Here is a 72,089-nt window from a genome sequence, read left to right as displayed (position 1 = left end):
TGATATCGAACCGCAAAGAAAAAAAGAGACATCGATGAAAATGCGTGATATAAAGTAAAACAGATAGTGTTTTCATTCCTAAGAATAGCCGCTAGTTAATCAAATGCAAAACAAATAGGCGAATAAAATACTCTATATAGACTAATCTAAACACAAATTGTAATTGACCAAGTCTTTAAGAGTAGCCTCTAGGTGTTGTTTCTTCGTCTCCACGTCGGCCAAGTCATCAGTAGTTGCCAAAGAAATATTAGAACATCTACGGTACTCCTCTTCAGCAGATGAGATTCTAGATTCAATCTCTCCAACCTCTTTATTGGCAACATCTCGGAGAACTCTTAACTCTTTCACCTCTCCTTGGCCTCTTTGAGAAACTGACTGTGGCAGATAATTTCTCGACCTTCTCCCCTTTCTCAGTCAAGACAAGATCAATATGTTCCTTGGCATTTAAAAATAACTTTAATTTTTAAATATCCACAACCTTGTTAGAAAGAGTTTATCGTGCCTGGTCATATGAAGTGGCAAGCTCAAAGAAAGACGTCAATAGGTCTTTTAGAGGGGAAATATCCACACCCTTTCCAGCTATCTCCTCGAGAATCACTTGGATCTCAAATTGAAGAAAAAAAGCATTGTCTGCAGTAAGGTCAGTAAGTATGGCATGAATTTTAGCCCAGGCATTCAAAATGAAATCCTTGCGAAGTGTCAAGACGACCTTTCTTCCATCAAAGATAGACATTGTTGGTGCTGATCGTTGGTGAAAATTAGGCCCCGATTTTCCTCCAAGACTAGGAATGGAAGTCGCCTCTAGGTCTGACTTAGGTATTGGAAGTGATTTTCTCGAGTCTGGCTCTGCTACGGATTCGCCACTACCTTATGGCTTGCTTTAGTGTGACGTCATTGAAATATGAACATTGTTTGGCTGCAAAGGGTATATGGTTAGTGAAATTACTCAGATATTATAAGATAATATGAAAGTTTTAATCATTACCTCTTTAATAGCCGTCAAATTCCTTGAAGCACTGCCAATACTGTCAGTAATCTCGGCTACACCCAAATTAGCGTCTCCTTGATTATTTGAATATGGGTTCACCCGCTTGAAGTTTTGATCTCCATGACTACTATCACTCTCGTTTTGAAATGGGAATTTTTTGGAGGTAGGAACAACAGTGCCTAATGAAAAGGAACCCTCATTGACTTAATGAGCCTGAACATGTCCCTTCTTTTTTTCAACTTCTTTATATGAAGGTCCCTTGAAATCGCATGGTACAACCACATTGGATTTTAAAGTACGAGGTTTGTCCTCCATGTTATGCTCTTGAGGCGTGATCTCTAAAGGCGTAGTAGTAGCTGGCCCAGCGGTATTCATCAAAGATTGCAAGTGGTTTTCAAGAAAGTTCCCATGCACTCTTTCCTACCAAGACTTATAATCGGACGAGACATACTTCTTCATTTTGGGCATAATAGGGGGAAAACTAGCCTTTGACTTACTTTTAGACAACAAGAAACTTTGTAAAAGTTCCAATCTTTTTTCTAAAGAAGCCTCACGAAAATCTTGATCCAAGAAATCGGGGATATCTTGATAAAAACTGAATTGACGACTGAAGCGATGAGGGCTATAAGGCTCCACAGTGAGGTCGATCCATTTCTCAAAGGAAGGTAATTCGAGCGAATACTCATAAAATAATTTGACTCAGATTTCCTCATTGCCATCATCACGATAATAATATGGTTGAGAATTACTTGGCATTGTGGAAGTCCATGCGACACTTTCTCCTCCATGAACATGTTTTCTCGTGTCTTCATTTCCAAAGTATCTTGTCGTTCCCTCACCTAAATATATGGCATAGGAGTAGTCGGTCTATTTGTTAGATAAAAATGAGTCTTGAAGTAGCAGGCCAACCAACCATACACATAATGAATTGGGAAGTAAACTCTATAAGGATTGAGTGGTGAGCCATTTGAAATTGTGTTTAAGCCCCTGTAGATGCTAGCTAAGACTGGAACGGCGAGGTTAATTCTTTGCCCACATGCTAAAAGGCCTACAATCTTGAAAGTCTCAGGCCGAATGAAGTTGCCATCTTTTTGTAGGGAGCACAAAGACACATAACCAGCATGATAGGAAAGCAACCAAATATACTTCGTCTTTCTTGTCACTTCTAACGCCAAGTTTAACAAATAGTGCATCTTCAACTTCTGATCAATTGACCATTTTATCTATGCCTCTGGTAGGGTTGTGTGTTGATTTGGGACGAGCTGACTTCTTTTCTTTTCTCATTGGAGGTTGTTCATACTTTACAATCTTTTTCCACCAAAACTCTATCCATCTTCTCATAGGGACGTCATGACTTTTAGTGTTTCCCTCTCGGAGTTGGTGATATGTATCAAACAATTACGGACAAGTTTGTGGAAGGAATATTTTATCCTTGTCCTAAGCACCTGTAAGTTCTCGAGTATTTGGAATAACTTCCTCATAAGGAGACCCTATTAAAGGCAAACCCCCAATAGTGCATAAGTCCCAAAGGGATATAGATATCCAACTGAGGTAAGCAACGTGTTTGTAAGAGGACACCAAGCATCACAAAAGGCTTGCATGATACTTATAGAATGATCATAAGTAAGCAATGAGGCATAGACAACATCGTAAATATTGGTGGCCCTCAATGTTCGATGGTTCCTACTAAGGATATCTACAATCCACTCCCAATAGCTTTGAATATAATGAAATTCGCCACTAAAAGTTAAAGAATCACTCCAGTATACTTCTCCTTTGAAAATTCGACGTCCTAAGCATGGGAGGAAACTTGACATATTCTTAACTTTGTGATTATGGGAATGAAGAGTCCATGCCTTGAATTAACGTTTGGCATTTTCAAAAGTCCAATCTACCAAACGAAATAGATTTTGCAAAGATGGCCACGAAGCTGCATATAAGCTAGTCAGTGGTGTATCAACTAGCAACCTGGCCTCTGTTTTACTATCCATGTGCTCTGAAATTACGAGATACTTGGACGTGGAGGAGGAGGATGTTGAGTCTCTGAAGTAAACCATGTTCAAGCTGCATGAATAAAAAATATTTGTTAGTACCTAAGTCAAAAGGGCAGAGTAACACTCATGATCTTGGAAGAGAGCATGGATAAGTAAACTTTTCGCCTCTGTCGTTAAAAAATGAGGTTTTCGTTGCGAACTTTTAAAGGTGTTCATCTCGAACTTTTAAAGACATTCGAATTTTTAAGGTTTTCGTTCCGAACTTTTAAAAGGCATATGTCTCGAACTTTTTAAAGATGCTCATCTTGAACTTTTGAAAGTGTTTGTGGCAAACCTTTAAGGGTACTCACTGCCAACTTTAAAAAATTTCTACCACAAGCTTTTAAGGATCTTTGCCACAAATTTTTAAAAGTCTTCATCACGAATTTTTAAAATTTTTCATCGCAAACTTTTAAAGGTATTCACTGTAAATTTTTAAATATATTAACCACAAGCTTTTAATGATCTTCACGTGAACTTTTATGGTCTTCCCCGCAAATTTAAAAGTACTCATCGCAAACTTTTAAAAGTCTCTATCTCAAACTTTTAAAGTACTTCATAATTCAACGAAGTTACTTTCAAATAAAAAGAGACAACAGAATTAAAAATAACCCAAGAAAAAATAATTACCTTCACGTCAATACTTTTGAGTCCACAAAATTAGACTCAAATGACTTTACAAATATGCAAATTGATGCTCAACAAATACGAGCACATGGGCTTATATAGATCTTTCGAAGATGATGTTAAAACGATGCTTCCGATGTGGGATTACGCAAGGAAAGGCGGCAGTAGTGTGATAGTTTTCCTTCTCCTATGAGAAATGAAATCATTTTCCTATTTTGTCTCACTTATGCGCAAGTTTTGGTCCTAAAGCATTGTGACAAGCCATTGTCGGTGTATTCTCATGTAATCAAGGGTCACAATGCAATGGAATTATTCTGTTAATTCCATGTGGGTCCATGGGCTAAGAAAGATATCTTTGCTGAATATTCTAGGACAATTTATGCTATATACCTATCCAATACAAAATAATTACCCGTTTTTACCCACTTTCAAACTAGTTACACTAAATACCTATCCAATCAAAAGTATTTACCCGCATACCCAACTTTATAATTTATTCTTCTACTGCAACTGTCCTGCACTTATCCCCATCTTTTTCTTCTCATTTTCTCTGTTTTTCCTTTCTGGCTGAAGCTTATATTTGGTTCCAAACGTTTATGTCCCCTTTGTTCTTTTATAAAAAAATTTAAAATAGGCTTTCTCTGTAGTTAGTAGCTATGCAGATTTTTCATTTTAATTTACCGGTGATGATTTAGAGTTTTAAAAAGGTCAAACGCATAGACACCCCTCTAAATCTGTGCGAATATTTAATTTAGCCATCAAAATTAAATCTATAACCATTTGAACCCTTAATCTTTATTTAAATTGTGCCATTTAGAGCATGTTTGGCCAAGTTTCTTGGAAGTTAGAAGTACTTATTTTGCTTATGAGTGTGTGTTCAAAAATTTGGTATTAAAAAATCTACCATTGAAGGACCTTGAAGCTAGAAATTTATAAACGTAGTTTGATATTATGTAGTTGTTTCATCTCACTGGAGTGTCTTTGAAATGTCAATTGAAGGTTGTGGCTAAATTTTGAGTCAATTTGATAGAGATTTTGGAGTAGATTTTTTAATTTTGAGTTGAAATTGAGTTGAACTAGTGAATAAGATGAATTTATATTGTATACTAAAATGTTATAATATACCATTTTGGTATAGATTATGAGTTGAAATTGGGTTTGTTGAGTTTGTGATTATTTTAATCCGATTCTGACCGGGTATGTTTGAAATGTTAATTGGAGAATGTGGCTTTATTCTGAGTCAATTTGGTGGAGATTTTAGAGTAGATTTTTAAATTTGGGTTGAAATTCAGTTGAACTAGCAAAGAAGACAGATTTGTACCGTATACCAAAATGGTATATTATATACTATATTGGTATACAATAATTAATTCAAAAGTATATAATTACTACAATAGTATACTACTAAAAAAATTTGAAGGAATGAACCAATCCTCTATATACCAAAATAACATATTATAAACCATTTTGGTTAATTCAATAGTGAATATTTATTGCGTTGAACTGGCGAAAAAATATTTGTATTGTATACCAAAAAGATATACTATATACCATTTTGGTATACAATTCATTCCAATGATATACTATTATAGTATACTATATAATGTAACTGTATACTCTTACAATTAGTTCCTTTTAGAATTTTTTGAAATTTTTATTGACAACTGATATTATTTCAGTTTAATAATTGAATTAAAAAAATTAACTCTTTGTGTACAATTGTGTACCATGTTTGTATAGCTATATACTATACTGGTATCATATGTTAGTTGGAACACTTTTTGGTTGTATAAGCTACATTTAGTTGGTACATTATTTAATTTTTCTTTAGTAATAGTAGAATAGTACAATATCTTGAATTTTTTAAATTTTTCTTTATGCATGTGTATTATGTAATTATTTTAATTTTTTCTTTATGCGTTTGTTTTATATAATAGTATTATAGTATAATATCTTGAAATACATTATTATTATATTAATATATGGTACACTATTTTTTTTTATTTTTCTCTTTATGCATGTGTATTATGTAATAGTAGTATAGTCATATATAGTTGCCTAGAATTAACTAGTAGAATTGTATACCCTATTGGTATAATTATATGTCATATTGGTATCATATGGTAGTTGAAATAATTTTTAGTTGTTTTAACTGCATTTTTAAGTGAATTCTATTTTGAAATGATCTATATTATCATGTTTTGCTGTGTTGAATTTTCTTGTACCTATGGACATAGATTTTATGTATTATGTAATAGTTTTTATAGTTATATGCAGTTATTTGAACGACCTCGTACAACTATATTCCTGTCATGGCCCAAAATTCTAATATGTCGTGATGACGCCTATCTCGATATTAGGCAAGCCGACAATCTCAATAAACCACAATTTCTTTTAAGTTTGAAAATATAATATTTAAACACAATCCACAAATCTCGCAAATACCGATACAAACACTCCCAAAACCTGGTGTCACTGAGTACATGAGCATCTAATATGAATACAAGTTTGAAAAATACGGTCCATAATAGTCTGAGACCAAATACAGTAAATAAGAAGATAGGAAAGGAGAGGCAAGGTCTACGAAACACGGCAGCTACCTCAGAATCTTCAAAAAATCAACTGTGCGAAAAAATTAACACCCGCTATGTCCAAAAATACCTGGATCTGCACACGAAGTGCAGGGTGTAGTATGAGTATAACCAACTCAGCAAGTAACAATAATAAATAAGGAACCGAAGATAGTGACGAGCTACACAGTTACAGTTCATTTTCAGTAATTCTAGCAGAGAGTAGACATGCTATCAATTCCAGCAGTTTAAGTCAAATCAGTTTTATACAGTTCAAGTTCATGTAATTCAGATATAAAATCTTTCAGAGAATTTCACAACAATTACAGATAGTAACTAAGTGCAACAACAAATGAAAAGCAAGTACAACCTCCCAAGGCAACAGTTACTCAGCTCGTCACAACTACTCAACTACTCGACTCTCAGCCCTTAGCACTCACACTCAATGGGTACACGGGCTCACTAGGGTGTACAGACTCCGGAGAGGCTCCGACAGCCCAAACGTTATAATTTGCACGGACAACTCACGCGCTATACGGACAACTCACGTGCCATAGTGTAAATATCTGGATCCGCACGGACAACTCATGTGCTGCACGGATAACTCACGTGCTATAGTATAATATAAGGATTCGTACGGAAAACTCGCGTGTTGCGCGGATAACTCACGTGTTATAGTATAATATCTCACAATTAGGCCCTCGGCCTCACTCAATTATAAATCTCTCCAATCTCTCGGGCTCTCAATAGTCATAATACTCAGCCCAAATAACAATAATATGATGCATCAATAATGAACAATAGAGACTGAGATAAAATAAACAAGTAAATTATGACTGAGTATAAAACAATAATTTAGCAGATAATTCAACATGTACAAGGCCTCTGTGGTCTTTATAGCACCATCACATAGCCTAAGAATACTTCACTGTCAAATATTTATAGCACAGAAAGGGCACATAGATAACGACAAGCTTATTCAACTTTCCATTTTTACGGAATGGACCAAGTCCCAATTCTCACGGTGCACGCCCACACGCCCATCACCTAACATGTGCTTCACCTCCAAAATACTCACATAATACAATAATCTGTGTTTTCATAACCTCAGGATCAGATTTAAAACTATTACTTACCTCAAACCGTGAAATTCTTATTCCGCTAAGCCTTCGCCTCGTGAATTGGCCTCCAAACGCCTCGAATCTAGCCACAAAAAATTTGATTCAGTCAACAAAATTTATTGAAATTAATTTCATAAGAAAATATAAATGTTTCATAAAAATCCGAAATTTAACTCAAAAATTGCCTATGGGGCCCATGTCTCGGAATCTGACACTCATAAAATTCGATAACCCATTCAATTACGAGTCCACCCATACCAATTTTATCAAATTCTGATAGCAACTCGACCTCCAAATCTAAAATTTTCGTGCTTGAAAAGTTTGGCAAAAATCTTGATTTCTTCCATTTAAATCCGAAATAAATGATGAATATAACCAGGGGCGGACCTACAGTAATATGTATGGATTTTCGAAAACCCAGTAATTTTTTCCCAGACTCTATATTTATATTAAGAAATCTATTGAATATATAACAATAATTAGATGGGAACCCAGTTGCAAAATGCATTTCTAGTCCAGTGGTAAATCCTGGAACCCAGATGTGGCCCGCTTCCCATGCATAATGATGCAAGTTCGAGTCCCCATAAGTCCTTTTTATTTTATCCTTTGATTTTTGAATAGTACTTACACGAAACAGTAAGGGTAACATCAAACATTACTCACTGTCAAGTTAGTACAACTTCTACTTTAGTCTATTTTTTAAATAATAATAATATATGACTAAAAATAATAATATATGACTAAAGTGAGTCTAAAAAGAAACAAACCAACCAAATCAAAAAGTTCCCAAAAATTACTTTGTCCCAAATACCCAAATCAAACATTGAAAAAAAAGAGTTAGGGTTTCAAATATCTTGTTGCCGCCACTGGTTCTTGTAATTTCTTCTAATCCTCTTCAATGTTAGACTTCTCTTTTGTTGCCTATCAAAGACAAGTCACTGATCCATTTCCATTGTAGGTCCTCTCCCTCCTTCATCTTTTTTTTTTTTTTATAATTATTTTCCTCTTATATTATATTATATGAAATAATATCTCTTAACTTTTTACTGTAGGTCTGCCCCTCAATTTTACTTAGTGATTTTATGAAAATCAATACACAATTTGATCTCTATTTTCAAATAATATTGACAATATATATTTTTTCTCGGTTGCAGGCAGTCACCAAGGAAGAGGTTTGTATCCGGATTCCTCAACTCAAAGCAAAAGTAGGAAAAAAACTCTCTAGTAGCTTGTTCTAGTAGCTACATATACTACACGGTACGTGTTTGGTGTTAACGTTTTATCTGTTGAAATCAAGTGCAAACTGTAATATTTAATTTGTGTCTTATGATTTGTAGGGTATTTTAGTGAGAGTCGATATGATCAAGAGATGTTTCAAGCCGCAAACCTCTTCAGGTTCTACTTCTAGTTCTACTTCGTTAAGCTATACTTCATGTCCAGTGTTATTTTCTAAATATACGCTGAATATTGATACTCATTTCTTAATTAGGTTATAATAATATATTGGCTTAAAATTGCGGTAGGAACTCATACACTTTAATTCCTAGATCCGCCTCTGAATATAACCATGGATTTATGAAATATAATCCCTTTTGGATATAGGACACTTACCCAAGTTGAAGTCGTGAAATATTCCTTTGGAATCGTCCAAATCCGAGACTCAAAAATAAAAAATGAGTAAAAATGGTTAACTCCCGTTTTTAAGCATTCTGCCCGGGCAAGTCGCATGTGTGAAATGCGACTTTGCCTGATTTTCGAGCAAATATAAACTGCTACCAGCCTTCATTCAGTCGACCATAACTTTCTGTATAATTGTCCAAATAATTAATAGTTTAACTTTCTAGAAACTAGAATCAAAGGGATACAACTTTCATGTTTTAATAATTTTCAGATTCCTTATATATTTTGAGATATAAGTTTTCAAATTCGTTTCCACGCATCAGATATTTCTGGCAAAACTACTTTACCAGCCTTCATTCAGTTGACCATAACTTTCTGTACAATTATCCAAATGATAAATAGTTTAACTTTCTTGAAACTAGAATCAAAGGGCTACAACTTTCATGTTTTGATAATTTTTATATTCTTTATAAAATTTGAGATATAAGCTTTCAAAATCAGCTTTGCGATTGCACTAGTTGCTGTCCAAAAACAACTTATGTAGCAGAAAAATTCCAGCAGCTCCTTTTGTCTGAAATCCATTCCGTTAACCTTCCGAAATCTACCCGAGGCCCTCAGGACCTTAACCAACAATACCAACATATCCCAAAATATAATACGAAGTTAGTGAGGCTTCAAAACCATGCTAAACAACGCCGAAATTACGAATCGCGCATCGAATCGAATTATGAGTTTTCAAATCTTCCAACTTCTATATTTTACGCCAAAATATATCAAATCAATTCTGATTGACCTCAAATTTTGCACACAAGTCATAAATAATATAGCGGATCTATAAAAATTTTCAAAATTGAATTCTGACTCCGATATCAAAAAGTCAACTCCCCGGTCAAACTTCCCAAAAATTCAACTTTCGCCATTTCAAGCCCAATTCCTCTACCGACCTCCAAATAATTTTTTGTACACGCTCCTACTTCAAAAATTATCATACGGAGCTATAGGAATAATCAAAATTCTATTCCGGGGTCGTTTACACATAAGTCAACATCCGATCAACTATTTCAACTTAAGCTTCCAACATGAAATTCATTCTTCCAAACTAACTCTGAAATATCTTAAAACCAAAACTGATAATTCACACAAGTCATAATCCCTCGTAGGAAGTTATTCAAGACTTCAAATAGTTGAAAAGAGCGTAAATGCTCAAAACGACCGGTCGGGTCGTTACAATACCCTATTAGTATAGCTATATACTATATTGGTATAATATGCTAGTTGAATAATTTTTGGTTGTAATAGCTACATTTAATTGGTACACTATTTGATTTTCTTTTAATAATAGTAATATAGTACAATATCTTGAAATACTTTATTATATTAATATCTGGTACACTTTTTTTATTATTATTCTCTTTATGCATGTGTGTTATGTAGTAGTAGTAGTATAGTCATATAGTTGCCAGAAATTAACAAGTAAAATTGTATACCATGTTGGTATAGTTATATGCCATATTGGTATCATATGGTAGTTTGAACATTTTTTGGTTATTTTAGGTGCATTTTTAAGTGAATTCTATTCTGAAATTATTTATAAGAACATGATTTGCAGTGCTATAATCTTTTTGTGCCGATGGACATAGATTATGTGTATTATGTAATTAATTTTATAGTTATAGGTAATTATTGGAACGATCTTATACAACTATATACCCTGTTAGTATACGGAATGAGCAAGTTGCTTTGCGAATATTTAACTTGCAATGCGAGCATATAATTTTTTCATACTTTTATTGCATCCTTTAATGTTTTGGTACAGTAGTATAGTCGCAGATAGTTGTAGCAATATTCTAGAGCAATCATATACTCTGTTGGTATACATGCATACCATATTGGTATCATGTGGTACTACAAGTCTTTTTTTACTACTTATACTTTTATTGTATTTTTTTTATTATCATTATATTCTAACTAGTATATATAAAGATTTGGTGGCCATAGATTATGTTTTCTTGTTCCATAACTGGTTGTGTTACTGCTAATGGTAGAGTGTGTACTGATATTTGTAGGGAATGAGATCAAGGTTTGCATGGCAATCACGTGTTAGATTCTTAGAATCTGATTATGTAATTTATGGTGCTCAGCAGCAGTCAGTGTGATATTCAATGAATTAGATCAAGTGACAACTGATATTATTTCAGTTTAATAACTGAATTAAAAAAATAAAAATAAAATAAAAGGTATATTATACTAGTTATATTTTAAAAAAAAGGTGAACAAATATTTACTATATAAGTTATTTTTTCCTATTGTATAAAAACAAGAATAATAAAAAATAGTGAAAACAGTAAATGAAATTAGATTATGCAGATAAAAAGAATATAAAAAAAAGAAGTTAAATGAAATTAGAAAAGGAACAAGAAATAAAAAAAAAAAAAAGGAGTTAAATGGAATTAGAAAGGGAACAAGAAATAAAGAAAATAAAAAGAAAAAAAAATAAAGTGGGAGTCAAAATTGAGTGTGAAATAAATTATGGTAAAAATAACAATAATACGATTTGGGCAAAAATAAATGAATAGAAAAAGAGAAAAAAGAAAAAAATAAAGAAGAAAACGAGAAAAAAGAAAAGGAGAAAAGAAAGAAAAAAGGAAAAAGAAAAGAAGCATAGAAATAAAAAAGAATTGAAGAAAAAAGAGAAAATTTCCCAATATACTATTAAAGGCTTAGTAGTAAGAATATTCCACAAGTAAAAGCAGAGGTGTTTTGAGGTTGGCATACTATATTTTGAAATTGCACTTTGGCAAGAAAACGTCACGCCAACTGATTGGAAATTATGATTTTGAAATAAAGCTAGGAAGAAGTCATGTAAACAAATGTGCTCTAAATGTATTATGAGATATACTTCAAGCCTAGCTTCGGAGGTTTGATGTTTTGTACCCCAACAAGCCTTGAAGTAGAGGTATTTGTACGCATATAAATTTTATTAAAATTAAATTCATAAAATAATTTAAACTATATTTTAAATTCAAGATATATTGGTCCAAATAAATATTATGAGCTAATATAATTGAATTAATTATATAAGTATAAATAAGTCTTAATCAATTAGGCTAGCCCATTTAATTTGGCTAATGTGATGAGCCCACTTCATTAAGCCCAATATGTCATCTTCCTAGAGGCCCAGTTTGGTGTCACTGTCAAATGATGTGGCACGTCAAGTCAAACGGAAGAGCCAATGCGATTGTGCCACGTGTCAAAATGACAAGGCATGCCAAGTCAAATTAAAGGGCCAATGAAACCGCGCCACGTGTGCAAGTGACATGTTTTGGCCAATCAAATGCGGTCTTGTCACACTTCAATTTGATTGGTCCAAAAGATTTTGTTCTTATCATAACTCTTCCCTCCCATAACTATAAATAGGGGTTTTCATAACCCAGAAAAATGACTAGAAGTTATAACAAGAAGTAAGAGAGAGCTCGTGGATCAAACGCGCCAGATTTCTCTAAAAACTACAAGCACTCAAGTGTTCTAACGATTAAAAAGATCAAGACGAAGATTCAAGAACAAGCTGCAGGCCCTTGGATTAAAAATTAGTCAAGATCAAGATGAGGCCTCAAGCACTTGGATTAAAATAAAATAAAAAAATCAAGATTAAGCTCAAAAGTACTTTTATGTACTGTTGAAAAGTAGAATCAGAATATTTTGAAATACTCAAATATTTAAAATAAAATATTACGATTGTTGTAATATTTTCGGTCTTGATTTTATTTTCTTGACGCAAATTTATTGTCTATATAGTGATTTGACAAATCATCAAATAGTATATGAAGACTTTAGACAAAAATAGCAAATACCAAATCATTGTCTAGAATCAATGCCCTCCATCTTCCCAGCTGATTAGAACAACGACATTGAATTGAAGTAAATATGTATGACCTACATGCTAGAGATTGTCTTATTGACTTTTCATATGTTAATAATATATTTTTAATCTTTAAATGCACCAAATAGAAAAGCAAAAAACAAAAGAGCTAGGAAGGTGGCCCTATAAGATGGCAATGGAACGGAAAAGCTATTCAATAACCTTGATCCTACTATATTATACCGCAGATCCTTTGACCTTCATCTTCCGCATGCTAGAGCCAAAATATATCTACTCTCACAATTCTGCACACATGATATTTAAAATATCCCCCTTACAAGTAGGATAAGTGAGACTATTCGAGTACGATTTATATACATAAAACAGATATTTTAATCCAGTGAGAAGTGGAAATATTTGGTATCCCATTTCAATTTAGTAAAGATTATGATATACATTCATATAAGATCACAAGAATCTAGTTTGAAAAATCAATAAAGAAAAAGCTAGTATGTCTTTTTCTGGATATTCATGTTACTAAAATTCTGCACTTTCTTCAGATATTTGAACTAGGAAACGAAAAACTTCCAAATATATACATTATCTGTGCAGCTTTTTCACGATTTTATAACTTTCACATATTTAATGACCGGAAATTTTCCCTAGAAAAAAAAAAAGAAGGGGATCGTCCAAATGTAACAAAGGAATTCTAAGTACATGGATCAAATCATGCAATTAATTTTTTTTTTGTCACAATTGGGACTTCATTATCTTAATTTCTTAAAAATAATTTAGTACTTGGAGAGCATATTTACAACAACAATAACAACAAACCAGTGTACTCCCACAAGTGGGGCCTGAGGAGAGAGATGTACGCAGCCTTACCCCTACCCTGGACGGGCAGAGAGACTGATTCCGATAGACTCTCAGTTAAAGAAAATATGAAAGATGCACTGATATCAAGTAATAACAGTACAAGATATTTAGAAGACTGAGACTAAGATAGCAAGTTACAAGATGAAAGAAGCGCTGATAGCAATTAATACAATACAAGATATGTAGTAATAGCCATCTAAGGGTAAAATAATACCATACTAACACTAATACTACTGAAGCAAGAAGACAAGGAAAAACACTCGACTGCCTACTAACCTTCTACCCTAATCCTCAACCTCCACACCCTCCTATCAAGGGTCATGTCCTCGGTTAGCTCAAGTTGTGCCATGTCCTGCCTGATCATGATCCCCTCTCCCCAAGACTTCTTTGGCCTACCTCTACCCCTCCTCTGACCCCCCAAGGACAACATCTCACACCTCCTGATTGGGGCATCTGTGCTTCTCTTTTTAACATGCTCGAACCATCGAAGTCTCGCCTCTCGCATCTTATCCTCCACGGGGGCCACTCCCACAATGTCTCGAATAACTTCATTCCTAGTTCTATCTAACCTAGTATGCCCACACATCCATCTCAACATCCTCATTTCCGCTACCTTGATCTGCTAGACATGGGAGTTCTTGACTGGCCAACACTATACCCCATATAACATAGTCGGTCTAACCACTACTTTGTGAAATTTACCTTTAAGTCTCAATGGCACATTCTTATCGCATAAGACATCAGAAGCGAGCCTCCACTTTATCCACCCCGCTACGGTACGATGTGTGACATCAATCTCCCCATCACTCTGAATAACACACCCTAGATACTTAAAACTCTCTCTCCTATGAATGACTTGAGTATCAAGCCTCACATCTACGTCCGCTTCCTGAGTAACTCCGCTGAACTTGCACTCCGCGTATTCTGTCTTGGTCCTTGGAGAATAGATTTAAAAATCATAATTTGACATAACTAATTAAGATAATAAGAAAATATGAAAACACTTAATTAAAGAAAAGAAATGGTTTAACTCCACGAATAATAATTGTATGCAGAGGCGGATCCATGATTCGAAGGTTGCGGGTGCCACCATATTATGCATACAGTATACATGTCAGTAGCTACAAAGACAGATTAGGAATAATGGGTCGGTTATGTTAGTTTTTGGTTAATTTGAATAGGCCTTTGATTCACAAAGCAAATAAATTCGATTTTAGTTCAAATTTTTAACGCTTAATTTAAACACATTCTAAATAAAAATGCAAAAGAAAAATATCATTTCATGAAAGAGCTCCTCCAATATAAATATTTGCTTAAAGGGTACCTTAACTACACTATATTCTTTGTTTGACTAGATTAATTTACTTGTATTGTTCTTTGCTTATTTTTCCATCTTAATTGTTGAGTTATATGACAATTATTTTCAAAGAAAAACACTCAACATTCAACCTATGATATTCAACTCAAAACGACTATCAAGCCATTTAATTTTTTTTTCAAAACCCAATAGAAGATATTGCTCAAATTATATTCCAATATATAAATTAATATCGTTTCATTAAAAATAAAAAAATTATATTCTAATTAAAATTACTATAGAAAATAATTGTTTATAAAGTAAGGTATAATGATAGAAACAAAATAATGACTGAAAGTTAAAAAAAAATGAAGAAAAGAGACTTAACAAGTAATAAAATGAGGCCGAAAAAGAAGGAAAAGATATGAGGCCCTAGGATTCAACTAAAAATAAAAGAAATCTTAATAAGTAGAAAAAAAGAAAAATCAAAGGAGTTGCTCCAACAAGGAATTGAACTTGCATTCTTGAGGCCAAGAAAAGCCTTCAAAGGGAAGGCTAAATTAAACCAATAGCACCCACTTCCACTTTATGACTTTTGGGTGTCATTCTATCCATTTATACATTTTTTCACAGAGATATTATGTACATGGTAGAAATTTTAGCGAAGCGAGCGGGTGCCGTGGTACCCCTAACTTGCAACGTAGATCCGCCCCTCTTCTGAGGAGTTATATATAGACAAGTGGTGAAGCAATTAAATTCCATTATATAATGCTGGACACTTTGAAAGGACAAAAATGCATACAACTTTTCTTCTCCTTTAGCTATTTCCTTCATACTACACCTTTCAAAAAAGTTGGTTCTTGAAAAAAAAAAAAATGATGGCAAGGGCAGTAATAACTGGCTTCCTTGTGTTAATCTACTGCATCAATATTTCTGCTACAGAAAGGAACATATCAACTGACAAATCAGCTCTGTTAGCCTTCAAAGCACAAATAACCAACGATCCTAATGAAATTCTGTCCAAAAACTGGACACAAGGCACTACAGTTTGCAGTTGGATTGGTGTTTCTTGTAGCACAAGGCATCAAAGAGTTGTTGCACTAAACCTCAAGAGCCTAAGACTAGGAGGGTCTATTCCTAAAGAAATAGGAAATCTCTCCTTCCTTAGTTTCTTAGAAATTGGCAACAACACTTTTATTGATGAAATCCCCAATGAAGTTGGGTTTCTAAAGAAGCTCAAGTACTTGTCTTTGCAAATGAATAATCTCACTGGTCAAATCCCACAAAGCCTTGGATTTCTCCCAAGGCTTGAGCTCCTTGATCTTTCTGAAAATGATCTATTTGGAAATGTTCCACTCTCCATCTTCAATGTCTCTTCTTTAAAGATCATTGATTTGGGTTTCAATGATCTAACTGGGACTTTGCCAAATGACATATGCAGTAATCTCCCACTGTTGCAAAGTTTATTTATGACACATAATCACTTAGTGGGTGAACTTCCAAGTGGTTTGGATAAATGCACTCAACTAACATATCTGTCTTTGTCTTATAACAGACTCACAGGTAACTAACTAAGCTAGCTCTACTACTTCTCATTTCCTTTTAATTTCTTCTTGAAGTAATATATCCTCTCTTTTTTTTTTCTGATTAGTATAGGAAATTTACCAAGAGACATGTGGAACATGTCAAAGCTTGAAGATATGTTTCTTGGATGGAATAACTTGTCAGGTAAATTCTATATATGGATCTTTTCTCCTTTTGATAATATATAGCTTTGATTTCTCCAGTTTAACGCTTATATGGACTATTTTAGTTGGATTCTGGGGATTGAACTCCTCTCCATTTCCTTTGTCTCTATTTTCCCAAGTTCTTACTTGAATGGATGACATGTGTCCTATATTGAAATTAATGGTATAGATTTAATTAATTAAAACTAGGTCTTACCATGATTAGGATAATGAATATTTCCATATATTTGCTTCTAAAAAATTTGGCAAATCCCATAAGTCTGGGCAACATATTTTCGTATGCCCATTAGTCATTATTAATTTTTTCTATAACATAACCAATTCTACAACAATTAAGGCCTCAAAATGTTTTGTCACATGAAATGAAAAACATTAAGCCTTCATTAACTGTGATACCGTAAATCGTTGAGAAAATTCCTAGCAAATAAATGATAATAATCGACTCTGAACTTACTGAATCTATAGATTTTATAGATTTTGAATCTAATCCCAAAATCTACTCCTAGAGCAACCCTTACATAAAACACCCACTATCTTTAGCTGATTAATTCCTCAGTCCCGAGTCTAAAAACAAAAGCACATAGGTTTCCTTGTTCTCACAGTATAGAATAATTTGTTCTTCACTCTACCTTATTTGTACTTCATTATTTAATTTAGTTCTTTAATATCTTTTTCTGAAAAAGAAAAAGGAAAAGCATTAGTGAAAATTGCTGCCTCAGATCCCAGTAGTTCTAGTAAAATTAAATCCTCCATAAGTTTGTAAATTGTCACGCCACAAAAATACGGTGGCTTATTAGGACCGAAATAATCAGGTGTCATGCGAAACCTAGTAAAGTAAACCTTCAACGACGATAAATCAGACAACAAAAGCTAAATATACCAAAGGAGATACAAATATTTAACATGGTTCGGTCAATTGATCTACGTCCACAGACGGAGATGAACAATCCACTATATAAAAGAGAGTACAAAATATCGAGAGAATAACCTCACAAAGAGGCAAACACAAGTGGCACACTAACACTTGTCCCGAAAAGTTCTTCCCCTAAACAAGACTCTCAAACCCCTTATGGTTACATACTCGCAGCCTTTCTACTCAAGGCATTATTGGCCACCACATTGGTCTTTTTGGGATGATACAAAATGGTGATATCATAGTCTTTTAACAACTCCAACCACCTCCGTTGCCTCAAATTGAGATCCTTTTGCTTGAACAAATATTGAAGACTCCTATGATCCGTGAACACCTCACATGACACTCCGTAGAGATAATGCCTCCAAATCTTCAATGCATGAACAATGGCTGCTAACTCCAAGTAATGAGCAAGGTAATTCTTCTCATAAACCTTCAACTGCCGCGATGCGTATGCAATTACTCTGCCATCCTGCATCAATATTGCACCGAGCCCAATACGAGATGCATCATAATACACCGTGTAAGATCCTGAACTTGTGGGCAACACCAACACTGGCGTCGTAGTCAAGGCAGTCTTGAGCTTCTGAAAGCCCAACTAACACTCATCCGACCACCTGAATGGAGCACCCTTCTGGGTCAATCTAGTCAATGGAGCTGCTATGGATGAAAATTCCTTCACAAACCGTCTATAATAACCCGCCAAACCTAGGAAGCTCTGAATATCTATAGCTGAAGTAGGTCTAGGCCAGTTCTAAACTGCCTCAATCATCTTAAGATCCACTTTAATGCCCTCTACAGATACAACATGCCCCAAAAAGGCGATTGAGTCCAACCAAAACTTTACGTTGAAAACTCGGCATATAACTGACTATCTCTCAGAGTCTGAAGTACAAATTCCAAGATGCTGCTCATGCTCCTCTTGACTGCGGGAGTAGATCAAGATATCATTAATAAATACGATCGCAAAAGAATACAAGTAGTGCTTGAATACCCGGTTCATCAAATCCATGAATGTTGTTGGAGCATTTGTCAACCTAAGTGACATCACTAGGAACTCATAATGCCCATATCGAGTCTGAAAAGCTGTCTTAGGGACATCCGATGCCCTAATCTTCATGGTAGTCAGACCTCAAATCAATCTTCAAAAACACCTTAGCACCCCGAAGCTAATAAAATAAGTCAGCAATCCTCGGCAACAGATACTTGTTCTTGATAGTCACTTTAATCAACTACCGATAGTCTATGCACATCCTCATCGAACTATCTTTTTTCTTCACGAACAACACGGGCGCACCCCAAGGTGAGACACTAGGTCTAATGAACCCCCTTATCAAGCAAATCCTGGAACTGCTCCTTCAGTTCCTTCAACTCAGGTGGCTCCATACGGTATGGTGGAATAGAAATGGGTTGAGTGCCCGAAGCCAAATCAATACAGAAGTCAATATACTTGTCGGGTGGCATCCCTGACAGATCTGCGGGAAACACCTCTGGAAACTCACGCACAACAGGTACTGAATCCATAGAAGGAACCTCCGTACTTGAATCGCGAACATAGTCCAAGTATGCTAGACACCCCTTCTCGACCATATGCCAAGCCTTCACATAAGAGATAACCTTGCTATTAGAATGGCCAGGAGTCTCCCCCCCACTCTAATCGAGGTAATCCCGGCATGGCTAAGGTCATCATCTTGGCGTGACATTCCAATATAGCATGGTAAGGTGACAGCCAACCCATACCCAAGATAACATCGAAGTCCACCATATCAAGAAGTAAGAGATCTACACTAGTCTCAAGACTCCCAATGGAAACCACACACGAGCGATCAACACGGTCTACATCGATAGAATCTCCCACACGTGTGGACACATATACGGGAGCACTCAAAGAATCACGAGGCACAATCAGATATGAAGCAAAATAGGATGACACGTAGGAATAAGTAGAGCCCAAATCAAATAGAACTGAAGCATCTATATGGCAAACTGGAACAATACCTGTGATGATGGCGTCAGATGACTCTGCCTTAGGTCTAGCTGGGAATGCATAGAAATGGGGATAGGCCCCACCACTCTATCCTCCACCCCTCGGGCGACCCCTAGTTGGCTGGCCTCTACCTCTAACGGCCTGACCTCCACCTCTAATGGCCTGACCTCCACCTCTAATAATCTGACCCTCGCCTTTGGCTGGCTGTGTGGGCGGTGGAGCAACTGGTGCCGGTATGATAGCACGAGAACCTTGTTGAGATTTGTTGCTCGACAATCTAGGGCATACCTCCTGATGTGACATATGCCCCCACACTCAAAGCACTCTCTCAGCTACTGAGGCTGCTGGAACGAAGACTGACCCTAACGGTCTGAATAACTGTTGTAGTAACTCAGAAGCGGTGGTGCACTGATAGGAGCTGAATATGTACTGAATGTTGACTGCTCAGGACGAGACTCATAAGAACCACGACCTCCCGAAGCACAATGGGCTACCTGGAGAGCTGACTGAATCGGCTTAGGAGGATGGCCTCTACCAAAAGAACCCCTGCCTCCAGATGAGGCACCACTGAAACCACTGAAATGATGAGGTCTCTTATCAGACACCGCCCCCTCTCCTGAGAATGAACTATCTCGATCCATCTAGCAATATTTATGGCCTTTTGGAAGGAAATTTCATCTCCGGTCTCTTTGGCCATGTGTAGCCTGATAGTGAAAGTGAGCCCATCAATAAATCTCCTCACTCTCTCCTTCTCAGTAGGGAGTAAAAACAATGGCATGGCGAGCTAAGTCCACAAATCGAGTCTCATACAGGGTGACGGTTATGTTGCCCTGCTGAAGATGCTCAAACTGCCTGCGGTAATCCTCTCTTAGAGTGAAAGGAGTGAACTTCTCTAGAAAGAGCTGTGAAAACTGATCCCAGGTAAGTGCATATGAACCAGCCGGTCTAGTCAATAAATAATCTCTCTACCATCTCTTGGCAGAACCGGTCATCTGAAACGCTACAAAGTCGACCCCATTGGTCTCAACTATACCCATGTTGCTCAACACCTTGTGGCAACGGTCCAGGAAATCCTGTGGGTCCTTAGAAGGTGCACCGCTGAAATAAACAAGAAAGAGCTTGGTAAACTTATCCAGCCTCAACAAGGACTCAGAATACATAGCGGGCATGTTACCGGCCTATGCCGCAACAACCGGTTAAACCACCCCAACTGGATAGGTTGCTGGAGTCTGATATAGGGGATCCACCTGCTCCAAAGTGTGAGTACCAGAAGTTTGTGCTCCTCCCCCAGTCCGAGAGACGACTGGTGCCACCGGAAATGCACTGGTCTGGGCCACACTCTCCATAAGGCTCACCAAGCGAACTAGAGCGTCCTGAAGCATTAGTGGCTATGAAACCCTCCGGGGTCTGAACTGGTCCGACGGGTATGGTCTGGGCTGGGATCACCTCCTCATGATCAATCTGAGGTTCCCCTGCGAATATTGTTGCTCGAGCTCTAGGCTGGGCTCTGCCTCTATGTCGGCCTCTTGCTCGACCTCGGCTTCGACCTCTACCCCTGGTAGTAGCTACCACAGGGGGATCTGGCTGCTGATGTTGTACGTGTTCTCACCATCTGCGAGAAAATAAGAATAGAATGGTTCAATCATCAATGATAGAATAACATTACACGATAGAGAAGGAAAGAAGTGAAATTTTTCCTAAACTCCATAGCCTCTGGAAGATAAGTACACACGTCTTCATACCGATCCTCCAGACTCTACTAAGCTTGCTCATGATTTATGAGACCTAGGCAACCTAGTGCTCTGATACCAACTTGTCTAGACCCGGAATTCCCACCCTCGGAACCGTGATGGTACCTTACATTTCACTTGCTAGGCAAGCCAATATTAGATGTAGTTATTAATTATTGTTAACAAATTTCAAATACAAAGATAATAAAGAAACTAAATAGTCTGAAACAAGGTAAATAAACTAATAAGTGACGAAATCCAAACACAAATCCCGGAACTGGTGTCACGAATACATGAACGTCTAAGATACTACAGATAATGGCCTGAAATAAACATAACTATCTGAATCAAAATAAATAGCTAAAGGAAGTAGAAGAGGACTTTAGGCCTGCGGACGTCGTGCAGCTATACCTCAAGTCTCCTCTGAATAACTGTATCCGAGCAAATCTACTAAACGCCGCTGGGACCAACTCCAATATCTGCAAAAGAAGTGCAGAGTGTAGTATGAGTACAACCGACCCCATGTACTCTGTGAGTGTCAAGCATAACCTTGACGAAGTAGTAACGAGGCTAAGACGGGTCACTTACATTAACCTGTACGTAACAACAACAACAACAACAACAACAATAACAACAACAACTACAACAACAGCAACAAAAACAACAGCAACAACAACAACAATAATAATAACAACAACAACAACAACAACAACAACAACAACAACAACAACAACAACAACAACAGCAATAGCAACAGCAATAGCAACAGCAACAGCAACAACAACAACAGCAACAACAATAACAACAACAATAATAAAAATAATAGCAGAAAAGACAGAAATAGAAGTAAAGAAGGTAATTCATATCAACAAACTCAAAACCAACTAACAGAGAGTCCAGAATGATAAGTCATATAACTCATCTCAATTATCAAGGCCAATCCAACAGTCACAAACAAATATAACTTTTATCAATATGTTGTTGCATGCAACCCAATCCCACAATAACAACTTTAAATAATTTGTTGGGGCGCGCAATCCGATCCCACCATATAATCATATGTCAACATCATAATCCGTCCTTATTCCGCTATTTCAATTTATTACCTTTCCATTTCTATTGCAGCGTACAACCCGCTCCTCAAACAATTTCAATTAACAATAGTAATTTAACAACCAAGATTTACAAAAATTTCTACATCAAGAGAACAAATATACGAGCAATGGAGAATAACATAATAACCAAAGAGTCTCGAACAACTCGGATGTCTCAACTTTACCAACTCAGCGGTACCTACCATTTAACAATTCATACAAGTGAAACTACATTATTAAAGGAAACAAATAATATGAAACTATAAAACAAACAAGGCATAAGACAATTTAGATACGTAAGGAAAGTAAATAGAGACAAGTAGTAAATAAGCATGGAATTATGGAGGGGATGAACAATTTAATACAAGGAATACTAAATAGCAAGTAGCAAACATGGCATGGAAATCAAACAAGCATGTAACAATTAAGGCATGAAACAAGATATACTATGAAGCAACAAATAAAGGGAAGTAAGTAATGTAACGACGCATATACACTCGTCACCTCGCATATACGTCGTTTCACACATAATTCACACAACATGTAGTCTAAGGGTCCCTAATTCCCACAAAATAAGGTTAGACCTAACACTTACCTCACTCCGCAATCAACTCAAGGTTCAACCATGACCTTGCCTATCGAACAAGCCTCCAAACTAACCAAATATAGCAAATTATTGACCAAATGATTCAAAATAAGCTTTAGAAACTAGCCACGAATGAAAGAAGTTCAATTTAGATCAATTTTGAAAAAGTCAACAAAAGTCAACCCCGAGCTTGCTTGGCCAAAACCGATATTCAGACCAAAACCCGATTACCCATTCACCCCAAAGCCTAGTTATGTAATTTGTTTCGAAATCCGACCTCAATTCGAGGTCCAAATCTCAATTTTACAAAATTCCCTAATTTCAACCATGAAATTCCTAAATTTGATGTCGAAATCTCATGAAATGTAATGGGTAATTGAAACGAGGTGGATTAAAGTCACTTACCAATGAATTTAGAAAGAAATGTCTCTTGGAAAATCACCTCTGGGGTGTTTAGGGTTGAGAGTTTGTGAGAAATGAACTAAATCACGTTTCCCCCTCTTTGACCCAGCTGCGAATGTCGCTATTGCGATGTCTTGTTCGCAATTGTGAACATCGCAAATGCGAGAAAGGGGTCGCAAATGTGAATCCTATCTCAGAAGAGAAGTTGTCGCAAATGCGAGTTTCCATCCTTCTCAAATGCGAGCATAAACTTCGCAAATGCGAAGCAGTCAACAATGGTCAATGATCACAATTGCGACCACCTCCTTCGCAAATGCGAAGGTCCAGATTTCTTAAATGCGAACAAAATCTCGCAAATGCGAGTTCCAACCAATCCAGCCCATTCTCGCAAATGTGAATCATTGTTCGCAAAATCGAGGCTCGCAATTGCGAGATCTACATCAATTCACCAGAAATGGCATTGCACCAGTAGTCCTAGCCTTAGCCAAACTCATCCGAAACATGTCCAGAACTCACCGAGCCCCTCGGGCTCCAAACCAAAAATGCACACAAGTGTAATAACATCATACAAACTTGCTCAAGTAATCAAATCACCAAAATAACATCTAAATCTACGAATCACTCCTCAAAATGAATAAAATTTTCAAAGTGAAACTCAAGAACACTAGAATCACATTTAAATGTTTGAATCATGTCAAATCAATTCTGAATTAAATTAAATTTTGCAGACAAGTTTTAAATAGCAATACAGAACTATTTCAAGTTTTAACATCAAAATCCAAACCCGTTAGCTAAGAAGTCAACTTACGGTCAAACTTTAACTTTCAAAAAATGCTAGTTTTCGGCAAAATAAGTCAAAATCAGTTAGGGATTTCCGAATTCAATTCCGGGCATACGCCCAAATCCCAAATCACGATACGAATCAACTGGGATCGTTAAAATACTAATCTGGGTCCGTTTACATAAAATATTTTATGTAGTCAACTCAAGTCATTTTAAAGACAAAAATTCACATTTTCTTAGATTTTTCACATAAAAAATTTCGGAATAAGACGCGGACCGCGCACCCAAATTGAGATCCGCTAAACGGAGCTAATCGGGATCTCAAAATACAGAAATAAAGGCTAAAACTCAAAATGATATATCAGGTCATCACAATAAAGTTTCATTGATAACCCTAAGTAGAGGATAAGACTAGCACGGACTATATATATGTAAATAAAATAAAATGCAGTAAGTAGAGCAAGCAATTCATTTAACAATTAATGAGTAGTCTGAAAACTAAATTTAATTCTGAAAATAAAATTTAGCACTTATAAGTGAAAGTTGAAGCTAAAAACTGAATTTGTATCTGATAATTTAAACTAAAGCTAAAAACGTAGTCTAAGTGGCCATGTGTACGTAAGCATCTGGGGACACGCACGAGGATGTTGGATAAAGCTACTATGGGGCCTTAGATTATGCTCACTCAAACTCAATCGTAAGTAGGTCCATCGGGTAGCTCAATCCATCTGAGTTTGTTAGTAAAGCCTCTTATTTATGCTCACTCAAACTCAACCCATATATGCAGTAATCGAGTAGCTCAATCAAGCTCAACTTATCTTAGCGCATTAACACCTTAAGCATGTGGTAGCTAGCTCTACACACGGTGGCACTAATACTCGGGGAAGTTGGCTATTTTTTCTTTTCTGAATGTGATCATAGTAATTTAAATTGAGAGTCTGAGCAGTACATGCAATTATACATAAACTAGCAATTACAATACATCATAGATACTGATTATTCTCTTCTGAACCTGAGCTAAAGGTCTGAGCAATACAAGTAACTTTACATAAGTAAATAGTTGCACATAAGCAAATAACTGCAATAAGTCATACCATCTAGTCATTTTCTTTCATAAACGTTTGGATTGTTAGTTTTTCCATCATATCTTATTTTCAACGAGTCATAATTAGGTGCTAGTTGCAACTCGATTGCTTCATGTACCTTGTCTAACTAACCCTTGTTTCACCCTCAAAATATCACCATGCATGGAACTTGAGGTTTTTATATTCTTTTAACACTGTAATCTTTCTATCAACATTCGAATGACTTTGTCCCTTCTCATCCTTAGGACGAGTCCTTAACATCTCTTGAAGTTAATTCCACTCTGCTACCATCTCATTATCACTTCAAGGTCAACCATCATCTCCTATAATTCACCTAAAAAAATTAATTATTGTTAGCTCGATCTCTCTAGTTGTGTTATGAACGTCAATCTCTCTCGAGTTATATAGAAGAAAGAGTAGTATTCTTACTTTAAGTTCTAAGCACGTGATAAGGAATCAAAGAAGAGAATTTTCCTAATATGTCCTATAAACTCCCAAGTATTAGATGTGGCACGCTATACACCTATACGTAGGACCCTAAATGATACGGCTCATGACTCCTTGGGACCCCTAAATTTAGTTGCTCTGATACAAACTTCTTACAACCTAAAACTGGAGTGGGGCGGAATGGCACCCAACCTATACTAACTCGTTGAGTGAATCCTTCCTTATATGTTTCAATGGTACTATTAAGCATAATGACTATATTAAAGTCTGATAATCCTTAAATTATATAAAATTAAAAATAATTTAATAACGTCTGACGAATAAGAATCCAAAGATCTAAACCCACTACAAGTCATGAGCCTATACTGAAATCGAATGCATGGAACTTCGGGGCATTCCCCAGGAATAATTTAAATGTTTAATAATATCTAAAAGTCTTAAAGGAACATTGACGAACAATGTGGCAGACCCAAATGAGCTAATTAGTACTACCAAAGAATACCTAGAAAGTCTCGTTGACCCTTAAGCGAAGGATAAGACTATCATGAGCTATATATATAAATAAAATAAAATACAGCAAATAGAGCAGGCAATTCACATAATAAATATTGAGTAGTCTCAAAAATAAAACTAACTTTGAAAATGAAATTTAACACGTATACTAAAAGATGGAGCTAAAAACTGAATCTGTATGTGATAACCAAAACTAAAGCTAAAAGCTAAGTCTAAACCTGATATCTGGAATTGAAGCTTAAACGTGTGTTAATTTTTAAAGAAATAACTTTTTGGAAAAAATTACTCATAGTGTCCCTGTGTACGTGAGTATCTAAGAACGCGAGGACTGCTGAAAATGCTGTGGGACCTTTGATTATTCCCACCCAAGCTCAATTTTGCCCAAGTTGTTTAGGAACCGGAAAAAAGATGCGGTTTTGTGGGGCAATTGAGTAGCTCAATCAAGCTCAAACCATTTGAGCGTGTTAGTAGTGCCTCTAATTTATGCTCACTCAAGTTTAACCTATATATGAGGCCATCATGTAGCTCAATAAAGCTCAACCTATCTTAACGCATTAGCACCTTCAAGCATGGGTAGCTAGTCCTGATCACCATGGAACTCATGCTCGAGAAGGTTGGTTACTTTTCCTTTTTGAATGTGATCACATTAATTTGAATCTAACTGAGAGTCTGAGATGTACAAGAAATTGCACATAAACTAGTAATCACAACATACAATTGAAACTAATAATTTTCTATTCTTAATCTGAGCTAAAGGTCTGAGCAATACAAGTAACTTCATGTAAGCATATAGTTGCACATAAGCAAATAACTGCAGCAAGTCACACCATTTAGTCATTTTCTGTTTAATGTGTGTGTATATATATATATATATATATATATATATATATATATATATATATATATATATATATATATATATATATATATATATATATATATATATATATATATATATATATATATATATATATATATATATATATATATATATATATATATATATATATATATATATATATCTTACTTGGGGAAAAAACTCAACTCACCTCTAACCGAGTATTCAAGTTTCTCCTTCAACAATCCTCATAGTCAATGCTCCAAATTCTACATTTATGAAGTTTAAAACCATATTAACTTAATCAATCTTATTCCACCAATCTTCTCCTTCAATTTCATACAGTCATTAATCGCTTTTCATCACTTTTACCCATAATTCCTATATATTCGGTAATTTCTAGTCATGATATGTCATAAAGTTATTAACTTTTCTACTAGAAAACAATAAAACTTACCTTAAACAATGCCTTCACAAACCCTAGGTTCTAGGTCTTGAAGAACTATTTTTGGATGGAAACCTAGGTTTCAATATTTAGAAGATATTAAACGATGTTAATCTCTTATTTTCTTAACTTGAATCTTGTCAAGAACTCACCTTGGTTGGCATAGGATGATCTAGGCTAAATATCTCCTTGGAAGAAATAAATTCTAACTCTTCGAGGTGTTAAGAATGAAAAAATATATTTTTTGACCTTTTATAGGCCTAGGGTAATCAGTTGCCACAGTTAAAATACGTGGCCACGGTTGTCCTGGTCTCTTTGGACTTGCTTAGAAGCCACATTCTGGAATCTGCCAAGATTCAGTAGTGGCCACGGTCAGCCTCCACAGTTCGAAGCATTTGCGACAGTTGACTTGGGGTTAGTTACTGCTCTGCTACCCTTTAACAAAAAGGTTATAACTTTTTGTAGGAGTATCATAATGGCGAATGATTTGACGTTCTAGAAACTAGACTCGGAGATCTTCCATTTGATATATTGCTCATAGTTCAAATCATCATAAGATGGAAGATATGATCGTTTGCAATTAGGTCATATGTGACTATATTCGCTTTCTTCTCTTAAACAATCCCAATTTGTTCTATTCCACCTTTTCCTCTTCTAAACATTCACATTACCTTTCAAACATTGGATTTAGGTATTATAAATCTTCAAAGCTTTCTAAACGCCCATACGCCCAACTTAAAGCCTGAACATGAATGTAGTGCTTAGCGAAAATATTTCTGGGACATGACAATTAGAATGTCATACTTGGAATTTGAATTCCTGACCTAAATCAATTTTTAAATTTGTTTGCCATTTTTCTTATGCCAAAAGGATTTAGCTCTCTCTTATATATATAGCTTAAAAGAATAATAGTTTTATATATAAATAATAAGTCATTAAATAAACTGAGGGATTATCCAACTATTAGTGGCGAAGCTAAAGGGAGCCAAGGGAGTTAAATTGAATTACCCATAAATTTTATTATGCAAATATGGTAAAAATAAATATTTTTACAGCTTGGTTGGATGGTTGTTACCTATTGTATTGTATGATATTGTTACTTTAAATACAATGTTTATTTTGATTGTTACTTAAATTTTATTGTATTGTATTGTATTGTTAAATCCATCGTTACGTAACAACAAAAAGTGCTACTTTATCGAACGACGGATTTGGTGTGGTGGCGTCGTTTCCTTATTTTTTTCTCTCATCTTGCCCTTTCTTATTATTAAATAATCGTATTTTATTTTTTATCCTACTTTTTTATATAATAATTGTACTTCGTATCCTATTTTTTCTTAGTAATGTTGCAAGTTTTATTCTTCATATTGTTAGTGCATGACATCATGAAACGACGGCAAACGATATAATTTATCCAAATATTGTATTCATTAAACAATACAATACAATGCAGTACAATACAATAAGATACATTATAAAACGACATATAACAACAAAACAAGTTGTTATTATATATGAATGGGTGAATCTATTTGACATAAGAAAAGATTAAAGTATAGTGGTAAACGGGTTCAAAAATTGTCTGTTGAAAATCTTAGGTTAAGGCTGGCAAGTGGGCCGGTCCAGGCCCGGGACCGGCCCGGGACCGCGGGTCAAACGGGCCAAATGGCTAAACGGGCCTGGTCCGGTCTCGTGGGCCGGTCTTATTATTTGGGCCCGTCAGGCTCGGGACCGGCCCGGGACCTTAGCGGGCCAAACGGTCCCAAAGTTTTAAAAAAACAAAATAGCCGTTGGGCTGTAAAAAATAGTCGTTGGCTATTTATAAAATAGCCATTTAACCTCCCCAACTTTGTTTTAATCCCAATCTTTTTATAATTATACTTTTTCCCTATTTTCAACTATAAATACCCCATCATTATTTCATTTTTTCTTACAAAATCATCAACGCATTTGTAAGAGATACCATGTAAATTAATATGTAACTTGTATTTTGGCACATCTTGAGTAGTTTCTTTTTCTTCTCAATGGTGGTATTAGCACCTTGTTGTGCTCATTCCATAGGGGGGGTGGAGGAAGACTAAGAAAGATATTGCCATGATTTTTAATGCTATAATAAAAATATAACGCATTGATTTGAATATCTCTTTACAATATTTTTGTCTTTTTATATATCTTAAGCTATACATATAGTATATAATATACTATATATACAACTTAAGATATATAAGTTATATTCTATATACATATACTATATATACATGTATATCTACTATACTATACTATATATATAGTATAGTATAGTAGATATACATGTATATATAGTATATCTTAAGATGTATACTATCGAATATGGCTTATATACTTATGTATATATAGTATAGTATAGTATAGTATAGTATAGTATATATATACTATATATACAACTTAAGATATATAAGCTATATTCGATATACTATATATATATATCTATACTATATATACATCTCATAAGATATATAAGCTATATTCGATATACATATATATATAAGCTTATATATATACTATACTATACTATATATACATCTTAAGATATACTATATATACATAGTATACTAGATATACTAGATATATATATAGTATAGTATATATATATATATAGTATAGTATAGTAGATATACATGTATATATAGTATATCTTAAGATGTATATATAGTATATAAATCGAATATATCGAATATAGCTTATATATCTTAAGTTGTATATATAGTATATACTATACTATACTATAATATATATACATCTTACTATATATATTATATATATATCTTAAGATGTATACTATCAAATATGACTTATAACTATGTATATATAGTATAGTGTGTGTATATATATATATCTTAAGATGTATATATAGTATAGTGTGTGTATATATATATATATATCTTAAGATGTATATATAGTATAGTATAGTATAGTATAGTATAGTATATATATACTATATATACAACTTAAGATATATAAGCTATATTCGTATATATATATATATAAGCTTATATTTATACTATACTATAGTCTATACTATATATACATCTCATAAGATATATAAGCTATATTCGATATACATATATATATATAAGCTTATATATATACTATACTATACTATATATACATTTTAAGATATACTATATATACATAGTATACTAGATATACTAGATATATATATAGTATAGTATAGTAGATATACATGTATATATAGTATATCTTAAGATGTATATATAGTATATAAATCGAATATATCGAATATAGCTTATATATCTTAAGTTGTATATATAGTATATACTATACTATACTATAATATATATACATCTTACTATATATATTATATATATCTTAAGATGTATACTATCGAATATGACTTATATACTATGTATATATAGTATAGTGTGTGTGTGTGTGTATATATATATATATATATATATATATATATATATATATATATATATATATATATATATATATATATAGTATATATACACTATAATATACTATAATATATATACATAGTTTATAAGTCATATTCGATAGTATACATCTTAAGATATACTATATATACATCTTACTATATATATATATATATAGCTTATATATCTTAAGATGTATATATATCTTAAGATCTACTATACTATACTATATATATATCTAGTATATCTAGTATACTATGTATATATAGTATATCTTAAAATGTATATATAGTATATTTTAAGATGTATACTATGTATATATAATATAGTATATATATATTTTAAGATGTATATATAATATATAAATCTAATATAGCTTATATATCTTTATTACTATTTTTTTCTTTTTCTCTAACTTCTATAAAAAAAATTAAAAATAAAAAGTTTTTGTTGGGCCCGTTTAGGCCCACTTAGGCCCGGGACCGGCCCACTTAACCCGGGACCGTTAGTTCGTGGTCCCGGTCCCGAGCCGGTTCCAGCAATAAGCCCGCGAAGCCCGGAACCGTTTAGGACCGGACCGCTTAGAACCGGACCCGCAAAGCCCACTTAGGACCGGGCCCGACCCACTTGCCACCCTTATATTAGGTTCACACTCTAATATTTGTTTTACAACAACGACAACAATTCAGTGAAATCCCACAAGTGGGGTATGGGGAGGGTAGTGAGTACACAGACCTTACCCCTGCACCTACCCCAAGGGAGTAGAGACTGTTTCCGAAAGATCCTCGGCTCAAGGCTCAAGAAAACGAAAATAGACAAATACATCAGTACCCTGCTATATTTAGTCCGTTGACAGCCTAGGGTGTATAAACCCATCAGAGGGAGAAGGGGTATCATAATACACAAATTCTTCCCCATAGGTACTTGCAATCCAGAATTCTGTGCGAGTAATTTTCATTTCCCATTTGGAGCATTTCTATTACTTCTGTTGAGACAATATTTATCTCCAATGGGAATAATGTTTTCTCTCTCCAGTGAAAGTAACGCATAACAGGTGTGTGATGCTTCATGTAATTTATTTGCAAAACCTGTTATCCAGCAGTGTATGTATGAGTGTTTTTCCCTAGCTGATCCGTACACATATCATTGAGTTTGTCCCATAGTACTTTTGCATTAAGACATTAAATAATGTTGCTACGTTGGGTATGCGAACAATGCCAGCATTTACTAGCCGAAAATATTGGGAACCTACATGATATAAGGTGTTGGGATACTCTTTTTTAGGGAAAACTGTGCATGTTTGGCTCGAAACAGACAACACCATACCATGTTAAGAGTATGAAAAACAGTTTCACACTTTAAGTGGCAGCTAGTATAGACATCATTAATTTGTGATTAATTTTACATGTTAAGCATATTTAAGGTAGGTAATCTCTCCCAAGCTAGGAGCCATAGGAAGTATGTAATCTTGTTTAGAGTATTTGCTTTCCAAAGCCAGTTCAGATCAGGTATGTTGTTTGTTACTACAATAATAAGTAAGCTGACTTGGTAGTTAATATGCCGTTTTTTTAATATTAGTTGGTTAGATGTTGTATTTATCATGAAGAAACTGAGGGGGACTAGGCCTAACCTCAAACTTACATCAGAAATGACAACAAAAGAATGGTGCACCAGGCCATTCTTCAAAAAATCGGAGCCTATAAACAAAATGACGCCTGAATTAGACCATTAATTTAATTACAGTCAACTTACAGAGAATTAGCCTTTATCATATCTAGTGAATATACCATTGCCTGTGGGTTCCCAGGTGATAGTGATCATCTACGTTGTACACTGATTGTTTGATCTCAAGGGGTAACATGAGGGACAGGTTCTCTAGAATCAGGAGCAGAGGTGGTGATTATGTGATACTTTTAATTCATCTTCATTCATATTGTGGGGGCCAGCTATTTGTTCTCTTATAGTTCTGTTCAGAGATGTTGATTCAACAGTCTATATATGATTAAAAAAGGATGGTTTTTCCTCTATTAGTATAGCTCCGACACTGCATGCATTGCATGTGCATTTTCTCATAACAACTAAAGTTTCAGTGTTAATTTTCTTTGTACAAGGTAAGAGTGTTGGTTATTAAGTGCCTAACAACTCCTAATGTGATATAAATTTACAGGAATCATACCAAGCGAAATTCAGTATCTTCCAACGATTCAAAGACTAAGTCTTCGACGGAACAGTTTGGTGGGAACTCTTCCACCTTCTATGGGGAATTTATCGACTGTGGCAGTAATAGATATTGGTGAAAATAGTCTTCATGGAAATATTCCTACACAACTTGGAAATCTTGGTAATCTGAAAGAAATATATCTAGGCTCAAACAAGATATCAGGTCAAATTCCTAGCTCTTTCTACAACATTTCTGGTTTAGAAATAATTGCACTTGCAGCTAATCAATTGTCTGGAACTCTACCTCCTAATATTGGCCATTGCTTTCCAAATCTTAATGGACTTTTTCTTGGGGTGAACCAGTTTAGTGGGAGAATTCCTGCCTCTATTTCCAATGTCTCGAAGCTCATTTACCTTGATCTTGGACGCAATTTGCTTACTGGGGATGTACCGATGAATCTTGGAAACTTACAGCAGCTTAAAGTGATTAACTTGCAATTGAATCAATTGACAAATGATCCCTCTACGGGGGAATTAAGTTTCCTTACTCCTCTCTCAAATTGCAAGAACTTGGAGGGAATACAAATAGGAATTAATGCATTTAGTGGAAAATTTCCAAAGTCCTTAGCCTTTGGTAATTGGTCTGATTCTCTTGAAAGGTTCAATGCTTTTCGATGTGGCATCACTGGTGAAATCCCTCTTGAAATCAGTAAGTTGAGTAAGTTGACGTGGTTAAGCATTGGAAAGAATGAATTGATAGGTTCAATTCCTCAGGAATTTGGGAACATGAGGAAATTGCAGAAGCTGGTATTTTCGGAAAACAAAATAAACGGTACCATACCAGAAAGCTTATGCAATATGGAGGTCTTATTTCTACTTGACTTGAGTGAAAATCACCTTTCTGGGGAAATACCAATTTGTTTGGGGAATCTTTCTTCTTTAAGAGAAGTTTATTTACATTCAAATGCATTGAGTTCCAATATTCCACCAACTTTTTGGAGTACTAACAGGGCAATATCAGTTCTGAGTTTGTCCTCCAATTTTCTCAATGGTTCTTTGCCATTCGAAATAGGAAGTTTGAGGAGTCTTAGTGATTTAGATTTATCAAGAAATCAATTCATAGGACAAATTCCAAGCACAATTGGACAGCTACAAAATTTGGTGAATCTTTCACTGTCAATGAATAATTTTGAAGGTCACATACCTGAATCATTCGGAGACTTGGTTTCTCTTGCATACTTGGATCTATCCGGAAATAACCTTTCTGGCATGATCCCTGAATCTTTGGTGAATCTTCAACGGCTCAGCTATCTTAATGTGTCTTTCAATATACTCACTGGTGAGATTCCAAATGTAGGACCTTTTAAAAGCTTGACAGCTGAATCTTTCATGGGTAACGCCGCATTGTGTGGACCATCTCAATTCAATGTGGTGAAATGCAGAATCAATAGCCCGAAAAGTAGAAAGAAGAGAAGGGCTTTAACTTTTGTTCTTGCATCAATTGCAGTAGCATTAGTAGTCGCAACCATTTTCATGGTTTGGTTTCTGAAATATCGAAAAAGAAATAGACAACTTGCTATACCAGATTTGATTGGTCAATCCCATAAGAGGATCTCTTACTATGAAGTTGTTCGAGGGACAAACAACTTTGATGAAGCCAACTTGATTGGCAGGGGAGGCCTTGGTTTAGTATACAGAGGAACACTCCTAGATGGAAATATGGTCGCTGTAAAGGTTTTCAATACAGAAGTAGAAGATGCATTCAAAAGGTTTGATTTGGAGTGTGAGGTTTTGCGTAACATTCGCCATAGAAATCTTGTTAAGGTGATAAGTAGTTGTGCTAACCTTGATTTTAAAGCGTTGGTGCTTGAGTACATGCCAAATGGAAACCTCGATACATGGCTTTACTCTCACAACAATTTTTTGGATTTGATCCAAAGATTGAAGATCATGATTGATGTGGCTTTTGCAATGGAATATTTGCATGAAGGTCATTCTTTTGTTGTCGTCCATTGTGATCTAAAACCAAGTAACATACTTTTGGACGGAGACATGGTTGCAAGAGTCAGTGACTTTGGTATATCCAAACTTATGACACCAGATAAAATGATAGCACAAACCAAGACGTTAGGCACTATTGGCTACATGGCACCAGGTAAACAACTGTTATCAAGTCTTTCTTATAACATTATTAACTTGATTAGTGTCACATTTTGTTAACTAGATAGAAATATTTTAAGAAGACAAATGTTGCAGAATATGGATCGAAAGGCTTAGTGTCAACTATGGGAGATGTTTACAGCTATGGTATCTTGTTAATGGAGACCTTTACAAGAAAGAAGCCCACGGACGATCTCTTCGTTGAAGAACTCAGCTTGAAGAGATGGGTGTTTGAAGCATTCCCTGATAGAGTGGTAGATGTTGTGGATGCTAATCTATTTTCAAGAGAAGATGAGCAGTTTTCTTCCAAAGAGACTTGCTTTAAGTTGCTAATGGAATTAGCCTTACATTGCACAGCTGAATTGCCTCAAGATCGAATCAGCATGAAACATGTCCTTGTAAGACTCAACAAGATACTAACTCAGTTTTTGCAAAGTGCAACAGCAACCCAAAATGGAAATTAGTACAGTCAAACCTCTTTGTAACAGCCTCATTTGTTTCGAATTTTTTTTGCTGTTATATAGAACATATATTCTAACGTAGCATGGAAATTGGTTCCATAAAAAGCTTGGCTTTTATAGTGAATGACTGTTATATAACGATGTTGTTATAGAGAGGTCTGACTGTATAATTATATATAATACGTATCTCGATTGCCTGTTTAACCTCATCTTTCATTCAGTACGTTATACTACTAATTAGTGGATTATTACCGTAGTGGAAGAAGTGCTATGTTATATGAAAAGTTCAAATAACAAATTGATAGTACTATGCTTCTTTTTTGTCCTTTTTATGTTTAGAATTTTCTTGTAAAAATATGCAAAGCAAGCATGACAGCATGTGAAAATGTAACTTCAGGGACTCGTGGCCTCCGTAAAGTTGAAATGGTCCAACCGTTATAGATGTCACTTCATTACATACTATTTTCCACTTCATTACTAAGATCTGTGTGGATAAAGGCAAACTTAAAATTAGAATAGTGTTTGAATTCATCATCTCAACTTGGATCATATTACAAATCTACTAACAAATTAAATGATATAGCTTGAGAGAGATGACAAAACGAAGGAGGAAAGTTTTCATTTCGTTTGTTCTTTGTTCTATCAATAAATTTTATGAAATGATCCTTTTTTTTGAACTTCCATTGCTATGAAATACAGCTTATGGTAAAAATAAATCACCTTTAAATACATATACACAGATATGGAACTTCAATATGTACAACTTGGAAACCTCTCGAATTTTGAGGTCTGTCAATTTTTTACTTCTGGATACAAAATTGGAGTAATCATGGCAGCGCTGCGCGATTCTACATGGCCAGAAACCAAATAGGGGGTCTTTCCCATGCGTGCCCTTTTCACTTGATTTTTCAAATGAAAAAATAAGCTTGGTTAGTGAGGGAATTGGCACTTGTATTATAACACAACTCTCAGCACAATGCTTGAAGGAGTACACGACATTAGGACACTCATATAAAGCTTTAAATGCTTAGTAGTGTGTTGAGGTTTTAATTTTTTAAGATGTAATATTCTTAAAATGAGGGTGAATGGGAAATGGAGGGAAAATAAAATTTTGAGTAAAATTTTAAGTTTCCCTCTCTTAACAATGAGACATTGTCCCATATTGGAAGTGCAAGACATTTTTGGTGGGTATATATATAATTGCTCTTCTTGTAGCTCTTAAAGAGTTAAGAAGAAAGCAAGCCTCGCGCCGTCGTCGTCGTCGCTCGCTCGGCTTCGGCTTCGATTGATTGATTTTTTGGACCAAATTTATTTGTTAATAGTAAATATTAACGTAAGATTATCCGTATTTGTAACGGATATTTTCCAATCCGTGTATTTGATCATTTGGCAACCGGATAATGGTCTTCCCACCAAAGTGCTTGCTCCACAAATATGTAATGCTTGCTCCACTATGAAGGGTGGACGTTTTGGTCTTGCACTCCCTCTTGGCTGCTATTAATATGAGCAGCAAGTGTTGAAGAAATTGCTCAGAACTCAACATACAATTCGCTCAACAAATTGGCTATACATTGCACTTCTTCCTCTCAGAACTTCCATACGTTTTTCTGAGTATATACTCCTTCGTTCTGCATTGTTTTTAACTTCAAACAAAGCAACTGTAAGTGTGATTTGCTACCGAACTTTGTGTTCGCCGAAACACTGGGGTTTGAAGTACCGCTACACCAGTGTGTTATTCGTTCTATCCTGGAGAGGAAATAATCCATTACCTTGGGTACTAGGAGGGGATTAAATTCCTTAAAGAAACACTGTGAATTCAGTGGGCTCGAATTTATTATTATTGTTTCATTACGTTAACTTATATTTTGCAGAATTAATATTTACAAATACAGCAATATTGACCGGGAATAACAATCTTAAGGAATTTAATATTTATTTCTATACTTGTGTTATTCTTATTATTCTGCAAACTAAAACCTTTGTGGTTTGTGTACTCCCGTTTTGGAGAGTTAAGCCTTCGTGGCGTATGGGCAGCAACCCTAAACCCTTAAGTGCCTTCTGGACACTTCTGTTGTCCAGTGGTCGGGCTAGGCCGTAGACCATGCCTAGCCCAATGCACTCCATCATACCCTAGACCCATTGCATTCCGTGTCACATCCCTGTATGCTACCCCCCTCAAGCTTCCTTGGCATATTATTGGTCATTCTTCCATATCACCCAGGCAAACCATTGTTATCAAAGGTGAAAAGTGCAAAAAATCTCTACGGTATGTTGGGGCTTTAGGCGCAAAGCACAAATAAAGCGCATGCTTTAGTTATTGTTTGGTGACGCCTCTTCAAGATTACACTCATTGGCAAGGAAAAGTACACCTTAGAGCCTTGATGACAACACTGAAGCGCCCACTAAGCGAGGCGAAGCACTCAACATGTTTTGAGTCTCGCTTTAGGGCTTAAGCGTGCTTTAAGCGCACCTTTAATAACACTGTGCGAACCTCGCCATTCTTGGACGCCCGTCCCTTGACATGTACCTTATCATCCTCGCGCATCACACCACGTGTATGACATGCGCTATCCATGGGCGTTTAGCCTCGTGCATATACCTTGCCCTTGTCAGGCACCATGCCACACTTATGATGTAAGCCTTCCTTGTACGCTATGGCTCCCGCTCGTGCTTCACCGCCGCTGGTCACCACGCCTTGTGCATGCTCCATCATCGCACATCCTCTTTTGCCAACACTACCACGTGTGACGGCTATGCACCATGCCAATGCTTCCCCGATTGCGCTTATTTTATTATTAAACTTAAACAAATAATCATTTGATGTTGAATGTTAAAACCTTGAAATCCTCTCAGTTAGCCCCGTCCATGGCCACCTTAGCCCTTGTAGCATGTGCAAAATATTTTTGGCAGGTTATGACTCAGAGCTCAGATAAACTTCGCACTTTGTCAACTCAATCTTGAGCCACTCATCAATCATCACTGAGCCAAACTAATCTAACTCAACTTAAGCTTAAGTCACCTTCAATCTCTCTCAATTTACAGCTAATTGATATATACTACCTTACAGCTCAAGCTTGCATATCTAAAGTAACATCCTGACATTTAATAGAGAAAAAACAGCAACAAATAATTACAGTCTTTGTGCAATTACAACAAGATTAAAAGAAATTTCCAGGAAACAAGTATGATCTAAAATGATGCAACTTTACATAAAGGTAAAAACAGAAAGGCATCATAACACAATAGTTCTACCTTGCACAGATAATGCATCAAGGTCATTTTGTTGTTTGTAGCACTGAGTGTCAGAAAGCTTAAGAAGACTGTCCAATTTGAACCCTACAGCAGATCCTGCAATGTAATTACAAAAACAAAGATATTATTCACAGCCAAACAACTAATCTTTTTTTGTATGAAAATCCAGATCTTAGAAACTTGTACCTCGTGCTGTACCCTGATTCAGTGCATTTCCCAATGTTAGAATGGTCTGCATTATTTGACGTAGTTTGGCAGATTCTTTCACCTACTCGATCAGGAAATGCAGTTAGAATCCAGCTGAAATCAGAATGTGCCAAATCAAACTTCATAAGGTATTAAAAGTACCTCTCTAGTAGCATTGTTAATTGTACTTAGGTTAGTTCTCAAGTCAGTCACCTGAACAATTCAAGATATTACAATCAACAGAAAAATCAATGGCAGAGTGCATAGACATTGGTTCACTAACAAGTACAAGAGCGAATACCTGATTAAAAAAAGTGATAGTAAATGAAAACACTCTTAACTTGGACTCAACTCGTGGGACCTGCATCAGCTCCAGGAAAAACTGAAACAGTTATTAATCCAGTTAATTACTCATAACTTAGAGGCTAAAGAATTTTGTAGTTTCCCGTATATATATATTCAAAATGGAGAAGACCTGCTTACACTTTCCAAGCATTTCCTTGTCCTCATTATAGTTCTGGAAAATAGAACATAAACAGTAAGATCAAATTTTGAAACCAAAATTAACTTTTAGTTGTTAAATAGCAAGTATTAAGAAACTAGCACAATTAAATTCATAAAGGTAAGCGAAATCAAGCAGAAACAAGTATACACAACAGACTATGATATACACATCCACAGACACCAGGAAAGGGAGTCATCAAACGTAAGCTTGCACATCATAGATGCAAGTACATACTCCATATAAGCATGCAACTGCCAAATGGGTCATTCAATTATGGGCATCAATCTGCACAGCTACTTACACAAAAGGCACATCAACAAAATCATAGGCCACTGGCTCCAATGACTTGCTGAACTAGTATTCTAAAATCAAATACAAATGCAAAAGGTGAATGTGTTGGTCTTGGCTCCAAAGTACCATTGGTAAGAACTTCAATGTGAATTATTTCTCTAAACGAGGAGACTTAAACAAAAATTGAAGCTAATTTCAGAAGATATCTCTAACATTATGAATGAACTCAAAATAAATGACTAGATGCATAATACACAAATATTATTGTGATCTAAACTTTGCCATGACAGGCAAGCACTGCCAGGATGAGAACGGGATAGTACCCTTAGTGTCTCCATTTCTTCTTTTGTTGGGCAAAACTTCATAAGATTTTCGACTTGATCAATGTCCAGAGCTGACGAATCCAAAGCCAAAACAGCATTCTGTAAAACATGCATATACTAATTTGTCAGAAATCCAGAAATTTTTAGTAAAAAGAAATCCTATTTGTATTCGCATAATAATATTGGCATGAGATGAGTTTAGACGGAGTAACATGGTCAGTGGGGACTCATATAGCCAACCCCAACTTGCTTGGGACTGACTCGTAGTTGTTGTATTAGTAAAGCAGATTCAGGCTAAATATTTCATTCATTTCAGTCTACCTCCATTAAAACTCAAAAAAGACAAACAAAAAACCATCCTAAGAAACCATGCATGAGCATCCCTAAAGAATGTTCACCACGCTGACTGAACACATGCATGAATCGGCATATTATTACTGTACATTACTACAATACGATTTGACGACAGAGCCAAAGGGTAAAATATTTTATACAATATCTATAGTGATTCTTTTGAATTTCAGCAGAAATATATCAATTGAGTTTAACATTTAATTTTGATCTCCTCAACTCTGGTGAAATTACATGATCTTTTCAACTCTCTAAAGTTGTTAAAAATATAAAAGAATAAATATGTCTTTTTAATCAGTAGTTCTACAGCTAGTTCTTTCTTCAGTAACTTCTATTTTCATAATATATTTATATAACTCATTTTCTCTTTTTACATTTCATTGAACTCCGTCTATTTCTTTTTTTTTTTTAAATGACAATGGTGCCCGGTCCTACTTGTGCGCGCACCTCCACTAATCTATAGGGTACACGATACCTCCTATCGGCATAGTTATGGGTAACTCTGCCCCCAAAATTTAATCAGATGAGAGAAACTGCCTCTTCACTTTTTGCCTCTGTTCGTATTTGAACTAAAATCCTAGGACCTCTCCCACCTCATTTACCACTAGGCCGCACTTTTAGGTGTTCATTGAACTCCACCTATATGAGAAAAGCATAACTAACTTGAAATTGAATTACGAGGAGAATTGTGATAGGTTAACGGCTCTCATAAATTAGTCGAACTACCATAGCTCTTTTGAATAAGACCTGACGGCTGACATAGAGCAATATGGATACAGATGATTCACATACCCAACCCCGACTAGTTTCGGATTCGTTCTTCGTTCTTTTATTGAGTAGAAATATAGATAGTTAATCGGTATATCATTCTTTTTTAAACAGAAATAAAGATATTTCACTTTCAATTTAGAGTTCAAGACATACTATGATCTTATTCTTTATTTGTTGAGAACCATCTTTTTGTCAAACCCATGATGATGATTCAATATTTTTGCATAATATTGTATCTATTTGGTTCATCAGATACTTCTATAGATTTAGAAAATGTACAAAGGGACAAGAACCACAACAACAACAACAACCCAGTGTAATCCCACAAGTAGGGTCTGGAGAGTGTAGGATGTACGCAATCTTACCCCACACTGGAAGGACAGAGAGACTGTTTCCGATAGACTCTCGGCTAAAGAAGGTGAAAGAAGCCCTAATAGCAAGTAATAACAAGACAATATAATTAGAAAACTAAACAGAGAATATGAAAGAGGTACCAATAGCAAGTAATAGCAAGACAATATATTTAAAAAACTAAATCCAAGGTAGCAAACGAGAATACGAACGAAGTACTGCTAGCAAACCACGGAAGTACCGATGGCAAGTAATAACAGGGTAAGAAATACGATAATAGCAAACTAAGGATAAAAGGGTACAGTAACAACAACAACAACAACAACATACCCAATATTATCCCACACCGTGGGAAAAGGGTACCGTACTAATACTAATACTATCGAACTAGGGAAGACAAAGGAAAACGCCACTACCCTAACCTTCTACCATAATCTTCAACCTTCACACAGGGACAAGAACCAATATACTAAATTGTAACCTTTTAGAAAATAAAGTCTTACAGTATATACATTCAAATGTATATGTTATTTGTTACTTGATCACAATTGATAAAAACGTAACGACTCATTATTACTTTTTTTGGTAGTTTAATTTGTGTCACTTTTAAAATTATAAGTAGCTCGATTTCAAAAGTTTCTGATTGTCCTAAACCCAAGTAAATATTAACTAATATAATTATTTCATATGATAAACAATAAAAAGGTTTGGTCGAAAGACCGACCTGTGGACTAGGATACATAAACTAGTGCAAGAGATTAAATTTTGAAGTTGATAGTAGAAACAAGAAGATGCTAAAAGAACTCACCAGCATATCAGGCAAGGGAATCTTGATTTTTATAAGCATGATTTCGCAATTGTACGCCCTGCGCAAATCGACCTGACAAAAGCATATGTTAAGAAATAATTCCCGTTCTTTAACAAGTTAAACCAAAATTTAACACTTCCAGTCTTTCACTACAAACAGAGGGAGTTCTGTAAAATGGACTCCCATACCTCAGGAAGAAAAAGAAGCCAACACCCAATACACTATTCACCAATTATTCCATAGTGATCTCATAATATATAGTGAAAGCTTTAAAGTAAATGTTTCTTTCTATAGAAGAGATTTATCTCTTCCCAAGTTAGCACTAACAAATAAATTAAGTAGCAAGTGAACTGCAATTCATTCATGGTCAATGGCCATCCCAACGGGACACGTCTATGTTAGAGCACAGCCTCCGCAACCCTTTCATTCTAATCCATCTAGACATGCATCGCAACCTATAAAAATGACTTTGCTACATGAATTTATATTACAAACTAGTAAAACAACTTCTAAGAAATTTTCAAAAGATAGCCATTTGAAATTTTCTTGATATGATGGACCCCATCCTCCAAACCTACTACTTCTATCTAGGAGGCCCAAGTGGTATTTCCAAGTGGTATTCCTCTTGTACCCCTCGGTAACTCGAACCCTCAACCTCATGATCGATGGTGAAGGACCTTATCACCAGAATATCCCTCCATATTAGGTCAAAGATAACTAACTTAGCTTTCCTGAAACAGAAATGGTGTTACCTCTGGGATGGAAAAAAGTAGAACTTTTCCACCCAAAGTTCATCATTTCATCATTCATATCTGTGTCCAGCAACCATATGTTCTTCTCTCTCTTGGAATGCTTGCTTCCAAACTTCGCCTATGTTAAACCCATTTAAGGCCTTACTTTAAACTTCTTTTCCACATTGTTAGCCACAACTTACCACTAAAACCCCTCTTTAAAACCTATCCAAAATTCTTAATATCTTTATTTAACTAGTGAAAGAAAGAGATCTATACTCATCCTACAACATTCTCCTAACTACGTGAAAAACTTGCTTGATAATGCCTATCAGGACAATGAGTCCAAGAGGCATCCCTAACCTTCCAATTTGGCCATAACTAAGGACTTGGCTATTACTCCAAGAGTAACTTCACTTACTTTTCATTTTTGAAAAAAGAAAAAGACATAAAATATACATGAAGAAGGTTATAGTATCCTCAATAGATTTGACTCGTCACAAGACTGTCTCATACCACTTCTATGTTGGCGCAGAAGCCATTAGCTGGGTGGGTGGAAGTTACGTGTTTTGGAAAGTCCAAAGTGGAGGTAACACAGCTGCCCAAGGAAACAAGCAAGAGAACTTTTGAATTTTCATCCAATACTAGGTGCGTTGAAAGTGAAGGTCACGGGGTGGCAATATTCTATTTCTGGATCGGATTTACTATTGTATATAGTATAGTCTTGTCCCACATTGGAATATGAGTAGTATGTCTTTGCATAGTATAACTATAAATAAGGATCTCTTGTATTGTATTAAACATCCAATATCAATAACATATTTTCTCCCTTGCTTTCTCACATGGTATCAAAGTAATTGTGAGAGATTTATCGATGTGCATAAATTCCAGCGATTCCGGAAAGAGAAATCAGTCAGCAGAAATCTTTTTCCGGCGACTCTTTTTAAGGTTGTTTTGCGTCTGCTTCGTCTCCGTCAATGTTGTGCAAAATCCAACACTAGCACAAGAGTCTTCACTGTCCGGCGACCAAACCCTAGTAAAAATCTCCTGCATCAGTCTCCTCACGCGCCACCTGAAGCTCACGCGCAGGCGCGTACGACCACTTCCGACCATTTTTTTAAAAACTGCCTTCAGAACAGTTGGGTCACCTTGTAATTCCGATCATACCCCTATTGTTTTCATTTCATTCCGATCACTTTAAGTTTTTTCCGGCAGCTACAATACTATTCCGACAGCTACATTAAAATTCCGGCAACTTCAATATTTCCTTATTTTGTTTCCGTGTTCCCTTACTCTGTTTCAGTGGATTACAATTGATTCTTTCTCTTATTTGGTAATAATTTGCAATGATGTCTTTGGAATTTGATGCTTTAGGGTCTAGAAACATGAGTTCTGGAAGCTGTAGTGTTATTATTATCTCGGAACCTTTAATGGGAGGTTCAAACTACTTAGCTTGGGCTTCATCTGTTGAGTTGTGGTGTAGAGGCCAAGGCGTTCAAGATCATCTAATCAAACAGTCTAACGAAGGAGATGAAAAGGCAATAGCACTTTGGGCAAAGATCGATGCTCAATTATGTAGCATCTTGTGGCGATCTATTGATTCCAAGTTGATGCCCTTGGTTCGTCCATTCTAGACATATTATTTGGTTTGGGCAAAGGCACACACCTTATACACTAATGACATATATCGCTTCTATGATGTGATATCGCGGATGACAAACTTAAAGAAGCAGGAATTAGATATGTCTACTTATTTGGGTCAAGTACAGACAGTCATGGAGGAATTTAAGAAGTTGATGCCAGTTTCTGCTAGTGTTGAAAAACAACAAGAGCAGCGACAAAAGATGTTTCTCGTTCTTACCCTCGCTGGACTTCCTAATGATCTTGATTCAATACGCGACCAGATTTTGGCTAGTCCGACTGTCCTGACAGTTGATGAATTATTTTCTCGATTACTCCGCCTTGCTGCAGCACCAAGTCACCTAGTGATCTTATCACAGATACATGATTTCTCTGTTCTTGCATCCCAGACAGTGGATGTTCGGGCATCTAAAACTATGGAGCATAGACGAGGAGGAGGTCATCGTTACATGGTCGTCCACCCAAAAATACTTACATTGCTCAGACCGAGACTACAGGTAACCAGGGATTTTCTATATGGAAAGAAGAATATAATAAGCTCCTTTAGTATCGAGTAAGTAAGCAGACATCTCCACAAGTAGCCTCAGTTGCTCAGACCGATACTTCTATTACTAGTAATTCTTTTGCTTGTGTTTAGTCTAGTACTCTTGGCCCATGGGTCATGGACTCAGGCACTTCTGATTACATCTCTGGTAATATATCACTTTTGTCAAATATTGTATATTCACAGTCTCTTCCCATTGTTACTTTAGCCAATGGATGTCAAACTAAGGCAAAAGGAGTTGGACAAGCTAATCCATTATTTTCTATCACCCTTGATTCCGTTATTTATGTCCCTGGCTGTCCTTTTAGTCTTGCATCTGTTAGTCGTTTGACTTGTGCCTTCCATTGTGGTATATATTTTATTGATGATTTTTTTATTATGTAGGACTGCAATACGAGACAGACAATTGGTATAGGATGTGAATCAGAAGGCCTTTACTACCTTAACTTACTCAGTCCTTCCACAACATGTCTAGTTACAGATCCTACAGATCTAATCCACAGACATTTAGGACATACGAGTTTATCCAAACTTCAGAAGATGGTGCCTAGTTTATCTAGTTTGTCTACATTAGATTGTGAGTCGTGTCAGCTTGGAAAACATACCTGAGCCTCCTTTTCGCGTAGTGTTGAGAGACATGCAGTGTTTATCTTCTCCTTAGTTCATTATGATATATAGGGTCCTAGTAGAGTCAGTTTAACCTTGAGATTTTGTTATTTTGTTAGTTTCATTGATGATTATTCAAGATGTATTTGGCTTTTCTTAATAAAAGATCGTTCTGAGTTATTTTCTATATTCCAGAGTTTCTGTGCTGAAATCAAAACCAATTTGGTGTTTCTATTAGCATTTTTCATAGTGATAATGCCTTAGAATATTTATCTTCTCAGTTTCAGCAGTTTATGACTTCTCAAGGAATTATTCATCAGACATCTTGTCCTTATACTCCTCAGCAAAATGGGGTTAGTGAGAGAAAGAATAGGCACCTTATTGAGACTGCCCGCACACTTCTAATTGAATCTCGTATTCCGTTGCGTTTTTGGGGCGATGCAGTTCTCACAGCTTGTTATTTGATTAATCGGATGCCTTCATCTCCCATCAAGGATTAGATTCCGCATTTAGTATTGTTTCCCCAGTCACCCTTATACTCTCTTCCACCCCGTGTTTTTGGGAGCACGTGTTTTGTTCATAACTTAGCCCCTAGAAAAGATAACTTAGCTCCTCGCACTCTCAAGTGTATCTTCCTTGGTTATTCTCGTGTTCAGAAGGAATATCGTTGTTATTATCCAAATCTTCGTAGGTACTTTATGTCAGCTGACGTCACATTTTTTTAGTCTAAACCTTTCTTTACGTCTGCTGACCACCATGATATATCTGAGGTCTTACCTATACCAACCTTTGAGAAGTTTACTATAGCTCCTCCTCCACCTTCGACCATAGAGGTTTCACTCATACCAACCGTTGAGGAGTCTAGTGTTGTTCCTCCTAGTTCCCCAGCCACGGAAACACCACTCTTGACTTATCATCGTCATTCGCGCCCTACATCAGGCCCAACTGGTTCTCGTCCTGCACCTGACCCTACTCCTACTGCGGACCCTGCTCCTAGTACACCGATTGAACTTCGGAAAGGTATATAGACCACCCTTAACCCTAATCCTCATTATGTCAGTTTGAGTTATCATCGTTTGTCATCTCTCTATTATGCTTTTATATCTTCTTTATCCTCAGTTTCCATCCCTAAGTCTACAGGTGAAGCGTTGTCTCATCTTGGATGGCGACAGGCTATGAGTGACGAGGTATCTGCTTTACATACAAATGTACTTGGGAGCTTGCTCATATTCCCTCAGGTAAATATACTGTTGGTTGTCGTTTGGTTTATGCAGTCAAAGTTGGTCCCTATAGACAGATTGATCGACTTAAGGCATGTCTTGTTGCCAAAGGATATACTCTGATATTTGGGCTCGATTACAGTGATACCTTCTCTCCCGTGGCTTGAGTCCACCTTTTTCTATCCATGGATGCGGTTGGTCATTGGCCCCTCTATTAGCTAGACATTAAGAATGCATTTCTTCACCGTGATCCTGAGGATGAGGTTTATATGGAGCAACCATCTTGTTTTGTTTCTCAGGGGGAGTCTCGTGGGCTTGTATGTCTCTTGCGTCGATCACTTTATGGTCTAAATCATCCTCGAGCCTGGTTTGGTAAGTTCAACACGGTTATCCAGGAGTTTGGCATGACTCGTAATGAAACTGATCACTTTGTGTTTTATCGGCACTCTGCTACAAGTCTCTGTATTTATCTGGTAGTCTATGTTGATGATATTATTATTACTGGCACTGATCAGGATGGTATTACCAATCTGAAGCAGCATCTCTTCCAGCACTTCCAAACCAAGGATCTATGCAGATTGAAGTACTTTCTAGGTATTGAGGTTGCCCAGTCTAGCTCAGGTATTGTTATTTCTTAAAGAAAATATGCTTTAGACATTCTTGAGGAGACAAGGATGATAGGTTGCAGACCCGTTGACACTCCGATGGATCCGAAGTCTAAACTTCTACCAAGACAGGGGGAGCCGCTTAGCGATCTTGCAAGCTATATATGGCTGGTTGAAAAATTAAATTACCTCACAATGACTAGACCTGACATTTCTTATCCTATGAGTGTTGTAAGTCAGTTTATGAATTCTCCCTGTGATAGTCATTGGGATGTAGTTGTCCGTATTATTCAGTATATAAAATCGGCTCCAGGTAAATGGTTACTATTTGAGGATTAAGGTCATGAACAGATCGTTGGATACTCAGATGCTAATTGGGCATGATCACCTTCTGATAAGCGTTCTACATCTGGATATTGTGTTTTAGTAGGAGGCAATTTGGTCTCCTGGAAGAGCAAGAAATAGAATGTAGTTGCTCGGTCTAGTGCAGAAGCAGAATATCGAGCAATGACTATGGCAAAATATGAGCTAGTCTGGACCAAACAATTGCTCAAGGAGTTGAAATTTGGTGAAATCAATTGGATGGAACTTGCGTGCGTAATCAAGCTGCCCTTCATATTGCATCAAATTCGGTGTTCCCTGAGAGAACTAAACACATTGAGATTGATTGTCACTTTATTAGAGAAAAGATACTTTCAGGAGAGATTGCTACAAAGTTTGTGAGGTCGAATGATCAACTTGCAGATATTTTCACCAAGTCTCTCACTGGTCCTCGTATTGATTGTATGTGTAACAAGCTCGGTACATATGATTTGTATGCACCGGCTTGAGGGGGAGTGTTAGTTTACAACTATGTATATAGTATAGTCTTGTCCCACATTGGAATAGGAGTAGTATGTCCTTGTATAGTATAGCTATAAATAAGGACCTCTTGTATTGTATTGAACATCCAATATTAATAACATATTTTTTCTCGTACTTTCTTACACTACTGATATTAAGTTACAACACTGTTAGTTGGCCAGAGTACAGTCCTACCAAGTACTTCAAGAATATCATGGTAATTTGGCACTAGTAGCAATTTAGGTGTGTCTTTACTTCTAAACTTCTCTTGAGTTTAAATCATTAAAACAATCATCTTACATGTACTAGTCAACAACAACAACAAACTCAGCTTACACTACTAGTCATGGAAGATTATTGATGCTTTCATATATCTTTTGACCTTATAAATGTGCAAATTCAACACTATCTTGGCATTCATGCATTTTTAGAATAGGCAAAGACGCAATGTCAAATGTTTTATTTGGGCAAGAAGAAAAAGCATAATTGCATGGGCAACTGATGACAGATGATTTGATATAAAAGGGCAGCCCGGTGCACTAAGCTCCCGCTATGTGCGGGGTATGGGAAAGGGCCGGGCCACAAGGGTCTATCGTATGCAGCCTTACCCTGTATTTCTGTAAGAGGCTGTTTTCACGACTCGAACTCGTGACCTCCTGGTCACATGGCAACAACTTTACCAGTTACGCCAAGGCTCCCCTTCAATGACATATGATTTGATATAAATTTATGAATTACAGTGCCATGTATAAATGTAACTTCTACGCTCAATTACCATTAGTCAAGTGCAGCAAGCATCATTAAGAACCACTGTGCCTATTTGGCTAAGAGGAAAGTAAGGAGTATCAATAGGAGAAGGATTAGCTAACAAGATAAGATTCAGCTTCCTTGTCCATGCAGGGAATAAAGAGGAAGGAGAAGAAAGTGGATGAGCTAGATTATAGTATCCTCCATTACATATCCAATTCTGCAGACCGGAGGAGTTTAAGGTTTAATTTGAGCCTAAAGTTAAAAATGTTCACACATGTAAGCAAAAAATGTTATTAACACATAAAGCACTCTAAAGTGAGAGTGAGTGCCAGAGGAAGGGAACAAAGACATAAATGAATTAGTATCTCCAATAAAACAGGTAAGGTAGTGAGTGAAATATACAAAGGAAACATGGCATTTTCATCCTACATGTCTATTGCGTGCCTTGCTCAGAAATTTAAGAAAAAGTGAATAAACTTGTTTAATAGAAAATCATCAGCACATTAACGATTATAGAGACTAGAAACAAGATAAAGCATATATAACTTGCCAATTGCACTTTTTCTGGTTTGTTGATTTTGGAACCACGTCGAGCTCCACCTTTGCTAGTTCCATTAGTAGCTGAAGCCACCGAAAACTAATTTTCGAGCTCTGTAATATCAATTTCAGGTGCTCTGTCACATACATTAAAAAGGTTTGATCAGAACTTCCCATAACAAAGAGATAAATAACAAAAACCCGATGCAAGCTAGGGTATACTCAAAGTGGTCAGAACTAGCCTAATGATGACCTGTAATGGAGTTTCACGAGACAAAATAAATAGAAAACGTTATGATCTGGGTATTAAATTGAAATGATCCAGAAGTTCTCATTGTAATGTTTCATCCCCCAAAATAAAATATGCATACCTGGATGTATTTTCCTTATTTTGCGTATCTGCCCATAAACTCCCGTGCATGGCCCGTGTAACTTTCGACCAATGTAAAGGCTTCAATGAAGCTTTTTTAGGAGTAATTGAAGTACCTCCTGCACCTCACCCTTTCCCTAGAGCATTTGAGCCTACAAAGGCTCTTACACGTCCAGTAGATGAAGGTGGTGGTGGTGGCACATTATGTCCCTTTCCACCAGGTGGTGGAGGTGGAGTGGGTGTCAAACCCCGCCTAGGGGGTGGTGGAGCATTAGGTGCCTTTGGTGCTGGTGGAGGTGCAGGTGGATTTGAACCTTGCCTAGGAACTTCTCAAGGAGGTGGAGGAGGTGCAGGTGGCCTTTTAGAATTGCTTGTAGGTGGAGGTGGTGGAGGTGCCAGCGAAAATGACTTATTTGATGTAGAGTATGAAGGTAGAGGTGGTGGTGGTGGTGGATGGGCCAATGGAGTTGACCTATTTGATGTAGAGGATGAAGGTGGAAGCGGTGGTAGTGGTGGAGGTGCCAACGAAGTTGACCTATTTGATGTAGAGAATGAAGGCGGTGGTGGTGGTGGAAGTGGAGGGCCCTTGAGAGAGACGGAAGGGGGAGGTGGGAGAGGTGGGGGAGTTACTCAAGGCAAGGGCGTACACTTAGATGATACCAAAGGTGGAGGGGGAGGTGGTGGTGGTGGAGGAGATAAAGGGGGGAACTTGAAAGAGACAAAAGGAGGGGGAGGGGGAGGTGGTGGTGGTGGATGGTTGTGAGGGGAACGATAAATATTCAAAGGAGGAGGGGGGGGGGGAGGGGGCTAATAAATTACAGTTAGATGGCCCCGAGGAGGAGGAGGTGGAGGTGGAGCACTCCGAGAAGTAGAAAATATAGGGACAAGAGGTGGATGTGGAGAAGCAGGAGTTCATAAAAAGCTCTTATTTGGAAGTGGTGGAGGTGGCGGAGGTTCTCTAGCAAAGCTATCAGGGGAAGTTGAATAAGTATGTTCTCTTGGCGGTGAAGGTCCTCTATTACCACCGATTGAAGGTGGTGGCGGCAGTGGGTGGAGGTGGAGGTGATCTATTAGAACTTGCAAGTGCTGGAAGAGGAGGAGGATGCGGTACAGAAGAAGGGCTACCAAATATAGGAGGAGGAGGCGGTGGTGGTGGAGGAGGTAATGAAGCCTCCTTTATAGTAGAACCAAACATAGAGGGTGCCAAAGGGGGAGATGGTGTTGATGATTAAGGGACTTTTGTACTAGAAATCAAGGTGACGATGGTGGTGAAGGTAACGTAGAAGAAGAGGAAGTTCTTGTATCGCAATCTCGAAATTTCTTAGAATATTCAGGAGCAATGACAACATCCAATTGGTTGTTATTTTCAGAAGGCTGAACATGACCAATATCTGACATTGAAAGCTTCACGTGATCCTCAGAAATCTTCAGATCAGAATTTTCATCAGAAGCTGAATCCTGCTCATTTGAAATATTGATGTTTGTTGTATTAGCATAAGTAAGATTACTAGCTTTCTCTAAGTCCAGAAAGTCCAAACTGTCAGCAATACTCGATGCATTATTTTCTTCTTCAGAGTCAAATGGGGATGAATACCCGCTCATCCTACTTTGCAATATTGATAAATCTTTCATATCATTCAACATCGATAGTTGTTTAAACAACCATAACACAACATCATCTCCAGTATCAACCCAATCAGCATCACTAAAAAGTTCTTGTACCCTTGAAAAAGCTTTCATAGGAAGCCCACCTTTCTCCTCACCATTTAGAGCTGCAGTGGGAGCTTTTGCAGGAGATATGCTCTCAATATCACCAAATAAAACCTGCGAGCAGAATATATAAAATTAGAGGAGAAATATGGAGAGAAAAGATGATTCACTTAACCAACACAATTCAGACAGACACAAGAAAGTATTCACCTCAGCTCGAAAGCCTTTTGGATAGCGTGCCTTTGAATCCCATAGAATATCCAAGTTATCACAGTTTAACATTAAAATGTTGGATCGAAAAAGTTGTGTTGAACTTTATACGGAACTTCATGACTTCCCTTTCAGGGTCCAGGTCTAAGTAGACACACCCCGATACTACATCTCCTTGCACCAAACACTGAATATCAATCATGATGACATCAATGTCCTTCTACAAAATGATAAGAATCATGTTGCCACATAGCAGAATTGAAGAAGATAAGAAACATGATGCAGTGACAACAATTGTTTTTAGAATCCGGAACCAAAAATATTGTTCTTTTGGACTCAAAGAACCAAAATATGTGGAAAAATACTTAGTGACATTTTTATATATAATGCCCTTTTAAAGGGCGCTATACCTTAACGGCCGTTTGCCCAGTTAAGTATAGCTCCATTTAAAAAGGCGCTATATATATAACGTCTTTCCTTGCCGCGCTATACATATTATGTGGGCCCACCAATAATTCTTCTAGGCTTAACTGACATAACAATAATTCAACTGGGTGCTAAAACATTATACCCACGGATTGGTTTTTGCCTTATTTAAAGAGATTAAGGATTTTCTAAAAATCCATTCACAAATATTCTCAAGTCTTTTGAAATATTTCTTCGTTAAGTTGTTTTGTATTTTGTCATAATATCTGAAGAGCGAAGAATAAGGGTTTCACTATATTGGGGGGGAGGGGGGGAGGGGTGAGGCTGTGGTGGTGAATAAGTCAGTAACCTAGAGTTTATCTCCATAGTGTCATGTTAAGTTGCCATTTACAATGGAGTACGATACATTGGTATCGTTGTTATGTAAAAAAATGAGTGTGAGCAAACATTCGGTGAACCTTAAAGTAACCGGAAGATATCCGTATTCTGTCACTCCACAAGGGGTAGCTTGTTATGTTGAGTTTAACATCGAGGACGATTAAACTCTAAGAGTTTTTTTGAGGACTCCGGATGAATACCGAAAATTTCTTGTGATAAAAATATTGTAAATGTACGTCAAGGTTGAAGACGTTCTTTATATATAAAGTATTTATCAATTTGAGTAACTCATTATTTTGTTGGTTGTGTAGTGAAAACGAGCATCCTGAAGGTCTTGTCCTTACTCAATTGCCCGAAGACAACATATTTAATCGGGATCTGGCAGATGCACAAAGTCAGAAAGAGAATAGTGATTATGACAACAATGCCGATGAGTCTGGAGATGACACACCCTTCCCTGATAAGGGTGATGATGAGGAGGAAGAGAACGCTGGACCTGATTTGATGAGGGAGCATGCAATACCCCCCGTTAGACTAAGAATGTACGAGTCCTATGTGCCATTTCATTCAAGGGAGATTCCCTACCTTGATCATTTGCCAAGTATGCCGGATGTGGATGCCCTCACAAGGGATATTGACAAAATTCGGACAGCAATGTGGGATGAATCTAGAGCAACGGTGCTATCAAAGGGCATGTTTTTTCCCGATAAAGTGCGCCTACCTAGGGCAGTGCTAATGTACAGCGTAAAAGAGTGTTGTGAGATCACGGTACGCGAGTCATCTCCATATTTATACAAGGTAGTCTGTCGTAGATGGTTTATGGGTTGTAATTGGATGCTGCGTGCGAGGAAGAAGAAAACAAATATGTGGGTTGTGGGTAAATACATTACATTGGCACCCACAATTGTGAAATGGACACATTCAGTGGGAATCATTTTAACTTGAATGTTGACTTGATTTCTGTTGTCTTGATTCCACACATTGAAGCATCCATAAGGTATAAGAACAAAGAGTATATAACATCCGTCCACCAGGACTATGGGTGCACTATTACCAAAAGAAAGGCATTTCTCGGGCGCAAACGTGCGTTTGAAATTGTTTATGGTAACTGGGATAAGTGTTTTGCATCTCTACCTAGGTACATTGCTGCATTGCAACACTTTAACCCCGGGACTATTGTTGAATGGAAGCTTGAACAGAGTCCGGGAATACCAGAACATATATTCAAATATGTGTTCTGGGCATTTAAACTAGCAATTGGTGGTTTTCTGCATTGCAGGCCGGTAATATCCATAGACGACACTCATGTCTATGGAAAGTATGATATTAAGTTGTTGATCGCCATTGCAGTAGATGCTAATGGAAGTATATTTCCCTTATCTTTTGCTATTTGTGCCAATGAAAGCCAAGAGACGTGGATACTATTTTTCAACCACCTGAAAGAGCACGTTATCAAACAACGTTCATGCATTTGTTTAATATCTGATCGACATTGTGGCATTCTAAGTTCTGTATAGAATTTGCATGCATGGCAGGAATTGTATGCCTACCACCGTTACTGTGTGAGGAACCTGAAGGCCAATTTTCAGAAGGCATATCCCAACAAGAATTTGCATGATTTAATGTGGATGGCTGCAATAGATCACCTAGAGTGTAAATTCAGGAGGCGCATGGAATCTATCAGGCAGGAAGACGAGGGAGCCTATCATTGGTTGATGCGACATGAGTATGATAAGTGGACTTTGCATGCAGATGGTGGCAGAAGATGGGGAATTCTGACTACAAATGTGTCAGTCTTTCAATGGGTTATTGATGTCTGCACGTGGATTGCCTGTCACTGCCATGGTGCGGATGTCATTCAAGGAGATAGCGGAGAGGTTTGTTGAAAGGGCTAGAAGTGCATCGTTATTGATGGAAAGGGGTGTTGAATTTATTCCAATACTAATGAAAAGATTTGAGAAATATAGGTGGCGAGCACATTCACATTCATATTTACAGTATTGCAACGAGCGAAAAAATTTTAAAGTTCGCACCGCTATCCATCAAAAACTGGGGAATCATACACACACCGTAAATGAAGCTAGAAGGTTATGCTCTTGTGGGAAATGGTCCATCTACCACATGCCGTGCTCGTATGCCATCAAGTTCTTTCAACATACAAGTTTAGGGGAAACCAACTACGTTGATAAAGAATATAGTATTGCTGCATACTTAAACACCTATAGTGGGCAGTTGCAGCCAATGGGTGCTGAGCATTATTGGCCGCCGGAACCATTTAAAATGGTGTGTAACAAGGACTATGTACGTCAACAACAAGTGGAAAAAACAACGCGTATATGGAACTAAATGGATGTTAGTGATACCATTTATGCGCGCAAATGTGGCATATGCTAGCAAACAGGACACGGCCATCATAAATGTCCTTCCACTGGTTTGGGTGGCGGTAGTAATCCAGCTCCTGGTGGAAGTTCATCTAATGTGCCCAACTATCAAGGATACACGTAGTATTTTGTTTCCGTAATGCGGTTGTAATAAGTGTATGTACTTGTTTATCTTGCAAAATGTATGAAATAAAATTATGTTTCCATTGCTGTTAAATCTTATTGATATTTAACATTAATACTTCAGTACAACAATCTAACATAAACCCATTTAAAAAAAATAATTATCTTGTTGACCTGAAAAGCTGCTCGCCTGCAAAAGCTAAATTTTGAAAAAGTTGTATTGTACCCGAAAGAATATTAATCATGCAAAGCATAGCGCGATGAAATACTACGTTTTATATGTTGTCTTGACGAACTAAAAAGCTGCTCGCCTACAAAAGCTATCTTTTGGAAAAGCTATTTTGTACCCGAAAGAATCTTTAACAAGCGAAGCATAGCGTGGTAAAATACTACGTTATGTGTGTTGTCTTTCCTATAAATAACTAGCGCATTTTAGTTATTATCTGCGCTTAACCAAAACAAATAGCAAAACTTTTCATAAATGTTTCATTTTTCTTGCATTAACAAATGTCTGGACGCAATGACCAACCAAGGTGATATTATGGCAAACGTGCGATTTTGAAGGCATATTGGTTAGATGGTAATGTTGGGAGCAGATACTGGATATGTCAACAATTGTTTGGATGCAATGATGGAAAACAATGTACATTTGAGGAATGGTATGATGAACTCATTGACCAGGAATACTACAAATTATGTTTGCAATATATTTGGAATATGAACGGTGAATACTAACGCCAGATCTTTGAAATGCAATGAGAAATTGCGGCAGTGCAGGAGAAACTAAAAGAAGCGAAAGAAGAAAAAAATAGGCTGGAAGAGAAATTTAAGTGGTTGGAGCAGAGAATAATAGGCGGTAGTGACTTAACAAACACATGTATGTGTTGAGTGTAGTATTTATCTTTATGTTTTCCGTGTCATGTATTTTCATTAGTTGTACTAAATTTAAATTATGTTAAGTTTCTATATTTTTGTTTGTGTTGTAGTATTAAAAGAACGAAGAACCGGAGAAATAAAAGCATAATGCTCATATAATATAAACAATAAAAATTGTTGCTATTCTTTACATAATGTCATATGTACATAAAATAAAAAACAAATCAATGTGTCCCACATCCTGTATGCTTTAAAGCAGTCGTTGGCCTGAGGCGCATCCCATCCCGCCCTGCTACACTATCAGGATCATCCTCATCATGTCGCCTCTTTATCGGAGGATGCTTTGCAGCATGATCGTCAGTAGGGCTGGTAGGCTCGGTAGAAGGGGTCGTCGATCCAACAGTAACCTACAGAATAATAAGATATTTTAGTATATGAAATATGTATTAGTAATGTTCGTGTTAAGTCACATAAATTTAAATTGTCTTACCATGGTCTCGTCAGGCTCCTGGATATAATCATCCGTCGCAGCCATGTCAGTATCACACAAGGTGTCCTCCGTGACGGGCGAGGATGAAGCCTTAAATTATTTTTTTAGATATTTATGACTAATCAATGAGATAAAAACAAAAATAAATAATAGTAATACAAACAAACGTGCGCCTGTGAAAGATCCTCAGCATCCCTCGATGATGATCCATAACTCAGGTGGCACCCATTATCCACATCTCATGTCGGACCATCATCAACAACAGTCGATGGTCCAGGAAAATACTGATCCCAATCTTCCTGCATAATGGCCGTGCCCGCGATCAACAATGGAGCTGACGGGGTCACCTGCTAAGTCCCTGGAGTAAGCTGAAGGCTGAATGACAGCATATCACTATGAGTATGGTCTGGCTCATAGAGGTCACCCGACTGATCAACTCCAACATCCTCAACAGGTGCCTCAATGGCCCCTTGCTGGAGACCACCTCCTCGCCGACCCCCACGACCTCGTGGGACATCCCTACCTCTCTGGGCACGCCTGCCACATCGACCACGTTCCGGCTCCACTGGTGGCCAACGATGGTACTGCTCTGGCACCACATACTCAGCCTCGTATCCTAAGAGCTCATCGTCTCGGGTTCGCCTCAATGTCCGGGAAGCCATATCGGTAACCTGCAGGCCATACTCATGCAAAGCGGCTGCTCCCTCGCCGCTATGCTGCTGCATCTGCAATCCCAACTGGTGGAACAGATGTCGGCCAATAGCCTGCACAACATGTAAAATATAAATTACAGAACGCTAGGTTATCGTTATAAGTAAGTATACCAAATAATATACCAGTGCCTCGTGCCTCCCGGCGTATGGAACGTACCGACCGCCAGTGCGAAAAATGGCATTCCTGATGAAATGTCGGGTAACGCTGCAGTACCAGCCCATATCCTCATACTCACCATCCGGACGATCAGGTGGAGGGGGTTGGGGGGAAATCAGGTCATGTCGCTGGTCCCAAGTATCGATCTACGCCTCTAGCCATGCCACATATGTCTAGTCCACCTTGGAATAATCATCCCATTAGTAATGTGTCATATGGCAAGCGGGCGGTGGTGGTACAAGCTACGGGCGACCAAACTAGCGAAGTACTCGCTCGGTGGAATGATGGTTGAAAATATCGAGACACATCAACGGGACGGAAAAGCTACACATAATTCGGCCGGTCGAGTAATAATCGGGTAAACTAACTATTAGCTCGTCGTTGTATGGTCTCCAAATGAACTATTAAGTAAAAACAGGAAACATGAGTATACGCAACACATATAAAGCCAGACCAAGTAAACTTAGGTATACATTTACATGTGCGCCCTCCAACAAATCCAACAAATCCCTGGAATAGGGGAGATTATGTCGAGCCTCGTACTCCCGTCCATATCCTCGCCTATAAACCCACCTCCTAGCTAAAGGGAGAAAAAAAGGTGGTGCATCCAGAGCTAAGGGTGGTAGAGGTGGCTGCAACTGCAGCCACCACTCCTAGGCCAAAACCTAATATACAATGTGGATATAAAATTTAAGGTATATTTTTACTAGGTATGTTATAATGAAGAGAGTATTCGACTATGTTTTCACCTGCAGCAACGGCAAATATCCTGCAACGTCTCGCTGGGTGCCCATGCTCGCCCGGCACATCTACTTATACAAGTAACCGAGAACAGCAACACCCCAACTGTAATGATGTAAATCATCTAGTCGCTCAAGATGATGAAGAAATCTCAAGATGGCTAGGTTCCCCGAAGTGTTCGGGAATAAGCAACCTCGTGTACCGGTGAATATGAAGCTTCAGCGTATCATCTGTGATATCAGCGTGCATCGCCTCCATATTCTACCGGACGGGCATCAACTGCAGATGACTAGCCCCAATCAATGCAGTCTCATTCGGTGGCTGGAAATCGGTGAGCTGTTGTAGCATCTCCAGGTACTGCAAACCCGTATAATCTCTAATGGCATTCAACAAAGCAAAAGGGTGTCCATCAACGGGCAGCCTATACAGGACCTCCACGTTCTGAAGCATGATAGTGGCCTCGCCAATGGGCAAATGGAATGTGTGCGTCTCCGATCGCCACCGCTCTATCAGAGCCGTGATCAACGACCAATCCAGCTGCAACCGGCCGATCTCCACAATCCTATAAAAACACGTATCCTGGAGGCGTCTGACTATACGAGGATGGAGATGGTGGGCCCTAAGAAAGTCCCACATATCGTCTACTCTCATGGTGTGGAACGTCTGGGCCAGTAACTGTCCCTCCCATATGTGAGAAGACCTATGCTCGGCCTGTAGAAACAGTAGCTCTAGCGAGGCAGGTCCGGAATGCAAAGGCGTAACCTCCATGACTACTGTAAATTGAACAATATTAATTATATTATTTTTCTTTTTCATTGCTTAAATATATTGCAATACCTTCAATATTATAATTTTATATGTTATTTTTACTATATTGTTAATTAGGTTGATACATTTTCAATATTATAATTTTATATTTTATATGTTACTTTAATATGTTAGTTTTGTTATTTTACATGTTAGTTTAATTATTTTATATGTTTGTTTGTTACTCACCTATTTTTGACTGTAATAAAATTAAATAATTAATTTTCATAATTATACAAGATTTAATTATTAAATATTCACATATTGGTTCCGGGCTCGATATTTGAGGCCCGGTAGCACCAAGGTATCCTGAATTCTTGTGTTTATGATGAAAAACAATTCCCGATTTATCACTCAACAAGTCTGTTATTTTAAATGTTAGTGTATTATTGTAACGACCCGGCCCGTCGTTTTGATTTGTATAGCTCTGATCCCCTATTAACTGCTTCTTCCATATCTATTTCTGCTATTGTGACTTTCCAGGAGGTTTTGTTTTGTTTTTTAGAGTGTTTTGGGATACTTAGTCCCTAAATGGAGGTTTAAGCCTTAAGATTTGGACCGTAGGCGGAACAGTGTGAAGACAACTTCGGAATGGAATTTTGTCATTCCTATTAGCTCCGTCGGGTGATTTTGGACTTAGGGACGTGTCCGGATTGTATTTTGGAGGTCTGTAGCTCAATTAGGCATGAAATGGCGAAAGTCGAATTTTTGGAGTTTTGGACCGGTAGTAAAATTTTTGATATGGGGGTCGGATTATGATTTCGAAAGTTAGAATAGGTCCGTAATATTGATTTTGACTTGTGTGAAAAATTTGGGATCAATCGGATGTGGTTTGGTCGGTGTCGGCATCGGTTGTCAAATTTGGAACTTTCAAGTTCTTTAAGTTTGAATCGGAGAATGATTCGTGATTTTAGCGTTGTTTGATGTGATTTGAGGGCTCGACTAAGTTTGTATGGTATTTTAGGATTGATTGGTATATTTGGTTGAGTTCCCTAGGGGCCTCGAGTGAGTTTTAGGGTGAGTTTTGAGCGAGTACGGGTTTTTCGGCACTCTAATATTGTTCTGGGGGTCTTTGGAAGTGCGGACCGCACAGTATGGGAGTGCTGAGGCAAAGGGAAGTGCGAACCTCAGGGGAGTTGTGCGGAACACAAAATTTTGGTGCGGCCGCACTTCAGTCCGCAGAGGAGTGTGGGAACCGTACAATTTTGTGTGCGGCCTCACTCATGAACTCTCACATTCGCTGGTCCGACTTCGAAAGCTTATATCTTTTGATCTACGAGGAATTTTGAGTTGATTCAAAAACAAAAATTGTAGCCGTTTGTGTCTAGTTTCCAGAAAGGTAAAGAAGTCATCATTGAAGAATCTGTAGAGAAAGTTATGGCCAAAACATAAAAGCCTGGCAGTGCAGTAACCAAGAGTGCGGCCGCACAATTGTTGTGCGACCGCAGAAGCTGGGAGGTGCGGCCGCACATGGAATTGTACAGACCACACATTGGGAGTTCATAGGATGTACTATATATCCGAGGTTTAGGTTATTATTTTATTTTTGGAATTTGGGAGCTCGGTTTGAGACGATGTTTCGTGGGTTTTTCAAGAAATTCATCGGGATAAGTGATTCTAACTCGGATTTGGTTAATATACATAAATATATCACTGATTCTATCATTTAATTAGTACTTTGAGATGGAAATTTGGGAAAAATTGTAGAAACTTCATAAACCATAAATTGAGGATTTAAAGGTCGAGTTGTGACTGGAATTGGCTAATTTTGGTATGGTTGGACTCGTGAGTGAATGGGTGTTCATATTTTGTGACTTTTACCCGATTTCGAGACGTGGGCACGGGTCGACTTTTAAGGACGAATTTTGGAATTTTTATTAAGATTTTGATTTCATTAATTAGATTAGTTTATTATAGTTGTATTTTTGATATGTAATTATTTTTACTAGATTTGGGCCATTGAGAGTCGAATATTCGTGGAAAAGGTATTATTACCGATTGATTGAGCTTGGTTCGAGGTATGTGGCTTGCCTAACCTTGTGTGGGAGAAATTCCCTTAGGATTTGGTACTGTTTTGATATGTGAGCGCCGTGTACGTGAGGTGACGAGTACGTACACAGGCTAATTATTGTAAAAACCCCCAACTTATTTTACTGAGTAGTAATCTATTCTTCTTTTAAATTGAGTTATACCGTTTAAATGAGTATTAGCATGTCTTCATTCTTATTTTAACTATCTCAATATGTGTAGTTATCCTGTTTAGTCTAATATCGCATGTCTACGTGCCTTAGCTGCTTAACTGAACTCTGTGAAGCATGCCTAGTTTATTTCCTGTTTTTTCTTGACTTGTACTTAGTCTAATTTGTAAAATTTCGTGATGTAATTGTCGAGTTCTACTGTTTGAGCTTCATATTTACTTTGGGACTACAGAACGGTATTCCGGTAGATTCCCCTACTCGGCATATTTATTTTGGGACTACGAAACGGTATTCCTGTAGATCCTCTTGTTCTGCATATTTACTTTAGGACAATGAAACGGTATTCCGGTAGATCCTCCCTATTTTGCATCTTTACTTTGGGACTACGGAATGGTATTTCGGTAGATCCCCCTGGACATTTACGTTTGGGACTACGAGACGGTAGCTCGGGAGATCCTCTGTTGTATTTCTATGTACTGAGCTGTTACTTTCTATGAATTCTTTCTTGTTAAAAAAATTCCAGTCCTTATTTTACTGCGATATTTTATTCTTGCCTTTCTTTATTATTAAATATATACCAGTAGGGCCCTGACCTGACCTCGTCACTACTCGACCGGGGTTAGGCTTGGTGCTTACTGGGTACCAATTATGGTGTACTCATGCTACTCTCTGCATATATTTTTCATGTGCAGATCCAGGTGCTCCTTATCAGCCGTGCTATCAGTGAGTCTGGACAACTTTGGAGATTTCAAGGTATATCTTCCGCATCCGCAGACCTCAAAGTCCCTTTCTACTCTTCCCCATGTCCATTATCTTATGTATTCCTTTTCTTTTGTTAGACTATGATGTATAAAGATACTAGATTTTCTTCTGTAGTTTGTGATTCACGATGTTCCGAGTTTTGGAATTGTTGTGTATTTTTGTATAGTTGGTTAAATTTATGTTTTCATTTCATTATTTCGCAAATGTTAGGCTTACCTAGTTGTAGAGACTAGGTGCCGTCACGATGTCACATAGAGGGGAAATTGGGTCGTGACAATTATTGTATATGTTAGTTTTTATTAATTTATATGTTAGTTTTATTATTTTATATTTTTATTTATGACTCACTTATTTTTGACTATAATAAAATTAAATAACTAATTTTTATAACTATACATGATTTAATTATTAAATATTTACATAACAATACTTAGTTTGACAAATATTGTTATTTTCTCATATTATTTTCTTATGTTTGTTGACTAGAACCGGAGAGAGTTTGTGTTTCAACTATCAACTTTTTAAACGTATTTTTGGGTATAAGACATACTTAAATGATTAATTTCAATAACTACAAGGATACTACGCTAATGGGTACTACATTTTACTACGCTAAAAGGGCACTACATTACAAATAGGAGCACTATATTAGACCACAAGATACCACTACAGGAAACTAAAGTAACAATTTATCTATTTTACTAGTCTTTAAGCAAATAAATAATCTAAATCGGATAAAAAAAAATTAATCACAAAACAATCACGAAAATACATATACCACAGTAAAAAGTAACTAATTAATATTTTTTTAACAACTAATAACAATTTCTCTATTTTACTAATTATTTTAGCACACTAATATTATAGTACGGATAAAAAATAACAAACTAGCCAAATCGCAAAACAATCACAAAATAACATAGAGCACATTAAAAATAACTAATACGTATTTTATATACGAGTTTTAACAAAAAATAAGACGGAATACCCCGATTTAAAGTTTTTGAAAAATTGAAGATTTGGAGCCGAAATAAGCAACCCATTCCGAGATAAGCCTTAGTTAGGACGTGGGACCGAGAATCTACACTTTTTATTGGACCGGTGGGCTCCACTCGAGATTTTTTTGATTAAAAATGAGGAGGGGAGGGGGGGGACGTTCTGTTGGTGGGGAAAGGGAAGGGACGACTTTTTATATAGGTATAGCGCCTTATATTAAGACGCTATACTATAGCGTCTTAATATAAGGCGCTATACCTTCCCGCTCATTTCATGTTCAAATATAACGCTCTTTTAAAGGGCTCTATACTTAACTGGGCAAATATTCGTTAAGGTATAGAGCCCTTTAAAAGGACGTTATATATAAAAATGTCACTAATTCTTTTTTTCAAACATTTTGGTTCTTTGAGTCTAACAGAATCACATTTTATTTTCTGACTCGTTTTATTTTACCTAGCGATAATGTCGAAGACTTCTACCTTTCTTTGGCATGGTGTCCAACATATGAGTTGACGATCCATCCTTGCTAAGAAGGTTCCGGCCAAAAATGCGGACATATGGCCTACACCCTTTTTGATTGTCGTATCTTGGAATGGCACGAAGAATGAGGCAATCGAGAGAAAGAGCTTGTTCAGGAGGAGGCCACTAGGGAGATATATTTCTTCTTGATATATATTGTATGTAACGAAGCTGAGAAGGGAATGGGTTTAAAGGTGACTATAATTGTGATTAGAGGTGACAATATGGGTAAAAGAAAATAATTATCTATCATATTATCCATTAAAAAATGGGTTGGATAATGAACTTTTAAAAATAGATTGAATATGGATAAGAACTATATTCCACTTAGAAAATGGTTAACCAAATGGATAACCAATGTGTTTAACTTTTATATTTGTATAGTCTCAAATTGGGGGTTGCTCAAGTTTGGGAGACTAGGAATTCTTTCATAAGTGATCATATTCAAGAAGTCATGGATAATATGGATATTCATATTATCCGCCGGATAACCCATTTTTTATCCGTTTCAAATACGTGTCGGATCGGATAATTTATCCTTTTTTTGAATTACCCATTTTCGATCAGCGAATATCCGACCCGTCCCGCCCGTTTGCCACCCCTAATTGTGATAAACCTTTATGTGCCTCACGATAAACCATCTCGAGAATTTTTCTCTCTCCACCTTAGAGTCCAGGGTCTTTCTTCAAACCTTCAGCCTAATGTTAACATCACCTCTCGACTTGTCAATCAACACTATATCATCTGTAAATAACTTGCACCAAGGAACCTTCCTTTGGATGTGTCGCGTCAGTACATGCATTAACAAGGAATATAAGAACGGGTTAAGAGTCGATCCCTGATACAACCCCATCAATACTACTCCCTCCGTTCCAGTTTATGTGAACCTATTTCCTTTTTGGTCCGTTCCAAAAAGAATGACCCCTTTTTAAATTTGAAAATAATTTAGCTTAAACATACAATTCTAACCTTAAACTTTCAGCTTAGTGTTCACATCACCTCTCGACTTGTCAATCAACAATATATAATTTGTAAATAACTTGCACCAAGGCACCTCCCTTTGGATGTGTCGCGTCAGTTGATCCATCAACATGGAAAACAAGAACGGGTTAAGGGTCGATCCCTGATGCAACCCCATCAATACTACTCCCTCCATTCCAGTTTATGTGAATCTATTTCCTTTTTGGTCCGTTCCAAAAAGAATGACCCCTTTCTAAATTTGGAAACAATTTAACTTAAACTTACAATTCTAACCTTAATAAAAAGCTTTTATAACCACACAAATACTCTAGGCCCCTTTTTGACTTGTTTAGGACCACAAATTTCAAAAGTTTTCATTTTTTCATAAACTTCGTGCCCAGTCAAACATATTCACATAAATTGAAAGGGAGGGAGTAAAAAATTACCCGAGTCTCCACCCGCTGTCCTCACTTGGGTCTTGGATCCATCGCATGTACTTGATCATCCTAATGTACGCTACATGTGCACCTCTAACATCATAATTTAAAACTAATATATGCATAAATTAATTAAAATTTTTTGCTTATGCAATTAACCAAATATTGTATTATTTATACAAAACTATTCCCTGAAATAGATCTTTGATCTGTTTATCATTACTCATGATGGGTCATCATGGGAAAGCCAAAACTTTATATACAATAAGTTAATACTGGGTCGGTCGAGACTCTTTCTTAGTGACGTGAAAAGATAGCACCGAATCAGACGGGCATAGAAGAAGCGGTTTCATCCTACCGTCGAGACAATTCGATTTCTAGTCAGCTTCAAAGCTTACATGATTCTACAAAAAGAAGTATTATTAAAAATATAAAGGTTACCAAACGACCTATTAAGGCTTTAAGTGTATGGGTGCTTATCGGGCGGATCAGACGGTTATTTACGCTTAACGGTTCTACTTATTGGTTATCGATTTATAACTGTAGTAATCCGCTAGCCATCCAATAAGACATCAAGCAGATTGATATCAGATTAATAATTATCGGGCAGTTATAAGGCGGTTTATCAGCACTAAACCAAATAAATAATAAAAGAGAAGTAGGGAACTAGAAAATTTGTCATTTTCTTACAAATATCATGTGCTAGATTATTAAAACAACTCCTTTTTACCCCACCCTTTGATTCATTTTTGGCTATTACAACTAGATCAACCATAAGATCCATCAAATAATCAGTTGCTACATCATCCAAGCTCTTTCTTCCTATTACTTGACAAAAATCCTTCAACAACCTTAGTCAGCTTAGTAACTGGAATTTTCTTGCCCTCCAGGAATACTAAATACGAAACTAAGCATTATTTCAACCAATCTGGTAAGTGCTCGTAAATGAAGTCTAATATGTGAGAAAGCTAGTTTGAATCAGTACCAACATTTGAACTCAAGCTGTCTATGAATATCATCTATCATTGTTGTGTCTTCTCCCTTTTAGCCAGTTAGTCCAACTATCAAAAAATAAATATAGGAGGAAGTCCTTGATATATTTCTGCTATCTCTCTTTCCACTTAAATCAACTCTGAGTGAATATTAGATTTAGCTTGCAAAGCCAAACTCATGTAATCAACTTGTTAACATAATTTTACTTGATTGATTTCAAAAATTATTTTATATACATAAGGGTAAAATTATAAATATAAAAATTCTTAACAGGTTAACGATTTATCTGATAAGGAAATTGAGAAATCCATCCCCAAATCGTTAATCCGTTCATTATAAAATTTCAATCCATTCACCAACCGCTACCCCGATAACCCGATATCAATAAGAGAATAAGTTATTTTTTCGATTCGGTTAACGATTAAAATTTTATAATTAACGGCTTAATGATTTGGGGCGGAAATCGTGCATGGGGTAATTCTTCTCTTGGGGCTTCAACTAACGTAAAACATATTTAATAACTCTCCCCTCCTGCATCAATACATAACCCAGGACAACGCGTGAAGCGTCACAATACACAGTATACCTCCCTGAATCGGAAGGCAACACTAACACCGATGTTGAAGTCAATGCGATCTTGATCTTTTGAAAGCTCGCCTCACAATCATCGGACCATCGGAACAGAGCACCCTTCTGGGTCAATCTAGTCAAAGGTGGTGCAATAGATGAGAATCCCTCCACGAACTGACGATAATAACCTGCTAACCCAAAGAAGCTCCTAATCTCGGTCGCCGTGGTAGGACGAGGCCAACTCTAAACAGCCTCGATCTTCTTCGGATCTACTTTAATACCCTCACTTGTTACAACATGCCCCAAGAATGCCACAGAATCTAACCAAAACTCACACTTGGAGAACTTAGCATATTGCTTATGTTCTCACAAGATCTGAAGCACCACTCTCAAATGTTGCTCGTGCTCCTCCATGCTACACGAGTATATCAAAATGTCATCAATGAAGACAATGACAAATGAATCAATATATGGCATGAATACCCGGTTTATCAAATCCATAAACGCCGCCGGGGCGTTAGTCAAACCAAAGGACATTACTAGAAACTCATAGTGGCCATATCTAGTCCGGAAAGTCGTATTCGGAACATCTGAATCACAGATCTTCAACTAATGGTACCCCGATCTCAAGTCGATCTTAGAGAACACCCTGGCACCCTGTAATTGGCATAACAAATCATCAATATATGGCAACGGGTACTTGTTCTTACGAGCGGAAAATACAATACAAAATTATCGCTCGCTAGTCAAAGATAGTATAGTTTAATTATCGTCTCCACAAGAATTGGATTTAAATAATGTTCGAGTAATTTTTGGCTTAATTGCTATTCAGGATGATCAACACTTGAGTTGGAGTGATTACTACTACAATTAACTACTAAATTAAGACTACTATTAATTAGATCCAATTACAGAGAATGAGAGATAAACTAAAACAGTTTGTAAATAGTATGAGAAATAAGGGCCATGATGTGATAGGCATAAGATAGCTATTCGGGATTTTACTCTATTTAAATTCACTTCTAATGTTCTAATGATTCTCACGAATTCACTCGATAATTAGCTTAAACGTAAGGTCAAGATTCCTCTCTCGATTAAATTTGAACTCTACAAAATAAACTAGTATAAAGCACTGTGAAGATATGCAAGAACACGTTAATGGGCTAGTTTTTAGGAAAACGTCTCTCGAATATTCTCGTAACTTGGTTTAATCAACAATTCAAAAAGCTCTCTCAACTACTTACAAGAATCACTAAATTAAACCAAACCAAATAATACAAAATTAATCACCAAAATATTCTTCTTTCGATTAAATAAACTAGTAAAAAAATTCGCAACCAATTCAGAGCACCATAAACGAATTCATGCAATTAAACTAGAGTTAAATCTACAAACAATACTCAAAATACCATATCTGTCAAAATACTAGGGAAAAACTACTTCATAGTGGAGAAATGTTTCATCACAAGAGTATTAGAAGAACAAGAAGACATTACAATTCCCAAAATCAAACAAACATCCGTATTGAATGAATTCGGTGAAGTATTTTGAGTCTCTGCTATTTCCTTCCTCCTCCTCTCCCAAAAATTGCTCTAAAATCCGAGATCCCATGTTTTTAGACGAGCTAGGCTTCATATAGGTCAAAAGGAGTCACCTCCAAAATTATAAAAATAGGCATGGGAAAAGTTTCCGGAAGTGGACGTTCGTGGCCGCACACCTGGAGGTGTGACCGCGCATATGGCCGCGTACCTCTGGAAGTGCACTGCGTTACTTGCGCGCTGGAGGGGTCTCATGCGCGGTCGTGCATTTGGTTTAGCCTCCTGCTGAACTCTTTGTTTCTCCCATTAAGTGTACTATTCGTCCGTTGATCCCTGAACACGATCCCGACTTAATCCTTGGGCTTTTACTCAGACTTCAAATCTCCAAAATAGCTTGAATTAGCTTCACAACCTCTTCATAACTCGGATTCGCTCATACAAGGCCCAAAACACACACTCAGTGCAAAACAATACCATTTAAAGCTCAAACACTAGTAAAGTGCAGTGAATTCGAGTGTAATTAGTGACCAAATACGCAATTATAGTCTACCATCAACACCTCACACTTAAACTATTGCTCGTCCTCGAGCAATCAAACTACACTTCACATAAAATACGACCTTTTTCAACAACTCTCATGATCCATCACACCAAGACTCTTTAAAACAGACTAAGTACAATATCGTAACATCTTAACCTCAAGATTTGACTCAAGTAGGACTTTATAACCTGCATTACTCAAGTAGGACCCACCACACGTTATTTATAACCCACTCACTTACTCTAACACAGAGGTCGACGACATTACCTTTCCTTCATAAATTAAGTGCCCTCACACAACAATGGAGAGTAGTTCCACACACAATAAAATTTAAGAACAATTAGGAACTCAAGATAGAAAAAATTCACTCACTCTCAGAAACAACATTCATATGCCACAAAAGATGAACCATAAGCTTGCCCGTAGTGTACTACTCTACTAACTTAGTTCATTCAGTCAAGGATCAAGTAGGACTTTAACTGGTTGTAATGTAGGCTGCGGGATGGGTAGGATACATTTAGATATAAGAGTGACTACACCTCCTTAAGCACTTTAATACATACATTTCACTATTCAAAAATCCCACACTTATGTCAAACCATAAATCTACTTTCACATCCATATACATTAACTCTCTACTTGTTTAAGTACAATTACATGAAGAGTCACGACTATCAAGGAATATTTTTCACAATTATACACTTATATGTTTTTTCTTTCTTTTTCTTATTCAATTCAAGTGGCTCTTACTTTTTAAAAACAATGCACCTTGATCCTTATTTCTTTAATTCCACTCAAAAGCCAAACCAATTACCCCACACTTCAACTTTTACAAAGTTCATAACAAATTTAAGTGCTTACGAGAGGTACAAGGTTCAAATAAATGGTTAAGGCTTGTAATGTGGTTGCCAAAGAAACAAGATTACAAGCTCAAAGGGGTTAACTACGATACATAATAATTAGGTGGGTAAAAGCTTATAACTAGCTCAACAAAGAAACGCCTAAATCCCTTCCAAAACATTCTTATGGGCATGCTTTCTAGATAAACCTCAGTGACGGATACATTGTTAAAATAATAAGAATAGCTAAAAGAAGTATGTTCAAATAGGATTTAAGTATGACATCGTAGATGCATGCAAAAATCTCATAAAGGGATTAAGGAAAGAGACATGCATGTGACTAGTCTGTTAGTATAATTTAAGAGGCATACACCTTGAGTGCAAAGTCACTAACATATACAATCACTGGGCACGGTTGCTAAGCGTCAAACAATTACTGTTGCATGGAATGATCAACTCATTAGCTTTTTATGCACCAGTAACTCCTCAAGCAAGTGAACTTTGGCAGGTAAAGGGGGAAAACAACAGGCTTGCCAAACACTGGCAGAACTGGAGCAAATTCAGGAACATAGAAAAGAACACATGATTTTCCTAAAGTACTTAAATTCAATCTAGTATCATTGGCTTACTCATGAAAATTAGGCATAACGAGACACGTTAATCATACAGAAAGGAGTTGCAAGAGTGAATTAACTAACCAACGTAATGAAAAAATTCAACAATGAATGAGAAACTGGAAAGAGCTTCAAACTTGAATTCCCATAACATTTAATCCCCGGCAAATCAGTGTTCACGAGGACCTCTAAGGATCCTGATAAGTGCTTATGTCGGGGAAAGTGAATGAACTGGTCTTGGCTTTCAACCGACCAAGACTAGAATCTCAATAGCAAACCAAATCTAAGCGCAACCGAACAATCGAAGAAATTAAAAGAGTAAGAAGAAAGAATTGTATGAGTGTTGGAGTAATTAGTGACTTCGAGTCTGCCTCTAAGGGGAAAGGAGAGGGGGATTTTATAGCACAAGTGTTAAGCAAACAAATAGGTAAAAACATTAATTGAATGCAAGCTGATTCCAAATAAAATTAGGGCAAATCGCGTCTCAGCCTAAATTGAAGGAGGTTCTGTCAAATTAGTAGCGAATAAGACCGGTAAAAGAAATGTGGTGTCACGACCCAATTCCAACTCTAGGCTGTGATGTCGCCCAACACTGCCATTAGGCAAGCCAATGATGAACCACCAACACAAGTATTCGTTCATAAAACTTTTAAAATCACGAACTACATTACGAAATGGAATTACGTCTAGAAATCATGGTAAAATACTTTCATTCTTACTAAATCACAAAGTATGAAACAAACATAAAGCGTAATGATGATAATATTAGATACCACCATAATCATCTACTAAAAATCCTCCAAACCCGGTATCACAAGTGCATGAGCATCTAGTAGAATATACAAAATCACTATAACTATATTTGGAATGAAAACAGACAAAACCAAAAGAAACATAGGGGAAAGAAAATTCGGGTGCTGCGGATCAAAGCATGGAAAGCAGTTCACCACTAAGTCTCCGGATAGTGCGTCCACGAGCCCGAATGACCTCCTGAAGTACCTGCCTCAGTACCTGTACAATTAGTACAAAAGTGTGGTATGAGTACGTAAATCGACACGTACTCAGTAATTATCTAGTCTAACCTCGAAGAAGTAGTTGCGAGTGGTCAATATCGACACTTACTAGTGGATCAATAACAAATTACATAAAAGTGGACATGTATAAAACACAACAAGTAGCAACAAAATAGAAAAATATAAATAACATGATTTTTAACATAATAATATGAAATCATCATGTACCATATGCTCTCTCAAACGAACAAGGATAATCAAGTCAATGTTAAATCTCAAGCGAGGAAAAGCTCATGTATACTCTGACTCCTATCGAATATTACGTACAAATTTTTCCGAGGTCATACGGCCCGATCATTAATAATAGTGTACACTGCCGAGATCATACGACTCGATTTGTAGATGCATCTCATAGTACTGTTGCGGTCGTACAATCCGATTTATAATGCTATTTCATAGCACTGCCGACTACATACATCCCGATCCATAGGAATAGAGAAACTTTCCCACCTGTGAACATACATGCGGGTCAAGAAGACATAGAAATACTGATCACATAAACACAACACGAGGATAGGAGGGCAAGAGAAAACATAATTATTACCAACAATCAATATCCCGCCAAAACT

General features: G+C 36.8%; 1 protein-coding gene and 1 pseudogene across 1 annotated transcript; one reads left to right on the top strand and one right to left on the bottom strand.

Annotated features, from left to right (window-relative positions):
• Nucleotides 1–15,780: 15,780 nt before the first annotated feature.
• Nucleotides 15,781–36,090, top strand: LOC107780923 (uncharacterized). The gene is made up of 4 exons (XM_016601549.2): nucleotides 15,781–16,554; nucleotides 16,648–16,719; nucleotides 33,170–35,317; nucleotides 35,419–36,090. Exons 1-4 carry the CDS (start codon nucleotides 15,867–15,869, stop codon nucleotides 35,784–35,786), a joined length of 3,276 nt encoding a protein of 1,091 aa, XP_016457035.2. The 5' UTR covers nucleotides 15,781–15,866; the 3' UTR covers nucleotides 35,787–36,090.
• A 2,422-nt stretch (nucleotides 36,091–38,512) lies between these two features.
• On the bottom strand, nucleotides 38,513–52,674 carry LOC107780922 (formin-like protein 14; annotated as a pseudogene).
• Nucleotides 52,675–72,089: the final 19,415 nt, after the last annotated feature.

The sequence above is a fragment of the Nicotiana tabacum genome, chromosome 23, assembly GCF_000715075.1.
Source record: "Nicotiana tabacum cultivar K326 chromosome 23, ASM71507v2, whole genome shotgun sequence".
Classification (NCBI taxonomy): domain Eukaryota; kingdom Viridiplantae; phylum Streptophyta; class Magnoliopsida; order Solanales; family Solanaceae; genus Nicotiana; species Nicotiana tabacum.
This window is presented reverse-complemented; position numbering and strand designations above follow the sequence as displayed.

What these genes read in the sequence shown, in the direction of transcription:
- LOC107780923 (XM_016601549.2), top strand. Translation starts at nt 15,867, where the DNA reads ATGATGGCAAGGGCAGTAATAACTGGCTTCCTTGTGTTAATCTACTGC. An exon ending in GTCTTATAACAGACTCACAG is followed by an intron (nt 16,555 to 16,647) that starts GTAACTAACTAA and finishes TGATTAGTATAG; the next exon opens with GAAATTTACCAAGAGACATG. An exon ending in TGGATGGAATAACTTGTCAG is followed by an intron (nt 16,720 to 33,169) that starts GTAAATTCTATA and finishes ATAAATTTACAG; the next exon opens with GAATCATACCAAGCGAAATT.